Raw genomic sequence first — 71,408 nt, 5'->3', positions numbered from 1 at the left:
TAGTAGAGACCTAGCATTAGCTTGCAAAAACTAACACCAACTTCCTTCATTGCCAAAACCCAGGAGTATCCCTTTAAATGAACTGGGGTCATGCAGGGCCTATAGGTTGGCATGCTTTCTCTAAAATCAGCTATTAAGAGGCTACATTTGGTTATTGAATGTTTTAAAAAGCTGTGTAATATAATTTGGCTATGTAAGTCATTACACTATTCTTCAGAATTGCATTGTATTAATTGTATACAGTTTTGTTTCTAAATTATGTCTTTTTGAGATTTGAAAATAGGATGCTGCCTCTTTAAGAGTCCAAAAGACATATCGACATGGCTACAGTAGGCTAGCCAAGACTAATGCTACGTGTTTTGTAGCTTTCTTTTTGCAGACTATCAACAGTAGCCAGCATATTGCTAGAATGTTTACTTTTGTAAATCACTTCCACTAAAAGAAGACAATAGGCTACATGGATTTGCACTCATCGTTAGCACATTTTATTGGACGTGCAAATTCATGCTCCATCCCTCCGTGTAAAGAAATGTGACTGCAACCACAGCACACACAAACACACCCAAGTACCGAAAGACGGAACAGACCGCAGACTGTCAAACCGTCAGTGTTCCCGGTCATCGCTCACTTTGTAAAGCATAACCTAGTTCAATAGTTCTCCTCAAAATAGGATCAGTTGCAGTTACCCCTGTAGCATCTGCTCGTCTGTCACCTGGGGTGAGTCAGTTAGCATTACCCCGCTAACTTGTTTACGCTAGCTCTAAGTGAGTCTCCTGTGAGGCGAGAGACATAGTTAGCATTAGAGGTACACCAGAGTAGCGCTAAGTGAGTCTCCTGTGAGGTGAGAGACATAGTTAGCATTAGAGGTACACCAGAGTGACTCATTCCTCCCCTAAGTACCACTCACTACACCTGTCAGTGGAGCAGGGCAGAGAGCAGGGTAAAGGGATTAGCTGATCCAAGATGGTGTAGCAGTCGAACGTCTTGTCGTGTCGTGTCCCTTGTATATATCGTTTTTAAATATTTTTTTAAACATATTTTCTTCGCATATCTTTTAAAACATTTTGTTAAACCTCTACTTCTAAATACTCTCCTGCAACCCGCCTCACCCAATGTAGCTATTTTCTTCTAAAGTACTTATATCTACTTTGGATCCGAAACCCCTCAACTGAAGCTAGCCAGCTAACTACCAGCTAGCTACCAACTATCAGTCAGCAAACCATTGCTAGCGGTCTTCAGCTAACCGGTCATCAGCTAACCTTTAGCTAGGAAAGCTCTCGCCAGTTCGAACAACGCGACTCTAACCAGAGCATAACGGACCTATTATTTTTTTATCCCCGGATTCCTACCGCAAACGGAACATTTTCAACTGGATTCTTCACAACTAGCTATCTAGCTAACCGCAACCCCGGATGATTACTCCTGGCTAGCGTTTCCACCCACTTAGCTTGAAGCTAGCCCGGCCAGAGCTCCTGTGCTACCACCGAAGCATACTCCGATACCGATTATTGGAGGACCAAAAAAGCCGATACCAATTAATCGGATGATTTAAAAAAACATATATTTGTAATAATGACAATTACAACAATACTGAATGAACACTTATTTTAACTTAATATAATACATCAATAAAATCAATTTAGCCTCAAGTAAATAATGAAACATGTTCAATTGGGTTTAAATAATGCAAAAACAAAGTGTTGGAGAAGAAAGTAAAAGTGCAATATGTGCTATGTAAGAAAGCTAATGTTTAAGTTCCTTGCTCAGAACATGAGAACATATGAAAGCTGGTGGTTCCTTTTAACTTGAGTCTTCAATATTCCCAGGTAAGACGTTTAAGATTGTAGTTATTATAGGAATTATAGGGCTATTTCCCTCTATACCATTTGTATTTCATTAACCTTTGACTATTGGATGTTCTTATAGGCACTTTAGTATTGCAAGTGTAACAGTATAGCTTCCGTCCCCCTCCTCGCTCCTCCCTGGGCTCGAACCAGCAACACAACGAGAACAGCCACCCTCGATGCAGCGTTACCCATGCAGAGCAAGGGGAACAACTACTAGAAGGTTCAGAGCGAGTGACGTTAGAAACGCTATTAGCGCGCGCTAACTAGCTAGCCATTTCACTTAGGTTACACCAGCCTCATCTCGGGAGTTGATAGGCATGAAGTCATAAACAGCGCAATGCTTGACGCACAATGAAGAGCTGCTGGCAAAACGCACAAAGGTGCTGTTTGAATTAATGTTTACATGCCTGCTTCTGCCTACCACCACTCAGTCAGATACTTAGATACTTGTATGCTTGTATGCTCAGTCAGATTATATGCAACGCAGGACACGCTAGATAATATCTAGTAATATCATCAACCATGTGTAGTTAACTAGTGGTTATGATTGATTGTTTTTTATAAGATAAGTTTAATGCTAGCAACTTACCTTGGCTTACTGCATTCACGTAACAGGCTCCTTGTCTTAAAAATCGGCCATTCCGATTAATCGGTCGACCTCTAGTGTGTGCTTTCTCATGCATTAAAAGCTCCTGTTGATTCTGCTTTCTCTCTCAATTCAAGTTATTGGCTTTATTGGCATGGGAAACACATGTTTATATTGCCAAAGCAAGTGAAATAGATAATAAACAAAAGGTCTCTCCCTCTCTCTGTCTCTGTGCTGACCCTGAAACTCTACTGTTGTTGACAGTTTGCAGACATAGATAGAAAGCCCTCCCAGGGGGGGAGAGTGTCTGAGAGGGGCCATCTGGGCAGACTAGATTCAGAGGCCTGTCCCCTACACTGAGCCTCTCTAGTCTGAGTGAGCTTGTTGGGACTGCTTGTCAGAACCTAATGGGTCTGCTCTTTCACACTCTCTCACTCTTTCTTTCTTTGTAATCCAGACAGCCCCAATCTGGGATCTCGTTAAATGTGTCCCAGTGCTGTAGATGGATTAGTGGTTTAGCTGTCGCTCCTCGCCCTTTATCCCCTCAACCGACATAGGATAAATAGACCTCATGGATTAGCCCCAAAACAGAGGCTGGGACCGTTGCCAACCGGGCAGAACCAGGACAGGGGGCAGAGGGAGACACAGCAGCACATAACTCTCCAGGAAAGCAAGGCCCCAGCTGCTACAGGCTAGGCTCTTGGCACAATCCAAAATCCCAGAAAACTATACGGTTGCGTAATGAACCTCGATTACCACTGACTTTATCCAAGTGAAGGCGTGGATGTGTGTCAACTGGCAATGCAATATTCATTTCAACTAGAGGATTGTGTCGTGATGTAGGGGCACACACCACTGCTTTGTACACCATGCTATTATACGGTGTGGCATATCAATAACCTGTTAAACAGCATGATGGGTCACCTTGGGGACAATAAAAGGCCACTCTAAAATGTGCAGTTTTGTCACACAACACAATGCCAAGTTGTCTCAAGTTTTGGGGGAGCATGCAATTGGCATGCTGACTACAGGAATGTCCATCAGAGCTGTTGCCACAGAATTGAATGTTAATTTCTCTACCATACGCCGCCTCCAACGTTGTTTTAGAGAATTTGACAGTACGTCCAACTGGCCTCACAACTGCAAACCACATTTAACCCTTCGCCAGCCCAGGACCTCCACATCCAGCTTCTTCACCTGGGGGATTGTATGAGACCAGCCACCCGGACAGCTGTTGAAACTGTGGGTTTCCACAACCAAAGTATTTCTGCACAAACTGGCAGAAACCGATTGGAAGCTCATCTGCATGCTCTCTCAGGGAAGGTCATCTGTGTGTGCGTCGTCCTCACCAGGGTCTTGACCTGACTGCAGTTTGGCGTAGTAACCGACTTCAATAGGCAAATGCTCACATTCGATGGCCACTGGCACGCTGGAGAAGTGTGCTCTTCACGAATTAATCCCTGTTTCAGCTGTGCCGGGCAGATGGCGTCATGTGAGCGAGCGGTTTGCGGATGTCAACTTTGTGAACAGAGTGCCCCATGGTGGCAGTGGGGTTGTGATATGGGCAGGCAAAAGTTACGGACAACAAACACAACTGCATTTTATCGATGGCAATTTGAATGCATAGAGATACCGTGATGAGATCCTGAGGCCCATTGTCGTGCCATTCATCCGCCGCCATCACCTGATGTTTCAGCATGATAATGCACGGCCCCATTTCGCAAGGGTCTGTACACAATTCCTGGAAGCTGAGAATATCCCAGTTCTTCCATGGCCTGCATACTCACCAGACATGTCACCCATTAAGCATGTTCGGGATGCTCTGGATTGACGTGTACAAGAGCGGGTTCCAGTTCCTGCCAATATCCAGCAACTTCACAAGCCATTGAAGAGGAGTAGGACACCATTACACAGGCCACAATCGACAGCCTGGACAACTATATGCGAAGGAGATGTGTCGTGCTGCATGAGGCAAATGGTGTTTACCAGATACTGTCTGTTTTTCTGATCCACGCCCCTACCTTTTTTCAAAGGTATCTGTGTCCAACCGATGCATATCTGTATTCCCAGTCCTGTGAAATCCATAGATTAGGGCCTAATTAATTTATTTAAATGGACGGATTCCCTTATATGAACTGTAATTCAGTAAAATCTTTGAAATTGTTGCATGTTGCTTTTTATATTTTTGTTCAGTGTAGATATAAATGTATTTCTTTTGCACGTTCCCCTCTGCAGTTGATCAATTTTCTTGTCTGCCCTGATTCCCAACATGCACACACACACACATTCTGATCTTTCTGTCAGGTATCGCCCGTCTTTCTCCACGCGCCTCTACGGACACATTGGCTGTTTTTCCCTCAGGGAGAAAGATAAGCATACCTTCTGTGTGTAAGTCTCTCTCTCTCTCTTTCTCTCTTTCTCTCTTTTTCTCTCTTTCTCTTTTTCTCTTTTTCTCTCTCTCTCTCTCTCTCTCTTTCTCTCTCTCTTTCTCTTTCTCTTTCATTTTGCAAAAAAATGTCTCTCCTTCCCTCTCTTCTACCATCTCATGTATATTAATGACGCACCAGAAACCAGTATTCGCCCTGAATGCCTTGTTCCCTGGCTGGTTGTGCATACTGAACACGCTTACACACACACACATACACTGAAACACATATATACATACACACACATTCCCCCCACTCAAACACCACACACAAGTCTCTCTTATTTTTTCCAGTGCGGGCAATTAGAAAGCAGTAAGTGTGAAGGTGTAGAGGAATAGAGGAGAGGAACCCCCTGTGGATATGATTTACGTTTAAGAGCAAGTCTGTTGTCTGCTGAGTTGTTTCCCTGATTGAATTCACACCCCTGGTTATAATCCTGCAGTTTGATTCCTTCCCAATCCTCTCTGGACTACACTCTGCATTGGCAAAATGCCCCCCTCTTCCATCTTCCCTCTCCCCCTCTTCCATCTCCCCCTCTTCCATCTCCCTCTCTTCCATCTCCCTCTCTTCCATCTCCCTCTCCATCTCCCTTCCTCTCCATCTCCCCCTCTTCCATCTCCCTCTTCCATCTCCCCCTCTTCCATCTCCCCTCTTCCATCTCCCCCTCTTCCATCTCCCCTCTTCCATCTCCCCTCTTCCATCTCCCCTCTTCCATCTCCCCCTCTTTCATCTCTCCCTCTCTTTCATCTCCCTCTCTTCCCTCTCCCCTCTTCCATCTCCCTCTCCCCCTCTTCCACCTCCCTCTACCCCTCTTTCACCCCCCTCTCCCTCTCTTCCAACTCCCTCTCTTCTAGAGGTCGACCAATTATGATTTTTCGATACCGATTATTGGAGGACTAAAAAAGCCGAAGCCGATTAATCGGCCGATTTAAATGTTAAAAAACGTGTTTATTTGTAACAATGACAATTACAACAATACTGAATACTGAAAGGCATTGATATTTATGCTTAGGTACATTCGTGCAACGATTATGCTTTTGTCGCAAATGCGCTTTTGTGAAAACATCCCCCGTTTGGCGAAGTTGGCTGTCTTTGTTAGGAAGAAATATTCTTCACAGTTCGCAATGAGCCAGGCGTCCCAAACTGCTGCATATACCCTGACTCTGTTGCACAGAATGCAAGAGAAGTGACACAATTTCCCTAGTTGAAATAAATTCATGTTAGCAGGCAATATTGACTAAATATGCAGGTTTAAAAATATATACTTGTGTATTGATTTTATGAAAGGCGTTGATGTTTATGGTTAGGTACACATTGGTGCAACGACAGTGCTTTTTTTCCGTGAATGCGCTGGTTAAATCACCCTTTTGGCGAAGTAGGCTATGATTCAATGATAAATTAACAGGCACCGCATCGATTATATGCAATGCAGGACAAGCTAGATCAACTAGTAATATCATCAACCATGTGTAGTTAACTTGTGATTATGTTTGTTTTTTATAAGATATGTTTAATGCTAGCTAGCACCTTATGTGGCTCCTTGCTGCACTCGCATAACAGGTAAACAGCCTGCTATGCAGTCTCCTCGTGAAGTGCAACGTTATCGGCCATAATCGGTGTCCAAATCTGCCGATTACTGATTGTTATGAAAACTTGGACTCGGCCCAAATTAATCGGCCATTCCGATTAATCGGTCGACCTCTTCTCTCTTCCCCCTCTTCCACCTCCCTCTCACCCTCTTCCACCTCCCTCTCTTCGACCTCCCTCTCCCCCTCTTCCAAATCCCTCTCCTTCTCTTCCACCTCCCTCTCCTTCTCTTCCACCTCCCTCTCCTTCTCTTCCACCTCCCTCTCCTTCTCTTCCACCTCCCTCTCCTTCTCTTCCACCTCCCTCTCCTTCTCTTCCACCTCCCTCTCCTTCTCTTCCACCTCCCTCTCTCTCTTCTACCTCCCTCTCTTCCACCTCCCTCTCCCTCTCTTCCAACTCCCTCTCCTTCTCTTCCAACTCCCTCTCCTTCTCTTCCAACTCCCTCTCCTTCTCTTCCACCTCCCTCTCTCTCTCTTCTACCTCCCTCTCTCTCTCTTCTACCTCCCTCTCTCTCTCTTCTACCTCCCTCTCTCTCTCTTCTACCTCCCTCTCTCTCTCTTCTACCTCCCTCTCTTCTACCTCCCTCTCTTCCACCTCCCTCTTCCACCTCCCTCTCACCCTCTTCCACCTCCCTCTCTTCGACCTCCCTCTCCCCCTCTTCCAAATCCCTCTCCCTCTCTTCCACCTCCCTCTCTTCCACTCTCTCTTCTACCTCCCTCTCTTCCACCTCCCTCTTCCCTCTCCCTCTCTTCCAACTCCCTCTATTCCAACTCCTCTCTTCGACCTCCCTCTCCCTCTCTTCCACCTCCCTCTCTTCCAACTCCCTTTTTCCACCTCCCCCTCCCTCTCTTCCACCTCCCTCTCCTTCTCTTCCACCTCCCTCTCCTTCTCTTCCACCTCCCTCTCCTTCTCTTCCACCTCCCTCTCTCTCTCTTCTACCTCCCTCTTCCACCTCCCTCTTCCACCTCCCTCCCTCTCTTCCAACTCCCTCTATTCCAACTCCCTCTCTTCGACCTCCCTCTCCCTCTCTTCCACCTCCCTCTCTTCCAACTCCCTTTTTCCACCTCCCCTCCCCTCCCTCTCTTCCATCTCCCTCTCCAACTCCCTCGCTCGACCTCCACTCCCCTCCCTCACTTCCATCTCCCTCTTCCAACTCCCCTCTTCCAACTCCTCTTCCACCTCCCTCTCCCTCTCTTCCAACTCCCTCTATTCCAACTCCCCTCTTCGACCTCCCTCTCCCTCTCTTCCACCTCCCTCTCTTCCAACTCCCTTTTTTCCACCTCCCCTCCCTCTCCCTCTCTTCCAACTCCCTCTCTTCTAACTCCCTTTTCCACTTCCCTCCATCTCTCTCTCCCTCTCTTCCATCTCCTCTCCAACTCCCTCTCGACCTCCCCCTCCCTCACTTCCATCTCCCTCTTCTAACTCCCTTTTCCACTCCATCTCTCTCTCCCTCTCTTCCATCTCCCTCTCTTCCAACTCCCTCGCTTCGACCTCCCACTCCCCCTCCCTCACTTCCATCTCCCTCACTTCCAACTCCCCTCTTCCAACTCCCTCTTCCACCTCCCTCTCCCTCTCTTCCACCTCACTCTCCCCCCTCACTCTCTCCCCCTCTTCCCCCTCACTCTCCCCTCTCTTCCACCTCCCTATCCTCTCTCTTCCCCTCTTCCACCTCCCTCTTCCACCTCCCTATCCTCTCTCTTCCCCCTCTTCCACCTCCCTCAGCCACCTCCCCTCAGCCACCTCCCTCAGCCACCTCCCTCTTCCACCTCCCTCTCCCCCTCCCTCTTCCACCTCCCTCTCCCCCTCCCTCTTCCACCTCCCTCTTCCACCTCCCTCTCCTCTCTCTTCTACCTCACTCTCCCCCTCACTCTCCCCCTCTTCCCCCTCACTCTCCCCCTCTTCCACCTCACTCTCCCCCGTCTTCCACCTCCCTATCCTCTCTCTTCCACCTCACTCTCCCCTCTTCCACCTCTTCCACCTCACTCTCCCCCTCTTCCACCTCTTCCACCTCCCTCTCCCCCTCTTCCACCTCCCCTCTTCCACCTCCCTTTTCTCTCCCTCCTCTTCCACCTCCCTCTTCCACCTCCCTCTCCCCCTCTTCCACCTCCCTCTCCCCCTCTTCCACCTCCCTCCTCTTCCTCCCTCCTCTTCCACCTCCCTCTTCCTCCTCTTCCACCTCCCTCTCCCCCCTCTTCCACCTCCCTCTCCTCCATCCTTCTCTTCCTTCTACTCCTCGTCCATCATGCTCTTGTATGGGACCTTATTTAATGAATTAACTTTATATTTTATTTAAAGTAGGAGAGAACATGGTGCAGTAGCATTGGCGTCCTATATTTAGATGTGGATAGGCATGCAAGGTGTGTGTGTGTGTCTCTGCGTTTTAGTTAGTGTGCGTACATGCATGCATGTGGTTTTGCCACACACAGCCATTGACAGGCGTGTTCCACTCCCATGGTGAAGCGTGTTCCTCCCAGGTAATTTCATCTCATGTCATGCACAGCCCTATCTGGTGTCCTTCCTCCTGAAAAACCACAGTGGTTCTTCACACACACACACTCACACACACACTGTAACACTTGGTTCCTCAGTGCACGGCGGCTGCAGCAGTAATGGGGCCATCACAAGACTATCACGTCTGGTTTAGGAGATGGTAGAATGAGGATTTGGGATGATCATGATGGTGTGTGTGGCAGCTGTGAAGGAGATTACTCTGGGGCCTGATCTTGTAAATGTAACCGCATCAACGCCCTTACAGAGGTTTACAACAAGGCAACGAGATTGGTCCAGAGGACCGTGCCTCAGCCACGACCAGAAACACTCTGCGAGGAGATTACCATACTGAGATATATCATTCACTACAGCCACTATGGTTCTGGATGCTGAATGGGAAGCAGGTGCTTGCAGCTTCACCCTCCGTTAGCACGCTGGTTGCTGATGACATATACATACCACAGTGTCATTGTGCTTCTGTATAGAAAATAGAGAGAAGTGGAAACAGAAGGGGGGTGTAGTACAAAGAGAGAAAAGGGAGAGACTGCGATGAAGCAGGACACAGAGAGGTATCAAGAAATGTGGAGAGGGAGAGAGAGAGAATGCATCAATGTGTGAGACAGGAAGAAAGAGCTAGGAGAGACAGATGTGTGTGCATGTCATTGCCCTGGCCAGTCAGCCTATTGTGACAGCTAGGCTACCTCTGTTTCTGTCCCTAGGCCTGATACGATCAAACTAGCAGATGGTATTATAGCACTGAGTGGTGTGGTCTCATTTCATGAAGTCGACAGACTTGTATGTTTTTCCAGCTTTAAAACACATTACCGGCCTCTGTTATGGGAAGGACAAACTGAATTAGACAGCCACTGATGAAACGATGTACTGTTCAACAAAATGTACTGTTAATGGGAGCCAGAAAAGAAAGACTGACTGACACTGTCTTCATTGCAGTGTCAGATGGGTTTTACTAGTTTGTTTTGTTTGTGTCTTTCTTTGAAGTGCGCTTGCCTTTGTTGGGCTTTTACAAATCCCTGGCTCAAATTCACTTTGCTGTAGTGCCAAATGCATGGCCACATTGCCTTTATTTAGTTTTTATAGGAATGAAAAACAATGGGATAACAAAGGTATTGCCTTCCAAACCATGGATTAGATATGTTTTTAGAGAAACTCTCTCTCTTACGTCTTACTCTTCTGGTTGGGTTGGAAGGTTAATGTGAACGGGCTGTCTAGTTCTTACTAGTCAGCAAGCAAGGTGGAGAACGTCCACAGTACCCTTCTGTTATGACCCCCATATCGCCCCCAAACCACACACGCTCACGTACAGAACACGCCCCCCGTGTTGTCTGTGTCTGTCTGTCTGTCTGTCTGTCTGTCTGTCTGTCTGTCTGTCTGTCTGTCTGTCTGTCTGTCTGTCTGTCTGTTGTCCTGTCTGTTGTCTGTCTGTCTGTCTGTCTGTCTGTCTGTTGTTGTCTGTCTGTCTGTCTGTCTGTCTGTCTGTCTGTCTGTCTGCCTGTCTGTCTGTCATGGGTCTGTCTGGTCTGTCTGGAGTCTGTCTGTCTGTCTATCTGTCTGTCCCTGTCTGTCTGTCTGTCTGTCTGTCTGTCTGTCTGTCTGTCTGTCTACTAGCTCCTTGTTTCCTAGCATTGGTGTAATTAGTTTTATCAGCAGCCAGCTCCTGCCTCGCTCATGGGAGGGAGAGGAGAGTCATTATCTCCCTCATTTCCTTCCCTCCAGCTCACACACACACACACACACACACACACACACACACACACACACACACACACACACACACACACACACACACAGAGACTGACAGACACACACACAGAGACACAGTGTTGCACATTTCCACACAGACATAGGAGTGCACAGGCAGGCACACGTACATGGATGTACACACACACACTTACACTGGCATAGAGACGTTAGCTCATCCTCTCCTTCTCCCTCAGAGATTCATGTATGAGCAGTATTCAGTCATACTGGATTGGCTCTGACTCTTCACAAGGTTACAGCACCGCTCCTCTCTTCATCACTAGCAGTAGCTATCACTTTAGAATCCTGCTCAGGCCAACACAGCCCCCAGGATACAGACGGGCTGTGACGGAGCACTGGGTGAGTCACCAGTACTGAGCAGCTGGATGTGTGTGTCTGGAGGTGGAGGGTGGAACTGTGTGTCACACTGTCTTTCTCTCTCTCTCTCTCGCTCTCTCCTCTCCTCTCCCCTCTCTTTCTCTCTCTGTGTATGTTTATCTCTTGCGTTCTCAACCTGCATGAGTGGTTATTACTGTGTTTTGGAGTCTGAGGTCATGCAGAGTTTAGAGGGACAGCCGACCAGTGTTCAAAAGAGGCATGGGCCACACACACACTGCGCTGGTCGTGCTATAGGAGGTGCTGTGTATGATTGGCAGATTGGGAAGCAGTCAGAGGCCAACAGTAGACACACACCAGCCTCCCCCAGAACAAATAAGTGTATCCACCCCCTCATCTGTCACTTTCTGTGTGTGCATTGTATGCTTGCTTATCTGTCTTTGCCAATGGGAGATTTGAATTCAATTGAACAGAAATTGGGGCAGATTTAGCATGTATTCAGATATCTCTCCACAGGAAAAGGAGGTCAGCTAGTACCACACTGGTTATTTTTTGGAACAAATATTTTTGGTAAACAGTGGGTCAATTCCACGGTTACAGAATGATGCTAGGAATCACTGGCACAGTTAGCTCCATTTTAAAATTGGCCCATATGTGACATCACAACTGCCTATACATTTCCAACCCACTATTATTTACATTAGGAAGCCTAAACTATAACCCATGTCTGTTTCTTCCTGCTTGGTGCACATTGTTTCCTGTCCTCTGTGTTTACAGTGGCAGTCCATTTCACTTGTGGCCTTGGTAAGAGTGGCGCCATCGCCCCATGGCAGAGGCAGAGAGAGAAAGCTAAGATGAATGGGTGTTTACTGAGACCAGCGAAGGCTAAGAGACTGAGCCTGGCCATTTCTCTCCACTAAGATGACTGGGTCATCCACCATAGAGTGTGGAGACACCTTGGGAGACGTTGAAGGCCCCACTCCCCAGTCACATCATTGTATGATGGTCTTGCTTGTGGGAGACGATACAGTCCCATGCTGAAGCGGAGTTGGTTTGGCATCCGACAGGGACAGGGTAATAAAGAGTGGAGGTGTAAGGCCATGTGTTTGAACTAGTCTGTCTAGGTAGAAGTTGCCTTTATAGACACACAATAGCAAATTTTCACTCCAAAACAAACTCATCCAGAAAGAGCAATTCCACCAAGATTCATACTACTCCCACCCACACCTAAAATCCAATGTGTGTTCTATCAACCGGAATCGTCCTCCATCCAACCCTAAAAACCCATGTAACTCTCTCAGGGAGCTCTCTTGGCCGGTTACGGAGTGTTAGTGTCAGCCGTTGATGCTGATGGATCCGGGGCCAGAGTGGTTGTGACAGATGGTGTCTCTGTGGGGACAGGAGGGGGTCTGGGTCTGGTATAGTGGTGGCGTGGTGGCAGTCTGGTCAGGTCCCACTGTGGAGCCTCCAGATGATCACGGTCAGGTTGACTGACCTGGACTAGGTCTCATGGGGCCTGGGATGGGCCAGTCTGTCTGGAATGTCTTTTCACCTGGCTAGGCTTTGTGAATGGACGTATGGGAGGTTAGGGGGGAAATATGTACGGTACATGGCAGTTATGGGATGCATGGTGTATTTTAAGCAGTATTGTCCTAGAATTGCAATGTTTTGCTTTTCGTCTCTGAGTCTGGGAGCATATGGGGGGAATACTCTGTACAATATATTAGGAACACCTTCCTAATATTGAGTTGCAAAACAATTTTGCCCCCAGAACAGCCTCAATTCGTTGGGGCGTGGACTCTACAAGGCGTTGAAAGCCCTTCCACAGTGATGCTGGTTGACTCCAATGCTTCCCACAGTTCTGTCAAGTTAGCTGGATGTCCTTTGGGTGGTGGACCATTTTTGATACACACAGGAAACCTTTGAGCGTGGAAAAACCCAGCAGCGTTGCAGTTCTTGACACACGCAACCCGGTGCGCCTGGCACCTACTACCATACCCTGTTGAAAGGCACTTTTGTCTTACACAATTCATGTCTCAAGGCTTAAAAATCCTTATTTAACCTGTCTCTCCCCCTTCATTTATACTGATTTGAAGTGGATTTAACAAGTGACACCAATAAGGGATCATAGCTTTCAGCTGAATTCACCTGGTCAGTCTATCAGCAGTTCCTAATGTTTTGTACACTCAGTGTATGTACATAGCAGTACATGAATATAGAGGATCTGCATGATATTTCTTTAAATAATATTTGTGGTTAGCTCATACAATGGTTTCCACACCATTATGTTGGCTTTCATGTACCCACTCTGTCAGTTTAAAAAAATAATGTAGTCTTGTGGTCTTACGTTTGTCACTACCATGCTTATTGCTTATAACCATTTATGACTCTTTGACCAAACTCTCGTCCCTCTGTTTTGTGTCTTCAGGTTTTGAATGAAGAATGCGACCAGAACTGGTACAAGGCAGAGCTGAATGGGAAAGAAGGCTTCATCCCCAAAAACTACATAGAAATGAAGGGACACCCGTATGTATGAGCCAGTCTTAGATACCAGTTGCCCTATATGAGCCTGCCACAAGTCCACATGAAACTGGAGAGCCAAAATGGCGGCGTTCACCTCCCCTAAATTACCTCATGTTTAACCTGGAGCTCAAAATTGGGGTATCAAACGTGAGGTTCTAATGTTGGAAGGTTCCACTACTAGTTTGTGAAACTTATTTTTTCCAAAGGGCATTTATTTGTGCTAAATATCAGGGGGGGAAAGTAACTTCATAGACAGATTTACTTGTCTAGTTCCCATGTTTAGAACCATTCGGAAGACACTTGAAACAAAGTCTAGCTAACTCCTGTGGCTAGGATAAATGCTCCTCTGGTCTGAAGATAAGGGGGAGAAAGGTCTCATCATGCTGTTGCTGTGGTCTGGAAGCTAGCCTGGAAGTGACCTGGCTTTTTAGAGCTCATTTGTGGGTTATAGGCCTCTGAGATCCATGTGGTCGCAGGGTTGTCGGTTTGGCATCCCAGAATCCCTCATCATGTGGCGTCGTCAGTCCTGATTCCAGAGTCTGTTTCTGCTGCGTCAGGCCTATTAGGTTTTCCCCCACAATCGCCCTCTGGCCCAATATAGCCTGTGTGGATCTTTCTACATACTATCTACTTAACATGCAGTGCATTGGGAAAGTATTCAGACCCCTTGACTTTTTCCACATTTTGTAACGTTACAGCCTTATTCTAAAATGGATTAAAAAAATGTTTTCCCCCCTTATCAATCAACACACGGTACACCTTAATGAAAAAGCAAAAACAGGTTTTTAGAAATTGTTGTGTGTGTGTGAATATACATGCAGTTGAAGTCAGAAGTTTACATACACTTAGGTTGGAGTCATTAAAACACATTTTTCAACCACTCTACAAATTTCTTGTTTGCAAACTAGAGTTTTGGCAAGTCGGTTAGAGCATCTACTTTGTGCATGACACAAGTAATTTTTCCAACCTTACAGTGAAATGCTTACTTACGAGCCCCTAACCGGCAGTGCAGTTTTAAAAAATATGGATAAGAATAAGAGATAAAAGTAAGAGCAGCAGTAAAAAAAACAACAACAATATATACAGGGGGGTGACAGTACAAAGCCCATGTCCGGGGAAACCGGTTAGTTGAGGTAGTATGTACATGTAGGTAGAGTTAATTCAAGTGACTATGCATCAGCGTTTGTGGGTTCGATTACAGGCTCAAAATGGCCAGAAACAAAGAACTTTCTTCTGAAACTCGTCAGTCTTGTTCTGAGAAATTAAGGCTATTCCATGCGAGAAATTACCAAGGAACTGAAGATCTTGTACAACGCTGTGTACTACTCCCTTCACAAAACAGCGCAAACTGGCCCTAACCAGAATAGAAAGAGGAGTGGGAGGCCCCGGTGCACACCTGAGCAAAGGGACAAGTACATTAGTGTCTAGTTTGAGAAACAGACTCCTCACAAGTCCTCAACTGGCAGCTTCATTAAATTGTACCCGCAAAACACCAGTCTCAACGTCCACAGTGAAGAGGTGACTCCGGAATGCTGGCCTTCTAGGCAACATGCTATATTTAGTAAAGAATATGACTTCAGCCGAGCAACAGGGCTTTTGTGTAACTGTCAGATAGGAGATGGAGTGTACTGTAACTGTCCTATAGAAGCCCTTTCTACATAAACTTCAGGGTTACTAAATGGGTATTTTTCTGAGGTAGCCACTAAATAGAGATGGATTGTACTTTATATTCTACAGACGCACACAGTAGCAAAGAGGGGCTTTGTCCTGTGTAGTCGTCAGCTGTGTGAGAACGCCTTCCCCACCACCGCCACCTGCTCTCAGGGCTGAGAGGGCTCTCACACCGCAACCAATCAGATACAGAGGGCCCTATTATAGCAGTCAGGAAGAGACTGTCCATTAGCCTTAAGGACCCTATGACTGATTGGTCAGCTGGGCCTAAATACAGGAGGGAGGGAATCACCTGCTCTATGGAGGAGCAGCTGGTGGTGGAGGAGGGTCCAGGATAGCAGGCAGGCAGATGGTGGGGCTGGATATGAAAAAACAGTACTCACTTCACTATAGGGCTGGCCTTGGCCTGGTTACATCCACCATGGTTGCTGTTACCATTCTGGAAAGGATCATGTGAGGAGAAGAAAGCCAAGTCACCACAGCATGGTTTGGTTTGGCTCGATAGTGTGTAAAGGGCTTTGACTCCCTTATGGAAGCCTGGTAGCCGTGGATGTCAGTGTTACCTCATCAAAGAGCAGCACTCCCCCACCACAAAGCAGGAAGCACCGGGATAATAGGAGGATATCCACAGTATCTCTCTACACACAGGGTTACTGTTACCTCAGGGTGTTACCTCGGGGAGATCAGAGCACTGTGGATGAGGGGGTTGGAGTTCTGTCATCTCTAAGCCTGTTTGTGTGTGAACACCAGGCACAAAGAATAGCATTGCTAAATGCTAAAGGCTTGTGGGTTGAAACCTATGGCCCAGAGATGCTAGTGCTACCTGACAGGTCAATGTGTGTGTACTAGAGGTTGATCGATTATGATTTTTCAACGCCGATACCGATTATTGGAGGACCAAAAAAGCTGATACCGATTAATCGGACGTTTTTTAATGCTTTTTATTTTATTTGTAATAATGACAATTACAACAATACTGAATTAACACTTATTTTAATTCAATATAATACATCAATAAAAATCCATTTCGCCTCAAGTAAATAATGAAACATGTTCAATTTGGTTTAAATAATGCAAAAGAAAAGTGTTGGAGAAGAAAGTAAAAGTGCAATATGTGCTATGTAAGAAAGCTAACGTTTCAGTTCTTTGCTTAGAACATGAGAACATATGAAAGCTGGTGGTTCCTTTTAACATGAGTCTTCAATATTCCCAGGTAAGAAGTTTTAGGTTGAAGTTATTATAGGAATGATAGGACTATTTCCCACTATACCATTTGTATTTCATTAACCTTTGACTATTGTATGTTCTTATAGGCAGTAGCTAGCCATTTCACTTCGGTTACACCAGCCTCATCTCGGGAGTTGATAGGCTTGAAGTCATAACAGCGCAATGCTTGACGCACAACGAAGAGCTGTTTGAATGAATGTTTACGCGCCTGCTTCTGCCTACCACCGCTCAGTCATATGCTTGTATGCTCAGTCAGATTATAGGACACGCTAGATAATATCTAGTAATATCATCAACCATGTGTAGTTAACTAGTGATAATGATTGATTGTTTTTATAAGATAAGTTTAATGCTAATTAGCAACTTTACCTTGGCTTACTGCATTTGCGTAACAGGCAGTCTCTTTGTGGAGTGCAACGAGAGAGAGGCAGGTCGTTATTGCTTTGGACTAGTTAACTGTAAGGTTGCAAGAATGGATCCACCGAGCTGACAAGGTGCAAATCTGTCGTTCTGCCCCTGACCAAGGCAGTTAAACCACAGTTCCTAGGCCGTCATTGAAAATAAGAATGTTTTCTTAACTGACTTGCCTAGTTAAATAAAAGGTCTAAAAATAAAAAAATCTGCGCCCAAATCGGCGCCCAAAAATACCGAATTCCGATTGTTATGAAAACTTGACATCGGCCCTAATTAATCGGCCATTCCGATTAATCGGTCGACCTCTAGTGTGTACACATGTAATAGGCTTGTTCTACTCATATCTGTCGTCTTTACCCAGCAGGCAAAACTAGCTGGTGGATATGTGACTATCGGCTTGTGACACTGTTTGAGGACTCTGCCCTGATGATGATACTGTTTGTGAAACCCGGCTGGATTATCATTCCCTCATGAGGAACAGCTGGAGTTGATCAGGTCCTCTGGCTTTGTCATGTTGTCTGAGCTCACAAACGAACAAGCTAAGCGGCATAGCGCTAGCGCTCACCTGCACTGACATGCTCTACTGCAGAGGCTATGGCTATTGGCCAAGCCAAGGGTATGCTATCGCTAGGATAAGCTACAGTATATGGTAAGGCTAAGCTATATGGCTAAATTAAGCTATATGGATAAAGCTCAGGGTTTGCTTTCACTGGAGATAGAGGAGGCAAACATTGTGTGTTGCAACACCTTTGTTGGCACATTGTGACATAACACCTTTATCCGGACAGTACAATTCCACACCTGACTAGTCACAGAAGGAAATGGAGGTCCCACACACTGTACACCCATGCACAAACACACACACACAGTGACACACACACACACACACTCTGTATGGAGTATCCGTGGGGGTTGGTGACTGACCGCTGGTATTGGGCACCAGTCAGAGCCAGAGGAGTAGGTCGCAGGTGAGGTTGGCATGGCACCACACAGAGTTGTCATTGTCTCGGCCCAAGGCTCCACCAGCTCTTTTATCAGACCAGGAACCTCCCTGTAATTACAACCTACTAGGACAAATGCAAAAAGACTAATTAAATGGCCCACATGTGCTCACTTACTGCATTTATTTCATTCTATTTGATATGCAAAATAGATGCGATATTCTGATTTTGACATCATTGTTTAGTAGTGTTATTGGTCGCTATGCACTTCACTCACTCCTCCCCACAGACACAACAACCACCACAACTGTCAATAACAGGGGTCAGGTTTGAGGTCAAGCTCTGCTAAAGGCCATGTTCCCATGATATTGAGTCACGCCTATGATCCTGCACTTTGAGGTTACTCAAAGGTCATCGCTAACTAGCTACCTGTCACAACCACACCACAATCAAATTCTGGTAAGTGCTGCTTTCCCTACAAATGAAGAAGAAAAACCACCCAGCTTGGTAGGGCTGGTTGAAACAACGTCATTACAACCAAATTACAACCATGTAATAATGTCATTTCAACCAGTTTTGCCCGCAGGGTATTTTTTCATTCTTCATTTGCAGTAAATCAGCACTTATCACTGTTACTTGCGACTTGTTTTTATATCATTTTTCATGAGTTATTAAAGTGTTTTGATTTGTTATTGTTGTCCCAGGTGGTTCTATGGTAAGATCCCCCGGGCGAAGGCAGAGGAGATGCTGAACAAGCAGAGGCACGATGGGGCCTTCCTCATCCGAGAGTCGGAGAGCGCACCGGGAGACTTCTCCCTCTCTGTCAAGTATGTCACACGCACACACTGTTTTATTGAACCTTTATTTCAGTTCAGTTCAATCATTGTATAACTGATCGACCGATTATCTGTTTTCCATTTTTTTTATTTTTTAGTACTTTCAAAAATACACTTTTCTCCAATATCAATTCTGTTTACATAATTTTTTCCAACTCTGTGCTAAGTGCTTGCTTTCTCATGCACAGCTCCCATGTTGGTTTATGAGCGTCTAGCCAGCTTAACCTGGGAGGTACTGACTGTTCTAGCAGTGACTGGCCACCCTGTTCCCATTCTAGTCTTCATGTAAAGTCGCTGTGCAGATCTACAGATCCATATCAAGTTAATTGGCTGTGTCATCTCTGACTCACCTGGGGCTAACCAACAGTTATCTGCTACTAAAGCATGTTGGTCTCTGTCAGATGGCTCCAGTGTGGGCGCTGCTGCCTCTTATCAAAGCTTTGCAAGCTGGCACTTTCCCTGTGTGTGTGTGTGTGTGTGTGTGTGTGTGTGTGTGTGTGTGTGTGTGTGTGTGTGTGTGTGTGTGTGTGTGTGTGTGTGTGTGAGAGAGTCAGTCAGTCAGTCAGTCAGTCAGTCAGTCAGTCAGTAGGCAGTCAGTCAGTCGTAGTCAGTCAGTCAGTCAGTCAGTCAGTCTCAGTCAGTCAGTCAGTCATACAGTCAGTCAGTTCAGTCAGTCAGTCAGTAAGTCAGTGTAGGCCAAAAGTCATACTAGGACAAACTCCAGTTCAGCACTTAACACAAAATCCCAAACTCATGGTATCACGCGGTGAGAAGGAAAGTGGGCCAACTGGGCTTAAATCATTCATGAAAGCGCTGACACAGATGGTTATAAAACTAGTACCCACGTGATGTAGACTTACCAGTGTTTTGACTGCTGTCCTTAGATGGTTACCACGGTTAATGTCATCACTCACTTTCTGTTTATTCTATACTTATCTCCCTCTTCTCCTTCTCCTCCGCCACAGGTTTGGTAATCACAGATCTGAAATGGTTGGACTGATGGAAGTAGTAGGACGGTCACCTTGTTTAATCTTAACCAGTCACTTCTAGATCTGTGCTACCTCTCCCCAGGTTTGATCATCACAGATCTGAAACGGTTGGACTGATCGAAGTAGTAGGACGGTCACCCTGTTTAATCTTAACCAGTCACTTCTAGATCTGTGCTACCTCTCCCCAGGTTTGATCATCACAGATCTGAAACGGTTGGACTGATGGAAGTAGTAGGACGGTTGATCATCACAGGACTGATCACAGATCTGAAAACTGATAGTAGGACGGTCACCTTGTTTAATCAGGTTTGATCATCACAGACCAGTCATTTCTACCTTGTTTAATAACCAGTCATAGCTATGCTACCTCTCCCCAGGTTTGGTAATGACGTGCAGCACTTCAAGGTCCTGCGTGACGGGGCTGGGAAGTACTTCCTGTGGGTGGTCAAGTTCAACTCTCTCAACTCCCTGGTGGACTACCACCGTTCCACCTCTGTGTCCCGCAACCAGCCCATCTTCCTCAGGGACATCGAGCAGGTCCCACAGGTGAGGAGGGAGGGACACACGCACACACAGGGGGACACACGCTCGCACACAGGGACACACACACACATACATGGACACACACACACAGGGACATACACACAGGGATACACACACAGGGACACGGACACACACACACACACACACACTTTAGAGAAGCCACTTTTCTCCAATATCACTCCTTCTTTTACCTTATCAGTAATCACTAATGTTCTGTTTATTCTATCCTCATCTCCCTCTTCTTCTGCTTCTTCATCTTTTTCCTCTTCTACTTCTTCTGCTCGTCCTCGTCCTTCTCCCCACCCCCCAGAAACACACACACAAATACATGTAAACACACAGATACAGGGCCTTCAGAAGGTATTCACACCCCTTGACTTATTCCACATTTTGTTGTTACAGACGGAATTAAAAGTGTATTAAATCATTTTTTCCCTCACCCATCTACACACACTACCCCATCATGACAAAGTGAAAACATGTTTTTAGAAATGTTTGCAAATGTATTCAATATGTAATACAGACATATCGCATTTACATAAGTATTCACACCCCTGAGTCAATACTTTGTAGAAGCACCTTTGGCAGCGATGACAGCTATGAGTCTTTCTGGGTAGGTCAACATTTTGATTGTGCAATATTTGCCTATTATTCTTTTCAAAATTATTCAAGCTCTGTTAAAATCGGTGGTTGATCATTGCTAGACAACCATTTTCAGGTCTTCCCGTAGATTTAAGTCAACTTTAACTCGGCCACTCAGGAACATTCACTGTCCTCTTGGTAAGCAACTACAGTGTAGATTTGGCCTTGTTTCAGTTTTTTTTTGCTGAAAGGTGAATTCATCTCCCAGTGTCTGGTGGAAAGCAGACTGAACCAGGTTTATCGCTAGGATCTTTCCTGTTCTTAACGCCATTGCATTTATTTTTTATCCTGAAACTCCCCAGTCCTTAACGATTACAAGCATACCCATAACATGATGCAGCCACCACTATGCTTGAAAATATGGAGACTGGTACTCAGTAATGTGTTGTATTGTATTTTCCCCAAACATAACACTTTATATTCAGGACAAAAAGTTCATTGCTTTGCCACATTTTTTTGTTGAGTATTTAGTACCTTGTTGCAAACAGGATACAAGTTTTGGAGAAGAAGAAAAAAATCTGTACAAGCTTCCTTCTTTTCACTGTTAATTAGGTTAGAATTGTGAAGTAACTACAATGTTGTTGATCCATCCTTAGGAGAAAACTATCACAGCCATTAAACTCTGGAACTGTTTTGGTCACCATGGCCTCATGGTGAAATCCCTGAGCGGTTTCCTTCCTCTCCGGCAACTGAGTTAGGAAGGACGCCAGTATCTTTGTAATGACTGGTTGTATTGATACACAATCCAAAGTGTAATTAATAACTTCACTGTGTTCAAAGGGATATTCAATGTCTGCTTTTATTGTTTACCCATCTACCAATAGAAAACCTCCCTGGTCTTTGTGGTTGAATCTGTGTTTGAAATGTACTACTCGACTGAGGGACCTTACAGATAATTGGTACAGAGGTACAGAGATGAGGTAGTCATAAAAAAACACTTTTACTGCTCCCAGAGTGAGTACATGTGACTTGTCAAGCAAATGTTTACTCCTGAACTTATTTAGGTTTGCCATAACATATTGGTTGAATACTTATTGACTCAAGACATTTCAGCTTTTCTTCTTTTTAATGAATTTGTAAAATGTCCAAAAACATAATTCCACTTTAACATTATGGGGTATTGTGTGTAGGCCAAGGACAAAAAAACTTTTCAATTTAATCCATTTTAAATGCAGGCTGTAATACAAAAAAATGTGGAAAAATTCAAGGGGTGTGAAAACTTTCTGAAGGTAATGGATGTATACACAGCGCTGCACATCATACGGAATACCAGGGAAATCCTCATCTCTGACAATCATTTAATGAGATTGCATCATGTATTCTCATCTAAGCAATCATGCAAAAACATGACCGATTACCAGTGAACTACAGTTCACTAAGCAATTTAGCAGAAAAATAGCTAAATCCACTATGGTCACCTTCATGTTGGTTATGAGACAAATATACAAGTAGAAGTACAATACAATTGGAAGTTGGAAAAAAGGGTAATGTTCATTAGGCACCAAACAGAAGAATGATTTTAACAGAGGGTCTAGTACACAGACCAATAAGAAATACTAATTTCCTATTCCATTGCAAAGCGTTTTAAAACATCCGTTGCGTGCCTGTACCGGTTTTCGCCGTCTGAAGAAGAGGAATCGGACCAAAGCCCAGCGTAGTAAGTGTTCATGCTTTTTATTGAAACTGAACACTATAACAAAATAACAACGAGAATAACCGAAACAGTCCTGTCAGGTGCAAAACACTAAACAGAAAAAAACAAAAACCATGTGGGAAAAAGCTACCTAAGCATGGTTCCCAATCAGAGACAACGATAGACAGCTGTCCCTGATTGAGAACCATACCCGACCAAAACAAAGAAATACAAAAACATAGAAAAAAAGAACATAGAATGCCCACCCAAATCACACCCTGACCAAACCAGAATAGAGACATAAAAAGCTCTACGGTCAGGGTGTGACAGTGCCCTAATGAACATAGGAGTGCCCAACTACACTCCTCACATATTCTAACCCATGTGTTTCTCCTCTCGTCTCTCCAGCATTCAACGTACGTGCAGGCGCTGTTTGACTTCGATCCTCAGGAGGACGGCGAGCTGGGCTTCCGACGCGGCGACTTCATCCAGGTCCTGGACAACTCCGACCCCAACTGGTGGAAAGGGGCTTGCCACGGCCAGACGGGCATGTTCCCGCGCAACTACGTCACGCCAGTCAACCAAAACATGTGATCATGTCACGTCCGTCAACCAAAACATTTGATTGGCAAAGTGAATAATGACATGGCCCACCTCGTCCCCCATTGGCCCATTTACACCCCCTCAGGACTTTGAGGGACACTTCAGAGACAGACCTAAATGAGGAATGGAAGAATGGGAAGAGGAACAAAAATCCTGCAAATACACAGAGCGAGAGGCAGATTTCATTACTCAGACTCTACAGTTGACTCTGTGGATTCTTTGATGCAATGAGGGAGACACACGGAGCAGAGAAGCATTGCAAAGGAACCTAAGTTGAAGTAAAAAACAAACACAAGGGATCCGGCTGTAGCTCGACTCCGGCAACGGCCTCCCTTCTTATACGTTCTGTTTTCTTTCGTTATGCATAACATCACCATCCTATGTTACATTAGACAAAGACAATGAAGAAGATGTCAGAGACCAAAGACTCTAGTCTAGTGTGTTATTGATCTCAACCCAACTTTGGGAGAGGAGGACCATGGACTGGAGAGAAATTATATTGTTATCGATGTGTATGTATATCTCTAAATATTTGTAGTTTGAGCCTGTTTTAGTGTGTTTTTTTTCATTCATTTACTTGATTTCTTCCCTATTTGTAGACCTCCATATTGTCATTTTCTAGGATCATATTCATTTAGTACCAAATGGAAGAAAATAGACAGGGAGGATCTCCCTGAACTGAATAAGAAACACTCATTTTTGTTATCCGTTGCAAAACGTCTTGTTGCGTTTTGAAACTGTGCACTAATTGATATGACCCAGATTATGCACAGAGTCTCTGAGACAAGAAGCTAAATGGTTTTCATGTGATTGGGAGTAATGCAATACTCTCAAGACAGAAATTATATTTCAATAATATTTCAGGTGGAAATCTAATTTGGAAAATGTCAGGTTTCCTATTTTGTTCTGGTATGAAAGCGGAAGCGTGGCTATAAGCTAGAACAAATTGTCATTTTTTACCCATTTAGGCATTTAGTGGCTTTCTGCATTCTTAAATGTAGCCATCATTCTCAAATAAAACCATAGACAATGACAAACCATAGACAATGGTATAGAGTTTTATGTCCATCCGCAATCAATAGACTTAACTGATGATGGGGCTGATTCAATATGACCTAAATGTAGCTAAATTGGCTCGTAAGGGTTCTTTATAGAGATTGCTAGTGGTTGACTGGGTTGAAATGGCAGTATCCTTATAACCATTAGTTCTATGAAAGAAGGTATTGAATAGTGCTACACTCACTGATTTCACCCTGCGTTTGTGGAAGTTGGGTAGTGCCTTTTCCATCTCTGGTGTTTTTTTTCTCTTCAGGTTGACCAATGAGTGCTTTTAAAGCAGCAGATCGCAGAGATACGGTGACCAATACAATGTCTCCATCCTCCACACATGCCGGCCATTGGTTAGGAGCTACCTTATGGAAACCCCAGTCTGAATCTCTAAACCTGTCTCAGCTCTGCAGTCTCTTCTGTCTCACTTTCAAGTATGATCATTCGATGAAAGAGAAACATAATGTTTTGTGCCAGAGAGTGTTGTTATGTAGTGTTTCCCTTGAGGAATGACTAAATGGTGTGATGTAAATGTGCAGTGTGGATCTATGTTTTCAACAGAATGACATGAATATGACAAAGTCTTGTTTTGTCTGATTATGGGACGTATCAAAAGTGCTTTTGGAATTCTATGCGATTAGATGCGAACACATGATCTGTCGGTTTGGTTGTGTCTTAAGGGGGACATTTTTGACAGCAGGTGAAAAGAAGTAACAGAAAAAGGTAGTTTAGCATTACCTGAAAGAGGGGGCATGAATTGTCAAAAAGACCAACATAAGTGCTTGATCTAAGCAACATCTTAAGTATTTATCCTTCAGTCAGTGTCTGCTTGTGACGGAGGCAGAATGGAATCTTCCATCTTGATAAAGAGATTAAAGGACCAATGATGCTGACAAACTGACTTTAGATCAGAACGACTAGCGCAACGGGTGGGTCAATGACCTCTATTGAACTCTGTGTCCTCAACTCTCTACTTTGGACCTTTTGAGAATCTTGAAGAGGACTTCAAATGCAAGGAATTCCATATGATCTTCTCCTCCACTCTGCTTGTTATTCCCTATCTACACTCTTTGATTTGGAAAACTACTCGAATATGCTTTATGGTTTGTTGAAGTAAAATGGCTAAAATACACGAAGAGGCAGGTCTGAAGGGAATATGCAGGGAGGGGACCATGCATGTTATTTCTAGCCTGCAATGAACTGCAATGAGCCATTCCAATGAACTGATAGTCCGATTGACTTGCAGGTGTTTGAAAATGCAAGGGCAGGAGAAACCTTGCTTACGTGGTTTCGCTATGAACTATAGGCTGGCTATGTGTTGCCTTGCTGTTGTTGCAAAGCCCCCCCCGTTTCAAAGTTCACTATGTCACACTATCTAAAAAAAAAAAAGCACTAAAGTGTGACGCCCGTGTGTATTTTCTGTACGTGACATGTATTTATTTACCTCTTCAGGTGTGTCTGTATTCTCAGCCAATCATATGACGTGTATGACCCTGAGGTTTTCCTGACCACCTGACCATCTGATCTGGAGTATTTCCAAGTCATGTCACGTGTTCAGGGAAAATTCCTGGCCCTAGACCTTATGTGATTACAGGGGTCAATGTTTCAGCAGGTATAGAGTTGAGACTGGTATCCTATTGGTTGACTCTTGGCCTGGTTGAACCAGATTGAACGCTGCGTTCGACATTCAGTCTGTTCTACCAGGCTAGTTGACACTACCAGACGGTGGATTCCGCTGCTCTCAAGGGGCCTGATAAATAGGACCCAGTCCAAAACTTTGTCTATTTACGCTGTCTCTCGGTTCCTGGACAACCTTGCACTCTCCCATGGTCAATATTTACTCTCTCCTCGGTCAGTCAGTCATTCATTACAGTGCGAAGGCCGCCAGAAAGTGTACCATTCATTAAGCCTAGTTAAATATGACATAACACTGCACTCGGCACTCACTATTTGTTTCACTTCGGTGACAATAGTCTCCAGTCTGCTACCAGTATCATTCTATGGTTTATTTCCTCGTCCATTTGCAGCCGTCCGACTTGTTATTCCGGAGTGGGATCATACGGTGGTTGACACCTAAGACGATGTGATTGTTTACCTTATGCTGGAAAGTCTTTGTATGTATATCTTACATGGTTGCTTTATGACGTCATTTCATGATGTGCGTGAATTAAAAACGTTTCAGTTTTCAAACGGGAGGATGATGATGTCCCCTGATGTCTGTCACAGCATTTGATTTCCTTTGAACGTAGATTAACGACGACAGAATAATAAAACAATCACTATGAAGAAGCTACCGTTGTGACGTTGGTTACTTCCTGTTGTCGCGGGTACTGTGTTTCACATTAGAACAATCCACATTGTTTTTAGGAGGACGTTCTACACATAGAAAGTAGAACCCCAGACATAGATTAAGCCTAGCCATTACATTCAAAACTCTTTCAATGTAGATTCTCCATTGAGAATGCTTTTTAGTCCAGGGCTAGGCTTGATCCGGAAAACTGGCCCTGTATCTCTATGGTTACTCCACTAACTATCTTACCACTTTTGCACAACAGAGAGAGTTCCTACAGAGAGCATGGAGGAGCAATGTAGCAGATTGGGTGTGGGTCCTTATCATGGGTCATGCTTGGGTTACACTCAACACCACACAGTGTAACTTAATGTTTCAAAAGAGAAAGATGCTGATTAACTGGGTGACATAGGTGGTCAGATGATATGCCCAGGTCCTGATCTAAGGTCAGTTTGACATGTACCCATTAATGGTTACTATTGGAATGAGTGTAAACTAATTCTTATCCTAGATCTGTGCTTACAACCCAGACAGTCTCTCAGATATAGGATCAGTTTAGCTTTTTAGATCATTTATGTGATTATATGGACAGTGGTGGGGACCTGATCCTAGATCAACACTCCAACGCTGAGACGCTTTATGAATACAGGCCCATAGGCTACCTCTACCCAGTAGCGGTGCGTAGATAAAATCACCGGGGACGCCAAGCCAGGAAATAAAATAACCATTTTACAACCTATGAGTTGTGATAATTGTGTTGTTTGCTCTATAACCACGGCTAAGGGCTGTTCATATGCCTTGACACCATGATATATAGGCCTAAAGGCAGAGACAATGAGAAGGCACAGTGGCAGAATAAATTCAATCACACCTTTGTTTCGTCACAAAACCTGTGAGCAAAGACCTGTCTGGTGTCCACAAAGCATTTTGCATGTAACAAACCGTTACATGACCTACAGCATTGTCAACCAAGGTTATGTTTCCGACATTTTCAGACCACTAAACAACTATTGATTTAGAACCACAGAGTTACCGCAAGTCGCAAGGAAAACAGGAACTCCCTCCACTATTGCAGCATCATTTCAACATCATCTAATCACCTCTGCTTAGTCTAATCGAGTGACAACTAAACTATACCCAAAACTTTTAGTCCAATCAACTTAAGCTAACTATGTGCCTGTCCATGGTACTGATTCCTGTGTGTGTGTGTGTGTGTGTGTGTGTGCATGCAAATAGATAAAAACATGTTGACTCACCCTGCTTGTAGAGCTTTTTCATGTTGCCTAAACAAGTCTATGACTGTTATACAGTACACACTTTTAGCTTTTGTTTTCCGAGGCTACCTGGCTAAAATGCTTGATCACTAGCCTAACTTCCTTTCGTGGGCAATGATGCGCCAGGTCAGCTCATTAACATTAGCCTACTACATCTAGCTACCTGTTGAATTTCCATCCTCTCGGGCCAGGGGCACAATGGTGTAATTTATGGTTGGAACAGAATCGCGTTATAATCATTGACCAGTATCGAGAAGTAAAACCACAAGTCCAAATCCCTACCTCCATCCATGGCTAGTTTAGAAAAGGGCTGATTTTAGCTAGCTAGCTTCCGGGGGAAAACAACACGAGATGCAAAAATTCTATTTTTTTTCTGTCAATGACATTTGGCTTCTGGTGTGATTGGTCTGAATCCAAATCCAAACTGGCTTTCCTTGACACTTTCTTTTGGTGCATCAGGACAAATCACAGCTAAGCTCGCTCAGTTTAGCTCAATGCTGATTGGCTGTAATTCTTTTGAAAAATTATCAAGGGAGGTCAAATGCTCGCGGACATCCCTTGGATTCAATTCTACTGGCAGCAAAAATGGCATACTCTTTTTGACCAGACAGCATCAGATAGATACGCTACACATACTGAGACAGAGATGTGCTGTTTCTTTCATTTGGATGCTTTCTCCAGTGAGATACATTTAGCCTTTTGAAAATTGAATGAAATTGATGAAACACAGTGAGACAAAAGATACATTATTTTGTATGTTTTTTTCCTGGTACATTTATTGGGGGAAGCCTGGCTTCACTTGACATCCGTGAATACACGCCACTGCCTTTACCTGGAGTGTATGTAATAGAGATGGTCTCTCTCTGGGTTGGGAGGGGTTGTCTCATACCCATCCTGCTGTCTGTCATATGTACGACCCATCTCCAGATCAAAGTCAGTGTGTGGGGTGAAGGAGCCACTTCTCCCTGACATGATCTTCCTGTCTGAAACACATGCAAAACCCCTTCCGCTGCCTCACACTGGTTACTTGTACCCCGGCCTGCTCTAATCTGAGGTTTTGATCTGTGTCTGTTAGACTGTGCTGTTCTTTCACACACTCCCATCAGAGTGTTCACAGGGAGGAGGATCCCTGGGAGGTTACTCACCTAGACAGGAGAGAAGTGAATGAAGAAGAAGAGGTTAACTGGTCTAGGCCAGTGCTCTAGTAGTCAAATATAGTGTGACATGCTGTTTATCTTGCATCATTGCACCCATGTAATACTTGCATAATGAATGACCCAATGGCTCTATCTAGCGTTTTGCTCTTGTGAGGCTTTGGTACTCTGGCTCTTTCTAGTGAGGCAGGTGGTCATAGATTATATACTGTGTTATTCCTGCCATCTGCAGGCAGTACAACATAATTACAGTACAAAAACATCAGAACACCAACCACAGCGACTACAGAAAAAGTGAAACCTATTCTAAAAACTGTAAAAAGATAACAGTTGTGTTTTTGTGCGCCCCCCAAACAAAACACTGCACCCTATCTCTCGAGAAGACACATCGCATGTGCAAGGCTCGCAAGCATCAATTGGCGGGAAGAACGGGTGCTGAGGGTGCAGTAGCACCCCATGAAAAAATCTGAATAACTGAATATCTGAATCTGAATAACACAAATATATATACAGTACGGGTAAAAAGTTTGGACACACCTACTCATTGCAGGGTTTTTCTATATTTTTTTCTATTTTCTACATTGTAGAATAATAGTGAAGATATAAAGACTATGAAATAACACATATGGAATCATGTAGTAACCAAAAAAGTGTTAAACAAATAAAAATATATTTTATATTTGAGATTCTTCAAAGAAGCCACCCTTTGCTTTGATGACAGCTTTGCACACGCTTGGCATTCTCTCAACAAGCTTCATGAGGTAGTCACCTGGAATGCATTTCAATTAACAGGTTGTAACGATTGTCTTCCTCTTCTGAGGAGGAATAGGATGGATCGGACCAATGCGCAGCGTGGTAAGTGTTCATGTTATATTTATTAAACCGAACACAAAAATAACAAAGGAGAAAACACGACAAAAACAAAACAGTTCTGTAAGGTGCAACAAAAACACTAAACAGGAAATAACTACCCACACCCATAATGGGAAAACGGGCTGCCTAGGGATGGTTCTCAATCAGAGACAACGATTGCCAGCTGCCTCTGATTGGGAACCATACCAGGCCAAACACATAGAAATAGAAAACATAGAACACAAAACATAGAATGCCCACCCCAACTCACACCCTGACCAAACTAAAATAGAGACATAAAAAAGGACCTAAGGTCAGGACGTGACACAGGTGTGCCTTGTTAAAAGTTAATTTGTGGAATTTCTTTACTTCTTAATGCGTTTGAGCCAATCAGTTGTGTTGTGACAAGGTAGGGGTGGTAAATAGAAGATAGCCCTATTGGTAAAAGACCAAGTCAATATTATGTCAAGAACAGCTCAAATAAACAAAGAGAAACAACAGTCTACATTGTAGAATAATAGTTACTTTAAAACATGGTCAGTCAATCCGGATCATTTCAATAACTTTGAAAGTTTCTTCAAGTGCAGTCGCAAAAACCATGAAGTGCTATGATGAAACTGGCTCTCATGAGGACTGCCACAGAAAAGGAAGACCCATTGTTACCTCTTCTGCAGAGGATAAGTTCATTGGAGTCAACAGCCTCAGAAATTGCAGCCCAAATAAATCAGGCCTTCATGGTCAAATTGCTGCAAAGAAACCACTACTAAAGGACACCAATAATAATAAGAGATTTGCTGGGGTTAAGAAATACGAGCAATGGACATTAGACCGGTGGAAATCTGTCCTTTGGTCTGATGAGTCCAAATGTTTGATTTTTGGTTCCAACCACAGTGTCTTTGTGAGACGCTGAGTAGGTGAACGGATGATCTCCGCGTGTGTGGTTCCCACTGTGAAGCATGGAGGAGGAGGTGTGATGGTGTGGGGGTGCTTTGCTAATGACACTGTAGGTGATGTATTTAGAATTCAAGGCACACTTAACCAGCATGGCTACAACAGCATTCTGAAGCGATACACCATCCCATCAGGTTTGCTCTTAGTGAGACTATCATTTGTTTTTCAACAGGACAATGACCCAACACACCTCCAGGCTGTGTAAGGACTTTTTGACCAAGAAGGAGAGTGATGGAGTGACATGGCCTCCACAATCACCCGACCTCAACCCAATTGAGATGGTTTGGGATGAGTTGGACCACAGAGTAAAGGAAAAGCAGCCAACAAGTGCTCAGCATATGTGGGAACTCCTTCAAGACTGTTGGAAAAGCATTTCAGGAGAAGCTGGTTGAGAGAATGCCAAGAGTGTGCAAAGCTGTCATCAAGGCAAAGGGTTGCTACTTTTAAGAATCTCAAATATAAATAGATTTGGATTTAACACTTTTTTGGTTACTACATGATTCCATTACTTCATAGTTTTGATGTATTCACTAATATTATACAATGTAGAAAATAGTAAAAAATAAAGACAAAACCCTTGAATGAGTTGGTGTGTCCAAACTTTTGACTGGTACTGTATATTAGGGTTGTGCAGTGGACCAATATGCACCAGTAAAGGGAGTGACACATTGAGAGCTGAACCTTGCTGACTGTTGAGCTCCTTCCTAATATGCATCTGGGTAGTGTGTATTGTGGTAATTGTATATCCTTCTATATTATGGAGCTCACAGATGGAGTTAGGGCCCACCACTCCTCAATATTTCAATCCCTTTCCTGATACATCACCTGATGGCTTAGCGGTTGCCTTGCAAGCCAATGCAGCTAGCCTCCCAATGATGTTAAGGTATCTGCCTCCAGCTCTATCAGTAGTACATAAACAATAAAGTACATACGGGTGACTAATTGCAAATTCATGGTTGCGTCCATGAGGGAACTCGGTGAGAAGAATGAGGAGGGAAACTGTATAGATACTGCCGAGCTGGAGAAGGCTGGAAAAGGCTGAAGCCAAAATCAAAGACCTCCAGAGGCAGCTGCACAGGAAAACCTTCTCCTTCCAAGAAAGTGCTGGTGATATGGTTTTACACCGGACTGACGGATTACATTACCTTTCTGACCTCATACGACTTCCTCCGACCAAAGCTAAATGGCCAGCTGCACTACTGGGGCTCTCTTTTCAAAGGGAAGTCGGCAAAAGATGGCCAAGAGTTGGAGAGACACAGAAAGCTCAGTCCCATGGATGAACTGTTCCTGGCCCTCATTCGTCTCTGAGTCAGACTTTTAATGAGGGACCGCTGCTGACTGCTTTGGCGTTTTGGTGCAATATCATGCCTCATCGTTTCAAGCAGCTGTCCAGTCGGCAGTTTGTACAGAAGCGTATGCCTGTCGCAGGCAAGACAGCATACCCGAACTGTCGAGTCATCGTAGACTGCACAGATGTTTTCATTGAAAGCCATCCAGGCTTGCTGCATAGTCCTGCACCTGGTTCAACTACAAGAACCCTAACATGACCAAGGCCTTAGTGTGCATTGCACCTCATGGCTCTGTTGTGTACATGTCTGATCTGTAGGGGGGGGGGGGTCTTTGAGCGAAGTGGATTACTGGACATGCTGAAAGTAGGGGAAAAGGTACTGGCGGATCGGAGTTTTGGCATCCATGACTTACTTGTTTACAAAGGAGTCCGTGTCTCTGTAGCACCATTTGTGAGGGGGACGTCTCAGTTCACTGCTCCAGAGGTGTGTGACACCCGTTGCATTGCTCACCTACAGATTCATGTTGAACGTGCCATTGAACGGGTGAAAAACTTCAGGATTCTCCAGCAGCATGTTCCCATTAGCATGTGCTCAGAACTGAATGAGATCTGGCACATATGTTGTCATCTGACCAACTTTTTCCCACCCCTGGTTTGAATGGCCTGGCTTGGTGTGGCGGTCTGGGCTGCTGGCCCTGGGATCCCATGTGTTTGTGTTGTCGCATCCAAGTCGGGCCGCTGTCTTTCTGGCGTGGACACTCCTCCTGGCTTTCCGGTCTCGATTCGCACTGTCTGTCTAATAATTCGTATGTAATTGAGCCTACATTTCCTTAAATTTCAAATAGAAAAGGTGTCTGTTCTAAGTGTGTATTTGAACATATAACCACCATCAACGTGGAAGACAATTTAAGTGTATATAATTTAGGTACAGCTCACATTTTTAGGGGAGCAAGATTTCTGGGCAAGTAAGTATATATTTTTTTGTATGTTAATTGTTCTAACTATCTTAGTGTTTATGGACATTTAAAGCATATTACTTGTTATTCTGACTGACAGGTTTTTTTGGTCTGTGGTCATTCACATTTTTCATTTTCGATTATATGCTATTAATGCACATGTCACATCAAATATCTTGGAACCATGAACCCTTTTCACAGTCGCAGGAGTTGGCCTATATGGATAGGGCTAAATTGAAATGTTTCTCACAGAAACAATATGAAAAGCACGGAAGCAATTGAAAGGGAAGTTGGGAGATTATGGGACAATTATTAGACCAAAGTTGGAAGACACAACAATTCGCCTGACACAGGACTGACTCCAAACGTCACACTGTTGCTTTTATGTGCATTTTACATTTACTGTACCTTTTGCCGCATTTGTTGATAACAAATTCTGAAAATACTCTGGATACATTCAGTAAGTAACATGATGAGAATATTCCTGTAAAATGTAGGGAAGGTGCAACATAACATAAAAACAATAGTCTCCAAGTGGCCACACCCCTCCAAGTGGCCACACCCCTCTCTAAAGTGGGCACACCCCTCTCTAAAGTGGGCACACCCCTCTCCAAGTGACCACACCCCTCTCCAAATGGCCACACCCCTCTCCAAGTGGCCACACCCCTCTCTAAAGTGGGCACAGTTCCTAAGTCATTTCAATACATTTTTATGACTTAAAGAAGTCTTCAGCAATAAGGTGCTTTCTTTGAGCACTCCTAGCTGTGCCGTTGAGGAACTAGAACAAGCACACTTGCAGTTGTTGTTTGGAACACAGCCCTGCATTCCCGCCATCACACAATTACCGTTGTTGTATACGCAATCCAAAAACTAACCATTATAAATCGCAATCTGGGTCAGATGGGCATCATTTGAAAGTTTGTTCTATTGCCAACATGACTAAGTTATAAAATACAATCTTACGGTGTTATGCTTTCACAGGGTAATTCATAGAAACAGATTATAATTCTGGTGCGCATAAAAAGGAGTGCATTCCGATTCGTGTTCTGCTGCTAATTCTCCTCACCTCTAAAGCTGAAGAGACTGTTTCCTTTGACCATCTTAACGTACTATCTAAAAGTGTCATTTAGTTAGTAAAACACCACGTTTCTAATGTTTATTTTATATGTAACAAGCAGGAAAAGTGAGGAGGTGCTCATCAACAAATTTGAGTCAAGGTGCAGGCCAAAAAAAGACTTGCATATTCCTGGGTAGAAGTATGACATTTATGTCATGGATGTTCTTTTGTGACAGATTCTGGTGGTCAACCAGCTTGTACATTACACCTGCCATGTGGTTGCAGTGCCCCTCAACACTGACCACACAGATGCACATTGCAGCAAGGAGAGAGCCACTGGGGCAACAAGAGGTCGATTATCTTGTTTTCATTGATGACAATACCTCTGCCCTGACAAGCACTACATTACTCTCTTCCAGCTGTAGTGTTGACAAGCATCCTTTTCACATATCCATCTTTGGAAAACGTGGATCCATTTGCCTTATTAGCTCAGGTCAGCTGCTCTACGGTACTAGTTGTGTTTACTTAGATACCGTGTGTCCAAGAGAGATAACGGCAAAGATTACAACCTCTACTCTGGTGGTGTGGATGCAGACCCGCTTGTAGCCTGCCTACAATGGCCAGGCGTGCTTCAATTAGAAAAATCTGACTTTCATAAGCTCTTCTGATTAAGTGTTTCAGTTGTTAATGAAATCTAAGAAATTATATCACATAGAGGTCACTGCCTTTGACATGAGATCATATTGGTCACCCTTTGAAAGACGAAGTAACGTTAGCTTCCTCGTAAACAAATGCGTCGCCATTTTGGCGGAAAGTGTTTCCCGGGGTACGTTCAGTTCGATTAAACGTTTGCTACGTTGAGGAACGGTTTGTGCTGAACGACACGTTTCTTTAACACTTTATTGTACGGATGTATTATTATCAGGTTTATCTTGACTGATTTACGTTATATATTTTTGTATTTCGTATAATCAAGGATATGTTCATTTATTTACCTTTTAATCAAGTCTTATTAAAGAAGATATTTCTTATTTCACTTGAGTAGCCTAAGACGATTTTGGTTGTTCACAATTTGAATCGATCATTTTTCTACATTGCGTGAATATTTTATTCACGTTTTGTTGTTAAAATTTTGAAACTGAAACCATTAAAGCTTGAATCCTTAGTTGAAACAATAACAAAGCGGCCAACCCACCTCAGTTTTGATAAGAAGCTGAGGGATGGGCCTGGATAAATGTAACCACTCAAATTCATGGGCAGAGCGATGGATGTAAGGACTGAAAATCAATGATATCAACATTATAGTTTTAACCATGTTAACATGTACATTGTTTACAAACATTGGAGTAAAATAAGCTTATATTTTGGGTACAAGATATTCTAGCAAACAAATGTTAGTTGGGCTTATGACTATCATATAGGCATTTTAAAGTTTGTTTCCCATACAGACTAGTAAACCACATTCAGTTTCTAGTAGAGGGCTGTAAAATAAAAGTTTACCCCAAATCCTATTTATCAATATTTCATTATAATGACGGGAGTCTATTAAACTTGCACGGGGTGCACTGGGCTATAACCCGTCCACGTGACCGGTCGAATCCGCGAGGGAGGCGCACGCTGCTCAAATCGTACAGCAATCTGCCGCACGATCCATCCATCGTTCAGAAACATACATCTCTTGCACATTTTCAAATTAATTTTCATTGGGATTGCTGATAAGGCGTTTTCATCAAAATGAATCACTTTTTGCATGTGAAAACACACAATCCTACGCATTACTCCATGTGCTTAACCTATCTCACTTTTGTTTTGAGACAACTTTGCCATTGGTCAGAAAAGTACCATCACTTTTCACCCGGTGCTAACTATGCCTACTCAGGCGCCCAAACCAAATCAATAGAACCCCTTCAATGATTTATCGTCATTCTACAGCCCAGTGGGTGAAAGCGTGAGAAATTTGGTCCAAAGACATGTCATTTTAGTCGCAGTCACGTGGTGTCTCCGCAGGTCTTTGGTTTTTCCCTCATATACAGTTATTATTATTATTATTATTTTTTTAAATATCAAATCAATACATAAAGCACATGAGGGAACACAAGCATACATAGATTACAAACAATAGACAATCGAGCTAGGGGGTACAATATCACATTACAATTACACAAGGACCTTAAGGGACATGCATATATTTACAATTCTAACAGCTTTTTTTGTTAGTAGAGTATTTAACCGTCTTAAAATAAAGTTCCATTTCTTTTTGTAGGGTACGAAAATGTGGGTTTCTGTTTGTAAATTTACATTTGTGTATATGAAATTTGGCCAAAAGAATAATGAAATTAATTACATAAAAATGATTCCGCTTATTTCTATTGTATGTAAAGAAACCAAACAGTACATCTCTCCACAATAGTGTAAAATCTTCATAAATGTGTTCAATTATAAACCTACTGATGTCTTGCCACAGTTTTCTTACATGCATACAATGCCAAAAAAGATGCACAACTGTTTCTGGGTGGTCATTACAAAAGGAGCAATTTGAGTTGATGTTTTCCTTAAACTTCTTCATATAGTGGTTGGCAGGATAATATTTATGAATAATTTTAAAGGAAACTTCCTTAATTTTGTTAACAAGTAGGTATGTGTGTGGCAACATCCAGAGAGGTATTTTTATACAATTTTTATACAATATATCCCGATTATTCCATATATAATATCTGTGTGGAGAAAAATGTGTGCGCCCAAAAATTGTGTTTATAAATGAAGGACCATGACAAGAAAACCTGCCGATGAAAAGCAGAAAGTTTCACTGGAACTTTGTCAATATTATAATTGCAAAACAACATGAAGTTAAGGCCACCAAAAGTAGAGAAGACATGATGAGGAAAAAAATTCCAGATAGAAGTGGGTCTTCTTAGGAATTGTTTTATCCAATTGATCTTGAAAGTATTATTTAAAGTAGTAAAATCCAGAAAATTCAGTCCACCATTCTCATAAGTGTTCATTACAACAGTTTTCCTAATGTAATGGGTAACGGTTTCTCCAAAGAAAGTTGAAAAGCATCTGGTCTATCTCCTTGCTTATTTTACGGTCAAGATATAAAGATAGAGCACCATATGTTAGTCTAGAGATACCTTCAGCCTTGGTTATTAGGACTCTACCTTTTAAAGATAAGTCCCTCTGTAGCCATTGATTTAGTTTCTTCTGGGTTTTTTTAATAAGAGGGTTAAAATTGAGTAAGCCTCTAGACTTCTGATCCTTTGTGATGGTTATGCCTAAATATGTAAGTTCTTCTTTTACTGGAATACCATAATATGAAGGTGTCACACAATCTTTGACAGCCATGAGTTCACATTTCTTAATGTTAAGATATAGACCAGACGCTTTGGAAAAGGATTGTATCACATTGATCGATTTGGGAATTTGGTTAGCGTCTTTCAGAAAAAGTGTAGTATCGTCAGCCAGTTGGCTTATAATAATTTCTTTACCAGCTATGGAAATACCTTGTACAGGACTATCATTTAAAGAATTTGCAAGAAGTTGGGTGATTAATAAAAACAGGTACGGAGAGATAGGACAACCTTGCCTAATTCCTCTCTTTAACTCAAATCTAGGTGAGGTGCCATATTTCAATTTGATAGAGCTGTTACCATTTGCATAGAGAGTCTTAATAGCCTTACAGAAAAAATCCCCAAGTCTCTCAAGGGAGTGGAAGAGAAACTGATGCTCTACTGTGTCAAATGCTTTATAAAAATCTAAAAATAATATGAAGCTATCCTCAGTTATTAGGTCTGAGTAGTCAAGTATGTCTAATACTAGTCTGACATTGTTAGAAATATGTATGTTCCTCATGAAGCCAGACTGTGTTTCATCAATGATTGCATCCAGGACTTCTTGAATTCTTTTTGCAAGTAGTGAGGCTAATATCTTATAGTCATTATTAAGAAGACAAATTGGACGCCAGTTATCGATGAGCAGCACTTCTTTTTTAGTTTTAGGTATCAGTGTTATTAACCCCTGACTCATTGTAGGAGGGAGAACATTGTTTTGAATACTCTCTAAAAAGACTTCAAATAGGAAGGGAGCTACTTGTTCAGAAAATAATTTGTAAAATTCCGATGTAATTCCATCAACACCTGGTGATTTGTTGTTCTTTAGATGTTTGATAGACTCCATAATCTCTTCAACTTTGATGGGTTCCTCACACTGTTTAGATTCTATATCACTGATAGAGTGAACATTATTCAGTGAGTTAAAAAACATATCTGTGGATTCCTGACAGTACGTAGAGGTATACAATTTTCTGTAAAAATTGGTGCAGTATTTAGCGATTAATTTTTGGTCACCTGTAATAACACCATCAATGTTTAACTTATGGATAGTGTTATTTTTAGAGTGAAATTTCTCAAGTCTAAAGAAATAGGATGAATTCTGTTCTCCCTCAATCCATTTTTTCCTAGATCTAATAATCCTAATCCTTCTGCTTTTAATTTATATATATTATCCAGTTTATTTTGTAACTCAATTAGTTCCATCTTCTCCTCCCCCAAGAGGTCAGCTGGGGACCTCTTAGAAAGGGAAGTTATCTTAATGATCACCTTTTCCTCCTCAGCTCTTCTGGTCTTAGCAAGATTACTACCATATTTTCTAAGCTATTTGGACACCTCAAATTTAAAGAGCTCCCAGTTCTTGCAATAAGATTTTTCTTCACAAGCCCTTTCCCAAAAGTGTGAGAGCAGATCTTTAACCTCAAATGTAACTATATCATTATTTAATAATGAGCAATTTAGCTTCCAGTAGGATGCTCTACCAAGGTTCGTGTCAGGAGTAAATATTTTGATATCAGTGTAAATAGCCTTATGGTCTGTGAGGGGAGTAGTACAAATATTTGTAGTAACAAACTCACTATCAATACATTTGGATATAAGCCAAAAATCTATTCTGGATTGTCTGGAGCCTGTTTTGTTACTGTTATGTTACTCCAAGTGAATGATCTTTCGGCCGGAAATATATACAGTTATTATATTGTGCACCGGTCCATGGCCGTGACGTCAGCGGCCAAAAGGAGAAGGGTCTGACGGCGGCCCGACAGGGAAACCAAATCCCTCTCTAGCTTCTCTTTCTATTGGCTTCTGACTACTTCGTCGTTCTCTCACTGGGTGGATTCAATTATGCTGAGCCACGGGGCATCAGGCAAAAGCCTGTTACGTCATCGGGCGAAAGCGCGGAGGGAGGAGCGCGGCTGCCCTTCTCAAATAGAATAGTAATCTGTGCCGCTCTGTCATTTTGTCAACAATGAAGAATGGTGCATCATCAATTTCTTCAATAAAATAAATTTCAGAATTTTCTAACTCATTTTCAATGGGAAGGTAGATAAAGCTCAAAAGCAATCACTTTTGCATGTGAAAAAACAGAATCGTACTCATTGCTCCACGTGCCCATATATCACTTGATTTTGAGATTACTTTGCCACGTGCTTTAAACAGGGCACATGGCTCACTGCCCAGGAGGCAACCTGGTTCCAAAACTAATGCAATCAACTTTCACCCGGTGCAAAACACACCTACTCAGGCGCCCGGGCAAGATAAAACAAACCCCCTGATTGTAGCTAAGCCTAACCCTTTTTCCTAACTGCCTCGTAAGCACACATCTGTAGCCATAAAATGCTTTGAAAGGCTGGTCATGGCTCACATCAACATCATCATCCCAGAAACCCTGAACCCACTTAAATTCACATAACCTCCCCAACAGATCAACAGATGACGCAATCTCTTGCACACCACACTGCCCTTTCCCACATGGACAAAAGGAACACCTATGTGAGAATGCTGTTCATTGACTACAGCTTAGCGTTCAACACCATAGTGCCCTCCAATCTCATCACTAAACTAAGGACCCTGGGACTGAACAACTCCCTCTGCAACTGGATCCTGGACTTCCTGACGGGTCACCCCCAGGTGGTGTTGGTAGTCAGCAACACATCCGCCACACTGACCCTTAACACGGGGCCCCTCAGGAGTGCGTATTTAGTCTCTTCTTGTACTCCCTGTTAACCCACGACTGCGTGGCCACACACAACTCCAACACCAGTATTAAGTTTTGCCGACGACACGACGGTGGTAGGCCTGATTACAGACGATGATGAGACAGCCTGTAGGGAGGAGGTCAGAGACCTGGCAATGTGGTGCCAGGACAAAAACCGCTCCCTCAATGTGAGCAAGGCAAAGGAGCTGATCGTGAACTACAGGAAAAGGAGGGCAGAGCAAACCCCCATTCACATCGACGAGGCTGTAGTGGAGCGGGTCGAGAGCTTCTTCAAGTTCCTTAGTGTCCACATCACTAAGGACCTATCATGGTCCAAACACACCAAGTCAGTTGTGAAGATGGCATGACAATGCCTATTCCCCCTCAGGAGGCTGAAAAGATTTGGCTTGGGACCTCCGATCCTATAAAAGTTCTACAGCTGCACCATCGAGAGCATCCTGACCGGTTGCATTTTCTTAATTACTTTTAAAAAACTGCATTGTTGGTTAAGGGCTCAAAAGTAAGCATTTCACAGTAAATTCATGTTGTATTCAGCGTTTGTGACGAATACAATTTGATTTGATTCTCCTAATCTGCCAGGTTAATTCACCTAACCTGCTTCTTTATTTCTCCTAACCTGCTATGTTAATTATCCTAAGTAATCCACTATCTTAGTTCTATTAACCTGCTACATTCATTCCCCTAACCTGCTATGTACATTTTCCTAACATGCTACGTTAATTATCCTAACCTGCTATGTAGGCTAAACAAACCATCTGTACCGACAAATTATCATAACATCGGGCTGCCTCCTGGGTTTGAGCCAGGTGCCCCTTTCAAAGCTCCAGCTAAAAGGGCTCAAAACAAGTGTCATTATTAAGCACGTGGAGTAATGAGTAGGATTCTGTTTTCACATTCAAAGGTGATTGCTTTCAATAAAAGCGTTTTATCTGCCTTACCAATGATAACTCGTTTGAAAATTCAAACATTGTAAGGAAAGAAGACGTTGTACCATGACGTAGACAACGTGACCGATCGCAGCAGATTACTGTTCGATTTGAGAATGTGCTCCTCCCTCACCACTTTTTCCCGTTCACGACCGGTGCCTCGCGGCTCAGCATAATCTAATTGGCCCATTGGTGTCTCCGCAGTGAATATGGCGGATGCGGAAGGGGAGTCGCTGGAGTCGTGGCTCAGTGAGTTACATGCTTGGAAATTAAATTATACATACTTCTTTATGCGTCGTTTTAAATGGGCAATTCACAACTACATCACCAGTGCCAGCTAGATTGTATATTTTATACAAATGGCAACAATGGCTATGTACATTTATTCGTGTTTTGAGTCAATGTTTGGGTCATGAGGTGGCTTGCAATGAGCTAACGTTAGCCAGCTATCAACATGTTTTGGCAACAACAGTTCATGTTCACAATGCACACTGAATACGACCATTTGGTGACTCTTGTTAGGTAGCTAGCTAACTAAGCTTATTTTTTTTTGCTAGTTGTCAAGATTTTTGGAATTAGTTTGCTAGCTAGATAACTTACTGTAATTGTTTACAAATCACTCACCAGCAGGCTACACAACTCTGTGACTAGCTAACTGCCAACCTAGCTACCTAATTTACTGCAAGGGCTGCCTGCATTCGACTCGATCTTGCTGTACTTGCGTCAAAACGAATGTAATGTAACTTTCATGACATGTTTGACATTCATCACATTGATGTCAGCCATCAGCAGTTTTTATAAAGGAGCCTCTGAAAACTCAGTCAGAGAGATATTCATGTGACCCCCCCACAGACAAAGCCACCAACCCATCCAACAGGCAGGAAGACTGGGAGTACATTATAGGATTCTGTGACCAAATCAATAAGGAATTGGAAGGGTATGGATGCTTTTTCTATGCTCTTCAAGTAACGTAATGTTAAGGTATTAATTTCATTGTAATCAATATGGTTTTCTGAAGATGTAACAATGGTTGTAACTTTGTATTGTTGTCAACAGCATAACCTCAAATCAGGTTCATTTGGAACTGGTGAATCCTTAAATTGTTTGAGATTTGTTCTGATAGTATATGATTTTAATTTCAGCCCACAGATTGCTGTGAGATTGTTAGCCCATAAAATCCAGTCCCCACAAGAATGGGAGGCGATACAGGCTTTGATGGTGCGTAACATCCCACTCTTACATTGAGTATTTGTCATTTATCACTAGGCCTATACTTCTTGGAGCTTTAACATTGACTTCTCACTGTTGCAGGTTTTAGAGGCTTGCATGAAGAACTGCGGGAAAAGGTTCCACAATGAAGTTGGGAAATTTAGGTTTCTAAATGAACTCATCAAAGTGGTGTCACCTAAAGTATGTAGATAATATCAGATGTTTTGTATTTTCTTTAATCCCATAGTTCTGTATGTAATTTGTTGCTTTGTTAAAATGGAATCCATCCAGATGAACCCTGTTCCTGTTCCAGTATCTAGGTGATAGAGTGTCGGAGGTGGTGAAGAAGAGAGTGGTAGATATGCTCTTCAGCTGGACACTCTCTTTACCCAATGAGGCCAAGATCAGTGATGCTTATCAAATGCTGAAGAAACAAGGTAGGATTTCAGCATTTTAAAATGACCCTATTTCAGGTTTTCATTGGTTTTTAGCCAATTCTGTAAAGTCGCCATGTCACTTCTGTTGCCTTTTTTCAGGTATTGTCACAGTTGACCCTGAGCTTCCTCTGGATAAGACACTGATGCCGTCCCCCTCCTCCCGGCCCAAGAACCCTGTGTTTGAGAACGAGGAGAAGAGTAAGGTGAGATGCTTCCTTCTTATGATGTTTGATGGAAGATCTTTGTATACGGACGCTATAAATTCACTTTGTGAAGAACGTGTTAATCTTTAAAAAAAAATGTTTCATTTCTGTCTTTGGGATGTAAATAGCCATAACCTATCTAGCCTATGCTATGTCATTACAATAACAATTACACTATAAAACCCGCCTGACTATCTCACCTTCTCTCATTGGTCCTGAGATGTTTGCATTTCTGAGCTTCAAGTTGATCTATGATCAAAGATGTTTTCTCAAGCCCTGGGATCTGTCACAGGGATTGGCTGCTGTGACTGGACCCTACTGTGGGAAACAGACTAGAGTACTAGAGACTCTGACTTATTATTATCTCTCTCTGTAGCGACTGGCCGAGCTTCTGAAGAGCAAAAAGCCTGAGGATCTACAGGAGGCCAACCGCCTCATCAAAAACATGGTCAAAGAGGTTAGCAGTAGTTGTTAGGCAGTAGTTGTGTAAACAGAGCTGCTACACAAACATGATGACGACCATAATGATGACAAGTGATTGAATCCGGCCCTCTGTCAGTCACTGTATCCCAGTGGGTTTAAGGCAGGTGTGTGCTGTGTTTCAGGATGAGGTAAGGCTGCAGAGAGCGTCGAAGCGCAGCAGCACCCTGGAGGAGGTCAACAACAGTGTTAAACTGCTCAACGAGATGCTCAGCCACTTCAGCAGGGACCAATCAACGGACGGAGACAAGGAGCTTATCAAAGTTGGTCCACATCTTTCTTCACTATCACTATTGTATACTCTTCCCTTCATAAAATTGGAGATCATCTATAAAAAGTGTCTAACTTTGTGGAAAATAAAACGAAATTGCTTCCAGGACAATGAAAGTTTTCTTGAAAATATTTTGTTGTTAAAAGCACATTAATACACTTTGGAAGCATATATGAAATGTGTTGTCATCACATAATATTATTATTGGTGTTGTTTTTTCATTTCAGGAGCTTTATGGGGACTGTGACAAGTTGCGGGGGACTGTGTTCAAGCTGGCCACAGAGACAGAGGACAATGACAGCAGCTTAGGTAACTGGCCTGCCATCTTATTGTCCAAAATAGTCAAATCCCTCCCATCATTGGTCATTTGATTGATCCTTTATTGTGACCTTTGACCTCTCGTGACCCCCAGGTGACATATTGCAGGCCAGTGATGACCTGTCCCGCGTCATCAACTCCTATAAGAGGATTGTGGAGGGACAGACTGTCAATGGAGAGATGGAGCCACTTGGACTGTCAACTACTACACAATGTAAGAACATGACGGTTCACAGATTTTATTTTCTACCAGGGATTATCCATCTTTTCCTTTCTGGGGCCCAGGTCTGGGGATTCTTTACAAAATAATAAACCCCCCCCCCTTCATCTGAGATCACATTGGTGTATTATTGTATTTACCATCTTGGACTGTTTCACCCTAATCTTTGTCTCTTTCCATCCCTGGCCAGGTACCAAAGACAGCAACCAGTCTGAGATCCTGGTAGACCTGGCTGGTCTGGACCTCCAGAGCCCCTCCCTACGAGAGCATCCTCCTCTAGCCCAGCACGCAGACTTCATCCCAGCCGACCTGCTGTACGGGTCTGCCCCCCTCCAGGATCTTCAGGCCTGCCCTGCCATGGAGGACCCCAGTCCCAGAAAACCCTCTGCTGCACTGTCTCTACTGGACAAGGAGCTCCTCTCTCTAGGTACAGCACATCCTGTATCAACACCTTTGTATTGGATCTGATAAGAAAGCATTAGTCTTCTGTATGTCTTTGTGATTCATGTTTTTGACATTGAATTCACATAGTAGACTCACCTAATCCCCACATATATTGCCAAAGTCTCTCCCTCTTCCGGGAAATGTGGGTTTTCTTGATAGAATAGGAGAATAAATTGACTGATATATTGACTGTTTGTTTGTTTCAGGACTTAATGACCCAGTTCCTGCAAAAGATGACTTGAATAATCTGTGGAGGACATTTTTGCAGGTAAAATGGCAATTTAAGTGTCCTAACCAGTCAGTACTTTCAGAAGCATTTATCTGGTAGAAATATTTATCCTTCCTGGAAATATTGATCTTAACTATGTCAGCTTGACACACATTGTTTAATGTGATGTTAAACCCCTTCTCTTCCAGGCTCCCAACCCAGTTTTGGACCTGTTTGGCAGTGCCCTCCCAGCTACTGTATTCTCTGCAGATTCTACGGACCAGTTAGGAGCTTCTACAACAGAGCCTGTTTCTAAGACAGCCGCCCCACAATCCTCAGTGGCGGCCTCCTTCCCCTACCCCAGTGCTGCTGCCCAGGCAGTCTCCGCCTCCTTCCCCTACCCCAGTGCTGCTGCCCAGGCAGTCTCCGCCTCCCTGAACCACAGTCTGCAGGACCTGGCCATGTTGGATTTGGGTAGCCCCAAGAGGTGCTCATCTCCACTACCAATCATACTTTATGTTCCTGTGAAGGCTAGATGCTAGCTAGCATGTACCACACCATGTAACTGTGGAGGCTTGAAAGTGGATAACTGAAGTAATATTTAAATGCCACCAATTGGCGTTATTGCTTGATCTATTCTTTTGAGTGTATGCAGTAGGGATGGGCGGTACAGAGTGCAGGTTTAATGTCCATCCATCTGTCATCATCTACCATAGCATGCCTGGTGTGATCAACACTGGCGACCTGTTTGGGATGGGTGAGGCTATGGGTGCCACTGCCTCCCCGAGAATTGGGATCCCCGCCTCCAGATCAAGCCCTCTCCCTCTGGGTATCCTACCGGCTGCTGCAGCCCCTACCTTGTCCCCTAAGACCCAAGCTGATGACAGCCCCCTTCTCCGCTCCCTGTCCCCCATCTTGATTCTCCCGCTGGGGCAGGCCAGCCCAGCCAAGTTCCCTGAGATCTCCCTAAGTAACGTCCACGTCCCCCTAGAAGCCATCAAGCCAAGTGAGTCCCAGGAAGATCTTGGCCTGCCTTCAGGAGTTTCTGGGTATTGTAGTCTGGTCAACACAGATAGCTGGAAGTGCAGATACTGAGTGTTTTCTTCCTCTCTCTGTCATTCTGTGATGTTTAAGGCAAGCTGTGTCCTGTGACGGCCTATGATAAAGACGGGGTCCGCGTTCTCCTGCACTTTGCCACCGACTGTCCGCCGGGCCGGCCGGACGTTCTGGTGATGGTGGTGTCCATGCTGAACACGGCACCTCTTCCCGTCAGGAACATAGTCCTACAGGCTGCTGTACCCAAGGTAAGGCTGACTTGGACAGTGGACACTCGCGCTGTTACAACCTATTCAATTACACTGGTCTGTACTTCCACTGTAGTACAGGGATAATCAACTAGATTCAGCCGTGGGCTAATTATTATCTCGAGCGGATGGTCGGAGCCAGGACATAATTACAAATCATTTGTAGACTGCAAGAAGATATATTTTAAAACCATGCTTACATTTGTTTATGATCACATATCTCTCTTGTGTGTGGGAATAATGAGGAACAGATTCCCAACATTAAAACCACTTGGAGCTGATTTCCTGGTGTTTTGACAGTATTTTATGTCCAACAATGGAGAAAAAAAAGTTAGCTCTGAACCTGGGGGGCCAATTAAAACCAACGCTGCCTGCTGTAGTTGATTAAAAGAACTCATGAGCATCATTCTTGTAGCATACTTGAATCCTCACTCTCCTGACAAGTGAGATATGTTCAGTGAGGTACTGCTTCAGACAGGCAGTGAAGTTTGCTCAAACTATAATATTTGTGAGTTAATATATATGAACCGAAGCCCGTCTTCAAACTGTCACACACCCCCCTCCCTCCATTCATTCCTTCCCCTTGCCAGTCGATGAAGGTGAGACTACAACCGCCCTCGGGAACTGACCTGGTGCCTTTTAACCCCATCTTTCCCCCCGCCGCCATCACTCAAGTCATGCTGCTGGCCAACCCACTAATGGTGAGAGTCCTCCTAGTGTAGTCAATGAGTTATTAATCTGATATTTGCATGAGTTGAAAATGTGGTTATGGTATAATAAGATATTCCACTTAGCAGATGTGTTATGGTACATGTTTTTTGTCTATGTGATCCCTGCTAAGGTTCAGGATCCATTATTCCATCCTTTGTTACTTGGTCTTTATGATTCCTTACATCACCTACCCATGTCTCATATCACCTGGATCATTTGTGTGATTTAGTTTGAAGTCAAAATGATGCTACAATGCTAACCAGCATGCTTACTCTGTGTGTGTGTGTCTCTCTCGCAGGAGAAGGTCCGGATGAGATACAAGCTGACGTTCACACTGGGAGAGCAGCAGTGCACAGAGACTGGGGAGGTGGACCATTTCCCCCCAGCCGAGATATGGGGGGCTCTATAGCCCCCCTAACCACAAAATGGTGCCAGGGACAATACAGCAACACATGGTGGGGACAGCTTGAGTCAGTTGACGCTACAAAGACTATTTGGGGGAGAATCAATGTATTTGCGAATGTTTCATATACTAGTAAGTTATTAAGCGCTATTATCGTTATGCCATTCGTTACACCTTCTGTTAGGTGTCATGTTTATTTATATATACTTCAAACCCAATCTTCTCTGAATGGAATTGTTACAGAATTGCTGCACTTTAGAAATGCCATACAGACTTACAATGTTTGGTTTTAGAGCAGTCATATACACTTGGAAATTTAACTTTAAACGGTCAAGAAGAGCCAGCCTAGCATGTGATAAGAGTGGAAGTTATCACACGATATATATCGGGCACTTACACAAGACTTTTACAATGAACTACCAGTAATTGGACAGGGAAAATCTCCCGATTGTCACAGTTAATGGAAAAGAAGCCCGAGACTAGTAGCATACATGTATCTCTTTTCCACCTGCCCCCTTTCACTTTATTCCAAATACGATACCTCAGTAGAAAATGATGGAGCAGATAACTGACAGTACAGACTGCTAAATGCTGAACACTTGCATAATGTTGTTGAGAAGGTCTTTGAATATATTCAAAATAATTTGTATTTTGGGAGTGCTATTTATCTGGTCAGGTGGGAATTTTCTATTTCTACCTATATATTTCTATTAGTGCTATTTTGACATGTTTCAGTTATGGGAGGTGGTGGCCTGCCAAGTTGTGACTGTGAATCTTTAAGTATTTATTTATTTATTTTTAGGTGCTTGTCATAAAAGTATTGGTTTCCAGAGATGGTGTTAGCTAAGCAAGCTCGGTCTTGTTTTGAGATCAGTTTACTGCAGAAATTCTTCCCTGCATACTTAACTTTGAATGGCTTGGTAACAATTTAATATTAGTTTGTAGAAACCTGGAGCTTATCCAGGAGGGTGAAATATCGCAGCACTTTCAGATAGACCTGTATTGAGTAGAATAGGGAAGCTTGTTTGAATAGGGAAGCTTGTCAGCTCTATACATTACATTTCTATCTGCGACATCTTAACCCTTGCATCCCCATTCAAACAGCCTATGGTGAAGGTGCTTTGCCTGCAGTGGTACAATAGGACATGAATCGGTACCTCAAAATAGAGCTTATGGTTGTCCCTTGCAATGTACTTGTATGTAACAGGAGTGTCTGACTATCTGTCTATTCTGTCTGCGTTATGAAGCCATTTTCTGTTATCAGTACCAGTGTTACAATGGGAGGAGTACTCTTCCAAACTTTGATATAAATTGTTGCTCTATTTATTGTCCATTTTAGGCAAATTAATTCATGTGCATTAAATGTGTGGTTATTTAATGGGATTGAACAGAAGTACTGTATATGTATTTTCGAATAACTGTTTTACCGCATGAAGAATTAAAGTCTTAATTTTAAAGAATTGACACATGCTGTATGTTCATATGCCTGCCCTAACCCACTTGCGCCCATACAGACGTTGATTTCTGGCGAGGAAACGCCTATAAATAATCAAACCTCCTGGAACATGTCATTTTACTTTTGTATTTTTAAGTTTAGTTTCACACCAACAAGCAACACTGGGCACACACACTGTGAATGCTCAGAAATGTAACACTGTGCACACACTGTGAGTGCTCAGAAATGTATCGTCATGGAAAAAGAGCAGCACAGACTGCTCTCCAAACTGGCGCAGATGGAAGTCGCGCTCCTACCCAAGCTTCGTGGAGAAGGCGCAAAGTCGCTGAAGTGTAGCAGCCATGGCAGACGAAAAACCCAAGGTGAGCAATGAAACGTATTTTATTCGCAATATTTACAGTGAAGTTGTATTCTCGTTATGTTGGCCTGTATGATATTCTGAAAAGGTTTGAGGTTTAGAGCAGCTAATTTACTTAACCGGTTGATTTAGTAGGAAATATTTCTGAATCGGTCTGGACCGCTTGCCTAGGCTAACTGCTAGCGTGTAGTTAGCTAGCGAATAATATCAGTAACAATGTGGCTTTTGTGATTTATTAATGTTTTGTCAGTCAAAATCAGTTTAATCTTCTAATTTAAATGTAATTCATATTCATGTGTTTTCTTGTCATGATGCGCGGATGCAACCTAGATGGCTAGCTAGTTAACGTCGAGGGCCCGTGCCCAAATAACAGTATGGCAGTTAGCTACATACAGTTGTTAGCATGCTAACATGATCAATTAGCTTGTTGTAATTGTTATGAATCGGGAGTATTCCGTGCAGACCATTGCACTTAACAATAAGTCTATCCAAATATCATAATCCGTGATTTGAAACTTAGTTTAATGTGAGGGATAGTTTAGTTACTAGAGAATGTACCAAATATCCACTCCCTTTAATCATAGAATATTTCTTTTTAGGAAGGAGTAAAGACGGAGAACAATGACCACATCAACTTGAAGGTGGCAGGACAAGACGGCTCAGTGGTGCAGTTCAAGATCAAAAGGCACACACCTCTCAGCAAACTCATGAAAGCATATTGCGAAAGACAGGTAAGGCAACATCCATTGACTAACATACATACATACATACATACATACATACATACATGTAGGACATGGGGATGTGTGAAACTTACTCCTCAGCCTGAAGTATCCCCACTTGCGATATAGGGAGTAGCTAGCTTTCCATATGGCGCGGTCTGGTAATACGCTTCAGGAGGGAGGTCACGTGTGCTAACAAGGCAGAGCTCCCGAGTTCGCGCAAGGTATGAGCCGAATCGGGAGGAAGTGGTACTCGCTACGTGACGTCTTGTATACATGTACTCAGACTGAGGGTTTCATTGCCATGCACAAGTTCCATTGATTGAAGAATTGCGTATTTGCAGTTCAAAGTTTTGTGTCTTGTGATGCATTTCCACAGGGCCTGACGATTAGGCAAATCCGGTTCCGGTTTGATGGTCAACCCATCAACGAGACAGACACACCAGCACAAGTAAGTTGGTCGATTTGGTTTGTTATTGTTGGAACAAATCCTTGGTTTCTTTTATATGTTTGAGTTGACTGTTCATTGGCAAATGGATTTATCCTGTGCCGGGGTCTGCCTCCAGGACCACATAGGGCCCCTGGAGGCAGAGGTTCAATCCCTTACTTCCTCTCCTATAACCCTCTCATCTGGCTCTCCATTTAACATTCTGATCTGAACCTGTCAATAAAACTTCAAAATACCCCCCAAAAATATATTTGAAAAACATGTTTTATCCTGGCCACGAAGAATATTTACAACGGGTAGAAAAAAACAAATTGCTATAACTGATCTTGACTATGACTTTTGTTTTGTCAGTTGGAAATGGAAGATGAAGACACAATCGATGTGTTCCAGCAGCAAACGGGAGGTTTTCTTCACTAGGGGCCTATGTTCCCCACCAACACCCCTACCTCCCCTGTCAGCTCGCCTCTACGTTCCCTAATAATGTATTTTCTGAAACTCTGCTTCTAACTCCTATCCCTAGGAACTTAATGCCAATCTGAAATGATTGGATAGGTTTGACCAATATGTTAATATGACTTGCTATGTTATAGCCGTACTTCCAATCCTTTCAGGTCTACAGGAGTTGGGTCAATTTGGGATTCAGCATACCTAGTTCTACACGTGTTAATACCATTCATTCTGATATTCACATAACATACAGTTGTATATTATTGAGTTTATTCTGTACATAAACATCTGAGTGAGGGTACCCATTGTCAGATCCTGTTTCATGTGCTGAACTAATCCAGCAATCAAAGCCTACAATTCTGGACAATGTCTTTTGGAAGGTGTGTAAGTTCTTTACATCTAATTCACCCGTTTTGACAATTGCTGGTCAGACTTCTGTTTTCAGAGATGGATTCTTTCTTTTTAATAATTGTAGAAATTGTTTGCGATGCAACTTGTATTGATGTTCTCCAATAAGCCTGCATTTAAATCGACTCACATCTGTTATTGTTAAATAAATTGATTCTTTTTTAAATATGTCTCTGTCATATATATATACAGTGCCTTTGGAAAGTTAAGACCCCTTAACTTTATCCACATTTTGTTAGCCTTATTCTAAAATGTAAAATTATTCCCCCCCCTCAAGCTACACACAATACCCCATAATGATGACGCAAAAATAGTTTGACATTTTTGGAAGTTTATATAAACACTGATTACATTTACATAAGTATTCAGATCCTTTACTTTGTTGAAGCACCTTTAGCAGCAATTACAGCCTCAAGCCTTCTTGGGTATGACGCTACAAGCTTGGCACACCTGCATTTGGGGAGTTTCTCCCATTCTCTGCAGATCCTCTCAAGCTCTGTCTGGTTGGATAGGGAGTATTGCTGCACAGCTATGTTCAGGTCTCTCCAGAGATGTTCGATTGGTTTCAAGTCTGTGTTCTGGCTCATCCCCTCAAGGACATTGAGACTTGTCCCGAAGCCACTCCTGCTTGGTCTTGGCTGTGTGCTTAAGGTCGTTTTCCTGTTGGAAGATGAACCTTCGTCCCAGTCTGCGGTCCTGAACAGGTTCTCTCTGCACTTTTCTCTGTTCATCTTTGCCTCGATCCTGACTAGTCTCACAGTCCCGGGCCGCTGAAAAACATCACCACAGCATGATGCTGCCACCACCATGCTTCACTGTAGGGATGGTGCTAGATTTCCTCCAGACATGACGCATGGCATTTGGCCCAAAGAGTTCAATCTTGGTTTCATCCGACCAGAGAATAATTTCTCATGGTCAGTCTTCAGGTGCCTTTTGGACAAACTCCAAGCGGGCTGTCATGTGCCTTTTACTGAGGAGTGGCTTCCATCTGGCATTCTTCCATAACTGCCTGATTGGTGGAGTGCTGCAGAGATGGTTGTCCTAGAACATTCTCTTATCTCCACAGAGGTACTCTGGAGCTCTATCAGAGTTACCATCACATTTTTGATCACCTCCCTGACCAAGGCCCTTCTTCCCCAATTGCTCAGTTTGGACAGGCAACCAGCTCTAGGAAGAGTCTTGGTGGTTCCAAACTTCTTCCATTGAAGAATGATGTAGGCCACTGTTCTTGGGGACCTTCAATGCTGCAAAAATATTTTGGTATCCTTCCCCAGATCTGTACCTTGACACAATCCAGTCTCTGAGCTTTACAGACAATTCCTTTGACCTCACGGCTTGGTTTTTGCTCTGACATGCACTGTCAACTGTGGGACCTCAGACAGGTGAGTGCCTTTCCAAGTCATGTCCAATCAATTGAATCTACCCCAGTTGGACTCCAATCAAGTTGTAGAAACAGCTCAAGGATGATCAATGGAAACAGGATGCACCTGAGCTCAATTTTGAGTCTCATAGTAAGGGTCTGAATACTTATGTAAAAGAGATGCATGTTTTTTTATTTTTAATAAATGTGCAAAAATCCAAGTTGCGACATAATGATGATTATCAACCATCTGTTAACACAGGAAGCCCAATTCTGATATCTATTTTTGCTAATTGGTATTTTGACCAATCAGATCAGTTCTGAAAAAGATCTGATATGATTGGTCAAAATACCAATTAGTGGAATATAGATCAGAATTGGGCTGCCTGTGTAAATGTATTCTAGGTGACCTTCTGTCTGAATCATATAGTCAGATTTTTCATTATTGTTCTCTGTTGTATCAACTGACTGATTCTGTATGGGTGGTAAAAACAGAAGTATTTGTCAGGAAAATATTTATCTCAAAATGTTTGATTGTACAGAAAGGAGGGTTATAAAATCTCTAGATTCAGACATCATATGGATTATTTTTTGTTTGTTGCTAAAGACTGTTTGCTTTTCCTTGAGCGCGCAGGTCGTACACCGATTCTCCAATCAAATGCATGATTTATGAATCAGGAACCAATCAGAAGAACAAATCGTCCTTTTGTGGGTGGCAATTCAACCATGGAAACGCCCTCTTCACGTTTAAAAAAATAAAAAATAAAAAAAAACGATTGATCATTTTGCTTGTACCGGGTGGAGTAAAACGAGTCTGAGGTGGTGAAATATTGGTCTAAAATCGTCTTGTTATTTGCAATAGCTTATTAACTCCTACCAGCCTCTCACAAAATGACGACGACAACTATATATTCAGGCATGGAAGCCGGAGCAAAAAGCAGCTCCAGGTAAGCATCATGACATGTCAAGAGCTTTGCATTTTCAGCCAAATGTCAAATGATGCAGCCCTCCTCTAGACAGCTAAGTTAGCTCGCTAACCTTTAACTAGCTAGTTGTCAAACAATAGACCATATTTTCATAACCTGTTCGTATTAATGGCTTTTAAAATTATTTGTGAGAGGATGTATTTCACGTTAAATGCGTCTGTGGCCACAACCACCGTTGACATTTGCCTCTTTGTATGTGGAACAGGCTAACTGACGTTAGCATTTAGCTAGTGAATGTAGCTAGCTAACGACGTGCTCGTAGGTGTGTAAAAGCAAGCTAATGCTAATGGTTCTAACTGATTGCCTTCAAAGGAATCAACATTTGCTTATTTTATTCAATGCAGGGTGCATGACTTTAGAGCCAGACTGCTAGCATGAAACTTGTCGTTGGCTAGCAAATCAATAACAGTTAATTTTATGGTTGGGTGGGGCCCCCTGTGGAAGGTGATTTTTCTATCCGACTAACGTTAGTAGTATCCACTTTGCCAATCACGACCGTGCAGCCCTCTTCCATAACCAGATTTGCTCAAATTAAATATTCACTAACCAGCTATTCGGCTAGCTAGTTACTGACTTGCAAAACCAACTATGCTAATCAGACTTAAATTATTTTACATCTGGTTGGTTTAGCCGGCTTGATTAAGGTTGATATCAGGCCGAAGCAGCTGCCCCACATACGGAGACAACTGGCTACAATGACATCTGGATATTTTATGACCCGCTGGTTGTAGTGTGCCTCTGGGGCAAGTGGGATGGGGGAACCTAAAATGTCTGTTATCGTGAAAATCGATCAATTGAGCTTTCACCAGGTTTACATTTATGCAAGCACAAGGCATGTAAATGAAAAATATATAGTTTTAATTGTTAATCTTAGCAGAAGGTATTGTTTTTTAAAATCATTATCTCAATGCAGAGAAGCTGCCATTTTAAAGATGATTTCATTCTTTAAAAATCCTCACATTTGGTCTCCATGGTTTTGTCACACCCATTTTCATCCTCTTCTAAATCCTCGGCTTAAAGGTGTGTTCACTCACTGCAGGAAGAGATAGTGGCGCCAGCAGGAGCCCATTTTTAACATGAATTCAAAGCATTTTTTGTGTCAGCATAGATTAGCTCAAGTCAATGTGTCAGCTAACCAGACCACCATAATGACAGTAGTCAGGAAGGCTCTAATGTAGTGTTGCGCACCAGACACAGACTTCCTCCCAAAATAGCCTGGGGATGATGCCCTTTGTCCTGTGCAAAAGGTGTGTATTTTTTTCTTCAGTAGGAACTCTTAGAGGGTACAAATCCTAGTTTAAGGCTATACCAGTAAGAAGTATACAAGTTAGGCTAGTTTTATTTTCCTCAATACTTTTCTCATTGCTTTGTCTCTTAGGGTCCTGCGCCCCCCTGGAGGAGCCTCCAACATCTCTTTTGGCAATGATGAGGAAAAGCCCCCCAATCGCAAAAACAAGATGGCCTCCAACATCTTCGCTGAACCAGATGACCCACACGCTCATCGGAGGAACAACCCACCTGGTAACCCATCACCCTACCTCAGCCTCTTGTATAATACGTATACTGTGCCTCTAGCTGTATGTAGCCTATGTAATTTATCAAAACTTCTCAGTGCAGGTCCTTAGTCTTTAAATTAATTTCTCAGATTCTTAAATTCAAAGGTCTTAAATGCAACTGAGATGACTACAGTGTTTCCATTATAGTGCCACTGCTTAATTGTTGCAGTTATTACTATTTTAACATCAAATAATACTGGAGGCGCACTTTTTTTAAAGCTATCCAACCATGTGTGCACGTCATGTGCGAGTCGGGCCGTTGCCAGAGAACAAGATTTCCTATACATTTTTTGTTATTTTATTAGGATCCCCATTAGCTGTTGCAAAATCGGCAGCTACTTATCCTGGGTCCGCATGAAATATGACATAATACAGAACATTAATAGACAAGAACAGCTCATGGACAGAACTTCATCAATATTTTTTGAAAGGCACGTGTAGCGTACATATCAATACATACACACTATCTAGGTAAAATATGGAAGAGGCGATGTGCCGTGAGGTGTTGCTTTATCAGTTTTTTTTAAACCAGGTTTGCTTTAAACCAGGTTTGCTGTACATTTGAGCAATATGAGATGGAACAGAGTTCCATGCAATAAAATGGCTCTATGTAATACTGTGACTTTTCTTGCATTTGTTCTGGTTTTGGGGACTGTGAAAATACCCCTGGTGGCATGTCTAGTGGGGTAAGTGTGTGTCAGAGCTGACTGCAAACAATTTGGGATTTTCAACACAATGTTTTAAGAATTATACCTTCAACTACAATGAAGAGCAAGACGTGCCGCTTAACTAGATCTTTCCTTGCATCACTCGACAACAATAATCAAGATGAGACAAAACTAGAGCCTGCAGAACTTGCTTTTTGGAGTGCGGTGTCAAAAAAGCAGAGCCAAAAAAGCAGAGCATCTCTTTATTATGGCCAGCCCTCTCCCCATCTTTATAACCATTTGAATCTATGTTTTGACCATGACCGTTTACAATGAAAGGTAATGCAAAGTAATTTAGTCTCAACTTGCTCAACAGCCACACCATTCATTACCAGATTCAGCTGAGGTCTAGAACTTAGGGAATCATTTGTACCAAATACAATGCTCTTAGTTTTAGATGTTCAGGACCAGTTTATTACTGGCGACCCATTCCAAAACTGTCAACTCTGTTAAGGGTTTCAGTACTTCGTCAGCTGTGGCTGCTGACACTTATGATTCAAACATAGATATACATGGACAAACATGCATTGTTTTAATGCCAGTGGCAGGTCATTGGTAAAAATAGAAAAGAGTAGAGGGCCTAAAGAGCTGCCCTGCGGTACACCACACTTTACTTGTTTGACATTTAGAGAAGCTATTAAAGAAAACCCTCTTTCTATTAAATGGCTCTGAGTCCAGAGTATGGCAGAGATTGAAAAGCAATAACATTTACGCCACCATTAAAACGTTTGCGGTCACTTAGAAATGTCTTTGTGTTTGAAAGAAGAAAAAAGAAAAAACAACTAATTGTTGTCCATTTAAAATAACATAACTTGATCAGAAATACTGTAGACATTGTTAATGTTGTAAATTAATATTGTAGCTGGAAACGTAAAAAAAAAAAAAAAATGGAATATGTACATAGGCGTACAGAGGCCCATTATCAGCAACCATCACTCCTGTGATCCAATGGCACGTTGTTAGCTAATCCAAGTTTTTATCATTTGAAAAGGCTAATTGATCATTAGAAAACCCTTTTGCAATATTTGGTCAACAGTGATGCGCATTAACCTTCTTCCTGCAATGAAAGTACACATGACCAAAAGTATGTGGACACCTGCTCGTCGAACTGTCATTCCATTCAGCCACAAGCATTCGTGAGGTCGGTCACTGAAGCTGGCTGATTAGGCCTGGCTCACAGTCGGCATTCCAATTCATCCTAAAGGTGTTCGATGGGGTTGAGGTCAGGGCTCTGTGCAGGCCAGTCAAGTTCTTCCACACTGATCTCGTTCTGTATGGACCTTGCTTTGTGCATGGGTGCATTGTCATGCTGAAACAGGGAAAGACCTTCCGCAAACTGTGGCCACAAAGTTGGAAACGCAGAATCTTCTAGAAAGTCATTGTATGCTGTAGCATTAAGATTTCCCTTCACTGGAACTAAGGAGCCTCGTCCGAACCATGAAAAACAGCCTCAGACCATTATTCCTCCTCCACCAAACTTTACAGTTGGCACTATGCATTCGGGCAGGTTGCGTTTTCCTGGCATCTGCCAAACCCAGATTTGTCTGTCGGACTGCCAGATGGTGAAGCTTGATTTATCACTCCAGAGAATGTGTTTCCACTGCTCCAGAGTCTGATGGCGGAGAGCTTTCCACCACTCCAGCAGAAGCTTGGTATTGCGCATGGTGATTTTGGCTTGTGTGTGGCTGCTTGGCCATGGGAACCCATTTCATGAAGCCCCGACGAACAGTTCTTGTGCTGATGTTGCTTTCAGAGGCAGTTTGGAACTCCCTAGTAAAGCAACCGAGGACAGAAGATTTGTATGCACTTCAAAAGTCTGGATCTGTGAGGTTGTGTGGCCTACCACTTTGTGGCTGAGCCGCTATTGCTCCTAGACGTTTCCACTTCACAATAACAGCACTTACAGTTGACCAGGGCAGAAATTTGATGAACTGACTTGTTGGAAATGTGCCACGTAAGTCACTGAGCTTTTCTGTAAGGCCGTTCTACTGCCAATATTTTTCTGTGGCATGGATGTCATGGGGACGGTAAACATTGTTAATAAAAAATGTATATATTATACATTTTATTTGTTTAGCTCACATAATACAATTTAAAAGTGTGCATTAAGTTGTCTAAATAATAAATGTGGAAAAAAAGAATGTAGACATTAATTAATGCATAAAATTAGCATTGGCCAATAGTCTGGGAGAGGAAAAAAATACCAGTCCATGTAAATGCATTTGACCTGTCATGCTTATCAGTCTATAGGTTCATTTGCATAATTTAGTGAATTCAATTGGCGTGTGTGTTTTCGTTATGTGTAAATTCCTGAGAAGACCCTGCCACATGGCCACACAGTATAAGAGGCAGAGTACATTTTCATAGAGAACAAAGGAATTTCTTCCACCTCACAGAACTTGGGGTATGAACAAATTTCATGTTCCGGAGAAAGTATACAAGATCGGTGAAGAATCCAGCTTAGCTCAAACGAACTGGTCCGTTTGTTACAACTTGGGGAAGCTCATGGGAGACGTGTGGCAACATTACCATAACGCTGTTATATAATAGCCTCAGATATAATAATAATAATATATGCCATTTAGCAGACGCTTTTATCCAAAGCGACTTACAGTCATGTGTGCATACATTCTACGTATGGGTGGTCCCGGGAATCGAACCCACTACCCTGGCGTTACAAGCGCCATGCTCTACCAACTGAGCTACAGAAGGACCACAATGTGAGGTTTACATCTAATTGTTGTATAAGATGAATGAGTGAGTATAATACTGTTTGTAAAATTGTGTAATATGATTTTGGACTGTTTAATGAAGGAAAATACAATTCCTTTTTTATTTGAACTAAATCAGAGGACCGCCCCTGAGCTCAGTTAGGGTCAGGCATCCTGGGACAGGCCCTTTTCTGCAATTCTGAATAAAACCCAACTTTGAGAAAATATCACCAGACCATGTTTTTCTCCATTAGGAGAGGACAAAGGTTGTAGACCATTGCTGAATCTTTTAACCATACCACGTGGTTAAACTCTTAGACTATCGATACCGACAGAATAAGAACAAGTGTTTGATATAAGTTACGAGTCTGCAGCTAGGAATTCGGTATCATTGAACGCGAAGAACGGCATCTGCCGAAACATCCATTCTATAACAAATGAATGAATGTCACTCTGAACTATCCCCTCTAACGAAGACAGAGGACGAAACTCCAACAGAAACAAACTTTTCACCAGCGATCAAGACGACACACTGAGCATAAATATATACACTGTTCAAAAAATTAAAGGGAACACTTAAACAACACAATGTAACTCCAAGTTAATCACACTTCTGTGAAATCAAACTGTCCACTTAGGAAGCAACACTGATTGACAATAAATGTCACAAGCTGTTGTGCAAATGGAATAGACAACAGGTGGAAATTATAGGCAATTCGCAAGACACCCCCAATAAAGGAGTGGTTCTGCAGGTGGTGACCACAGACCACTTCTCAGTTCCTATGCTTCCTGGCTGATGTTTTGGTCACTTTTGAATGCTGGCGGTGCTTTTACTCTAGTGGTAGCATGAGACTGAGTCTACAACCCACACAAGTGGCTCAGGTAGTGCAGCTCATCCAGGATGGCACATCAATGTGAGCTGTGGCAAGAAGGTTTGCTGTGTCTGTCAGCGTAGTGTCCAGAGCATGGAGGCGCTACCAGGAGACAGGCCAGTACATCAGGAGATGTGGAGGAGGCCGTAGGAGGGCAACAACCCAGCAGCAGGACCGCTACCTCAGTCTTTGTGCAAGGAGGAGCACTGCCCTGCAAAATAACCTCCAGCAGGCCACAAATGTGCATGTGTCTGCTCAAATGGTCAGAAACAGACTCCATGAGGGTGGTATGAGGGCCCGACGTCCACAGGTGGGGGTTGTGCTTACAGCGCAACATCGTGCAGGACGTTTGGCATTTGCCAGAGAACACCAAGATTTGCAAATTCGCCACTGGCGCCCTGTGCTCTTCACAGATGAAAGCAGGTTCACACTGAGCACATGTGACAGACGTGACAGTCTGGAGACGCCGTGGAGAACGTTCTGCTGCCTGCAACATCCTCCAGCATGACAGGTTTGGCGGTGGGTCAGTCATGGTGTGGGGTGGCATTTCTTTGGGGGGCCGCACAGCCCTCCATGTGCTCGCCAGAGGTAGCCTGACTGCCATTCGGTACCGAGATGAGATCCTCAGACCCCTTGTGAGACCATATGCTGGTGTGGTTGGCCCTGGGTTCCTCCTCATGCAAGACAATGCTAGACCTCATGTGGCTGGAGTGTGTCAGCAGTTCCTGCAAGAGGAAGGCATTGATGCTATGGACTGACCCGCCCGTTCCTCAGACCTGAATCCAATTGAGCACATCTGGGACATCATGTCTCGCCCCATCCACCAATGCCACGTTACACCACAGACTGTCCAGGAGTTGGAGGATGCTTTAGTCCAGTTCTGGGAGGAGATCCCTCAGGAGACCATCTGCCACCTCCTCAGGAGCATGCCCAGGCATTGTAGGGAGGTCATACAGGCACGTGGAGGCCACACACACTACTGAGCCTCATTTTGACTTGTTTTAAGGACATTATATCGAAGTTGGATCAGCCTGTAGTGTGGTTTTCCACTTTAATTTTGAGTGTGACTCCAAATCCAGACCTCCATGGATTGATAAATTTGATTTCCATTGATCATTTTTGTGTGATTTGTTGTCAGCACATTCATCTATGAAAAGAAAAAGTATTTACTAAGAATATTTCATTCATTCAGATCTAGGATGTGTTATTTTAGTGTTCCCTTTTTTTTTAGCAGTGTATAAAGGCAACCGAAGGCCGTCTTCGTCAGTGTGTCACACCACTTTGCAATGAGCTGGAGGCAGTATGCATTTTGAAAACATAATTGTTGCACACCTGAACAGTTTTACTATGCGCCTTGCCTTGCTCCAAAGTAGCCTTGCCAAAATCAGACGATCTGTGGAGGCAATTATTTTGTTAACTTTCTTTCATTGTCTTCTGGCCAAAGGCACAATCCTAGTCATATTACCAACCAATGTTAGATGCATATTAGATCTACCCTTTTTCAAAATTTGGAACTGATATTTTCATCTCACATGAAACTGCTAGTTTTTGACAACTTTGTTTCCAGCTAATTGCAGTATGGAACCAACTTTCGCAATTACTTTTTAATGTTTGTTTTTCTGTAACCTAGGCCTACTGGTTGCCTGACTTTCTGTCTGGATGACCAAACTGGCTCGTGCATGTTGATTGTCTATCCCTACCAAATGCATTCATGACACCCAGGTTAAAATTCCAAAACAAGTATATTTATTTTGGGGTTGAAATGCATATTAAACATTTAGCTAGCTGTTGCTCGGGGATGCAAACTAGTCACTTGTTTTTTTGCTGAAAGGTATCCTTTTTGGGCCCTCACTAGTTTTTATCCCTGAACTTGCTTGCTAATTTGTCCTGGGAGATTAACATGGGTTGTTATTTTATAATAATAATAATAATATATGCCATTTAGCAGACGCTTTTATCCAAAGCGACTTACAGTCATGTGTGCATACATTCTACGTATGGGTGGTCCCGGGGATCGAACCCACTACCCTGGCGTTACAAGCGCCATGCTCTACCAACTGAGCTACAGAAGCACCATTTTACATGAAATGCATAGGTTTTGATGAAAAATGTTTTTGTATTTATAGAATTTTGATGGTGGTTGGCAACCAACTTTAAGGTGCATTACCATCACCGACTGGAGTGTGGACCTCCATCTTTCAATGACCCATGTGGGTAAATTCTTGTAATAACCAATGAGTAGATGGGAGAGGCGGAACATGCAGCGTGTCAAATGGCTAAAATAGAACCAAGTTCTTCTATTTTAGTACCTGGCTATGTAGGAGTCTGATGCGCTTGAGGAGTTTGGATGAAATTATTGAAAAACATGTACATTTTATTTTGCAACGCTCACAGATTAAACGTGTGCTGTCTGGTCAGCATGTTAGCCACCTGTTGCACCCTCTACAACCACTGATTATTATTTGACCCTGCTGGTCATCTATGACTGTTTGAACATCTTGCCCATGTACTGTTATAATCTCTACCCGGCACAGTCAGAAGAGGACTGGCCTACCCCTCAGAGCCTTCTTCCTCTAGGTTTCATCCTCCGTTCCTGCCTTCTTGGGAGGTTTTCCTGGGCACTGTGCTTCTGCATTTCTTGCTGTTTAGGGTTTTAGGCTGGGTTTCTGTACAGCACTTTGTGACATCGGCTGATGTAAAAGAGGCTTTATAAATACATTTGATGGATATGACTGACTTGATCATTGCCCTTGCTAGTTTGATTTGTTTTAACATTCCCAGTATTAGTTACATTTTCTGTCAGTTTTTTGTGCCCCCCAAAAAAAAAAAAAAAAAAATATTGAGTCACTGAAACAAGCAAGGTACCAGGCCAGCTGGTATTTACAACCTGATGGCAATTATTTGGACTACCAAGAAATGTATTGATGAATTATATTAACCATTCATTCAACTGCATCCATCTATTGTCAACAATGCCTCACTTTGCATCATGTATTTTTTGTGGGTAAAATATAACCTGTTTTTAAATCCTCAGTTTGGTTTTGTAGCATGACCTGAGTATTTGATATTTTTTTAATGTAAATTATGGTTGTCTGGTTACATTTGTAAATTAGTTAACTCTGTCAGTTCCACTTTAAGAGCTAGCCCTAAATATACAACTTTTTGCCAACGGGCTCATTTCTGGAGTGGAATATCAGCAGGTGTGCACAGACCTCACAATTGATATTAAATTTCATTCCAAGTGGCATTTTAAGAAGGTCTTAAATTCAATTTCATTGAACCTGGAGATAATCTATATGGATGCAAGTTGCAACTTCCTCCACAAGAGGGCAGATTGTGTTCATGTATGATGCTGTGATTCATGTTCGCTCCACAGAGCTTATAAGAAAAGCTGTCACTGTGTGTAGGAAATGGCCAATTTAACTCCTCCAATCCATAGTCATTACATTAGCTCTTCCACTATTGATCTTCCTTCCTACACTGACTCCCAGCAGGGCTGAGTCTGAGCCATTCTGGAATATTCATGAGGATCTCTGTGTTGCCTGCAGTGAATGCTCCCGTGTCAGGTCACAATCAACAGCCTGGTCAACACTATGCGACTGATGTGCTGCATGAGGCAAATGGTGGTCGCAACCGATACTGACTGGTTTTCTGATCCATGCCCCTAACCTTTTTTTATTTTTTATTTTTTTTATTTTTTAAACAAAGTTATCTTTGACCAACACTCGTATCTGTATTCCCAGTCATGTGAAATCCATAGATTCGAGCCTAATGAATTTATTTCAATTGATGGATTTTCATAACTCCGACTCAGTAAAATCTCTTGCTGTTTGATATTTTTGTTCAGTATATGATAAATCCAACTGACTTGTCTGATTAGCAGCTGTTGAGTAGGGGAGTTCGCCATGATGTCTGAAAGGTCAGGTGGGGAGACTGAGTTTTTTTTTTTTTTTTTTTTTTTTTTTTGCTGGTTGTTGAATTGGAGTGTTTCCAATTCAACTCTCACTCTTCCTCCAAACGTTCCTTTCTAGGTCATAACTTGCAACCCCTTGTGATTTAGCAATTAAAAACAATCCATGAAATGGCAGAGCTAAGCAGTTTTAGTTTCATTTTACTTGATTAGGTGTTTGGCTGCTTAACTCTTATCAAGTATCTGAAACGTTATCACTTCTGGCATGAGATGTTCTTAAATTAGAATGTAAGCCCTCGATCACTTGGTGATTAGCCAGTCAATTCCCAGGGATTGAGACTCAAACCGTGTCAATTCTGTATCTACAGGTGGGAAGCCCACCGGAGTGCTGTGTGGAGAGCCCTCAGCCCCACTGAGGAGATGTGCTGCCCAATCTTCCTCCAACAACCACGAGGACTCCAACGCCGGGGTGAGATGGCGCAACGCTGTGTTTGTGTGGGGGTGACAAATCTGGAATTTCCCATGTTGACATTTCCTCAAACTTAAACAATGGGCATTCCTTGTTGAGGATTTTCTTTCACTTTTGTGTATTTGGCCTACTCCTTTCTGTTGTGTTTTCTAATAACTTACCTTTTTGTCCCTTCATCTCCTCTTAGACTGGAGACAATGATGTGGGAAATGCTGGTAAGGACTATTTTAATGATTCTTGCTAACTTCCACTGTTAAACAAGTTGTCCAGATTAAGACTACATATTCATGTCTGTAAACTTCTAAGAAGGTTCATTTTATTCACAATGCTAGTTAAATTATAGGGAAATATGATTTTTAGTATGGTATGTAGTGTTGAAATGTTGAACATTTGTAGTTTTTGTCTATCGATTTTGTTTTTATTACCAGATGTTTTTAAAAGCTTCAAGTGGCAGTATTACTTTTTTAAATGCTTGAGTGGCAGGCATGTTATCCTGTCTCCTTACCCATGTTTAGATAACGCTGTGGAGGTTGAGGTCATTCCTGCCCCAGAGCAGAGGAATGAGGCCTCCCAGCCCGCCGCTGGGATGACATCAGGCCGCAGGAACCCCCCAGGGGGAAAGTCCAGCCTCATCCTCGGTTGAGGTTCCTCTCCTTCTCTTTCTCTCTTTCTCAGAACTCCGCTGTCCTTTTCTCTTTTTTAAAAGAAGAATCTCCACCTGTTCATCTGAGTCCAGGACTTTCGTCCCGTCCTCTTCCTCTCCTCCCTGAGTCAATTGTTTTGATACCCCCTCTTTTTTAATTTTTGTATGTTTTTTTTGACAGAAGCACTTTATGTACCTGATCCAAGCCCCTGGCATATGTAGTGCTGTAGTCACAGGCCCTCTGGCCAAAGGGCATGAGGTTTAAGTTGTCCCTCACTCCATCCGGTGTCAATGGCAAAGTTCTGATGTGCGTTCGATAAGGTTTAAACAAAAAACAAAAAAAATACTAAAATGGATTTATATGAAGTTGTTGCTTTTGCACCGTGTTCATTGTCTGGTAAAAACTGCATGCACGCCTGGTTTGTTCCAAGTCTGACTCAACCAAAACATTTTGGTGAAGCCTTTTGTTTAAAAAAATAAAAATCTATTAAAAAAGGAACTAAAAGTTTTACTGTGAACGTTTCATTTTAATTGAAGGTTATGCTGGACTTTATTGAGTCATATTAATTAATTGTTGGGGTACATGATCTAGTGTTGCATGAAGTTTGGGACTTGAACATTTCTATGGAAACTAAAATCCACACAGGGGATCCAAACCGTTTACTCAAACCCCGGTGTCATTATTTCTGAAGACTAAATTCAGTGAATATGTCCAGAAAATGGGCTTTCTAATGTCATGAAATGGAGAACAAGATGACATTTTATTGTATCTGATTTTATTTTATTTATTTATTTTTTGGAAGGGAAACTTTCTCAACGGCTAAAGTGTATGCCTGTTTGTGTGGTACTCAATCTGATAGAATGACAAGTGACCTTATGACAGCTCTGCCTAGTTCTCATTTTACTTATTTATTTATTTTAATTCTCAATGTTGGACAATTTGGTACATTAAGCAAATTGCTCAGTTCTTGTTCAAACTTCTGTCATGGTCTCTTACAGGTCTGATGCCTATTTTACTGTCTGCCTTGTACAGGGAAACCTGTGGTTCTGTGTATTTATACATGCATACATATAACACACAGGTCAATTTTGTTCAAATGTAATTTGAATGAAATTGCACACATGGCTTTAGTGAATTCATGTTAAAGTGCTGTTCTGCAGATGTTGAACGGTCAGCTGGGCTACATGACCGTTACTTGTTCATCCAATTTCATGCAGGTTTGTTTATCACTGTAAAAGTCGCAATGAATATTGCCGCAAATTAAATGTCACTTTTGACCATACATGGCTGTCTTTTATTTCTGAAGGCAATGGCGCAGTTGGCTGTGTCGTTATTCAGTGACCTAAATACATTTTTGAACTGGGTGGTTCGAGCCCTGAATACTGATTGTCTGACAGCAAACACATTTTTACTGCTCTAATTACATTTGTAACCAGTTTATACAGTAACAGCCATAAGGCACTTTGGGGTTTGTGGTACAGTGCCTTCGGAAAGTATTCAGACATTTAGATTTTTTCCGAAATTGTTTGTTACAGCTTTATTCTCAAAGGGGTAAATAAAAAATCCTCTTCAATCTACACAACATCCAATAATGACAGCGAAAATAGGTTTTATACATTTCTGCAAATGTATTAAAAATACAGAAGTACCTTTTCTATTTACATATTCAGAGACTTGAAATGTATCTCAGGTGCAGCCTGTTTCCATAGAAACATATTGGAGTCCACCTGGGGTAAAGTCAATTGGTTGGACATGAGTTAGAAAGGCACACACCGGTCTACATAAGATCCCACAGTTGACAGTTTTTGCTCTGACATGCACTAAGGCATTAGGTCGACGGAATTGTCTCTTCCTAGAGCTGGCCGACTGTCCAAACAGCAATCGGGGGAGAAGGGCCTTGGTCAGGGAGGGGACTAAGAACCCGATGGTCACACTGACAGCGCTCAAGAGTTCCTCTGTGGAGATGGTTGTCCTTCTGGAAGGTTTTCCCATCTCTGCGGCACTCCCCCCATCAGGCCTTCATGGTAGAGTGGGCAGTAAAAGACATGACAGCCTGCTTGGCGTTTGCCAAAAGGCACCTAAAGACTCTGACCATGAGAAACAAGACTCTGTTCTGATGAAGCCAAGATTCAACTCTTTGGCCTGAATGCCAAGCTTCACGTCTGGAGGAAACCTGGCACCATCCCCTACGGTGAAGCATGGTGGTGGCAGAATGCTGTGGGGGTGTTTTTCAGAGGCAGAAACTGGGAGACTAGTCAGGGTTGAGGCAAAGATGAATGTAGCAAAGTACAGAGAGAACCTGTTCAGGACCTCAGGCTGGGGCGAAGGTTTACCTTCCAATAGGACAACGACCCTAAGCACACAGTCAAAATAATGCAGGGGTGGCTTCGGGACAAGTCTCAATGTCCTTGTGTGGCCCAGCCATAGCCAGGACTTGAACTCAATCGAACATCTCTGGACAGAGCTGAAAATAGCTGTGCAGCAACGCACCCCATCCAGCCTGACAGAGCTTGAGAGGATCTGCAGAGAAGAATGGGAGAAACTCCCCAAATACAGGTGTGCCAAGCTTGTAGCATCATACCCAAGAAGACTCAAGGCTGTAATTGCTGCCAAAGATGCTTCAATAAAGTACTGAGTAAAGGGTCTGAATACTTATATAAATGTGATATTTGTTTATTTTTTATAAGTTAGAAAATATGTCAACTGTTTTTGTTTTGTCATTATGGGGTATAATTGTGTGTAGATTGATGAGGGGGGGGACAATTTAATCAAGATTGTAACCTAACAAAATGTGGAAAAAGTCCAGGGCTCTGGATGCACTATATAGCCGATATTCCATGGCTAAGGGCTGCATCCAGGCATTCTGCAGTGCGTTGTGCTTAAGAACAACCCTTAGCCGTGGTATATCGGCTATATACCACACCCCCTAGCCGCCACGGGGCGGCAGGTAGCCTAGTGGTTTGAGTGTTAGGCCAGTAACCGAAAGGTTGCTAGATCGAATCCCCAAGCTGACAAGGTACAAATCTGTCATTCTGCCCCTGAACAAGGCAGTTAACCCACTGTTCCTAGGTTGTAATTGTAAATAAGAATTTGTTCCTAACTGACTTGCCTAGTTAAATAAAGGTAAAATAAAAAAATGATTGCTTAATTACATTGACTTTGATACTACTGTATGTATTGACTGCAAAATGACAAGTGAAAGTGGTGGCATGTCTTTGCAACATTCCTTTTCAGTCATGGTCGGACTGCCTCAAATGTTTTGAATAGCCTACCACCCGTTTGTTCCGTACCGTCCTCCTCTTCCTCCCTCTCCGACTCCATTGTTTTGATACCCATTTCAGTTGAAGGCACTCAGTTGTACAACTGACTAGGCATCTCCCTTTCCTTTCCCCTTTTTCTCTCCCCTTTTTGTTGTTGTTGACAGAAGCACTTTGAGTCTGATCAAGCCCCTGGCATCTAGTGCTGTAGTCATAGTCCTGCTGGCCAATGAGCTTGTGTAGGCTGGGGAACCTAAAATGTCTTCTGGTGACAGTCGATTAAGTGACTCTGCAACCTGGGTTACATTTATGCAAACACAGTGGGTAACAAAAAAAAAACCCCAAAAATTAATTCTTAATCTTGGAGGGTAATCTCTAAGAGCAGAGAAGCTTCCAGTTCAAAGATTATTTTGTGCTATAAAAATCCTCATGCTTGGTCTCCATGGTAACCATCAGATTTTTCCTTTAAAGGTGGTTTCACTCACTGCCGGAAGAGCTAGTGAAGCCAGCTTGGAGCACATCTCTAAAATGATTTCAAAGCATTTAGTGTGTCAGCATAGATTAGCTCCAGTCAGTCGGTGTGTCCGTTAACCAGACCATCATAATGACAGGGGTCAAGAGGGCATTGAAAGGGAGTGGTCTTACAGTTTTTTCCAATTGCTAACACACTAAAATGACATGCATAGATAGCACAATTATTTAAACTGACACACAGAGAGCAAAACCTCTTCTCAAGTCTCCAAAAGTCTAAACACATTTTCTGCTTTACACACATTTTGCAATTCAAAAGGGCACTTTTTAAATGCACTGCACACAGTTCTCTGCATAAGACACAACAATATGACATAAAGTCACATGTTTGCCATTTCAAAACACAGCCATTCAAAATGACACGACATGAGCTAATTGGCCAATACATGTGCCACCCGGCCAAACACCTCAATGGTTAAATGTTACCACTTCAATCAGGAAGTAAGCACTATGAAAAGACCACAGGTGAGCACCTTTTGTTTTACAACAACAATGGAAGCTGTTACAGAGAGAGGAAGAGGGAGGTTGAGAATGAGAGGGGGAGGAAGAGGGAGGTTGGGGTAGAGCTGCTAAGGGAGTTCATGGCCAAAGAAGATAACAACTTTCAAATGAAATCAGAGCAACCTTAGTTGATCATGTCATCAACCATGGGCTGACAATGGGAGAGGCTGGACAGAGGGTGCAGCCCAACTTGAGCCGTTTTACTGTCGCCTGTGTCATCCGGACATTTAGACTGGAGTACAGGTATGTAACCAAAATTTCTTTCACACTATGTAGTACACCCCATGTCATAGTGTATCAGTTGGGTGACACCTGTTTACTTCATGAATTGCTGATGTCATACACTAACTGCACACATTTCCTGTAGAATTTACTCTACTGTGGGGGAAATATCTTTAGGTTGCATTGCCCAAGCCCTATATTTTTGTTTTTTTGTTTTTCTAAAGGACTGAGAGATGCACCCATGGTGAAGGAAATGTCAGGAAATGCCAAATGTTCACCGGGGTACAGGAAGCTGCCATTGTAAACTTGGTTTTGGAAAATAATGAAATCAGATTACGAGAAATTCAAAGCCACATCATCCAAGACAACACCATATTCAACAACATTCAACGAGTCAGTCTGTCCACATTGGCTTGCATTCTCAAGTGAAACCAAATCTGAATGAAACAACTTTATAAGGTGCCGTTTGAGAGAAACTCTCAAAGAAACAAAGAGGTCAGACGAGCATATGTGGATGTAAGTACAATATTGACTGCAGTACACTACACGCAACAATGTTTCCCAGTGCACTGGATAACACCATATTGACTGCTTTTGTTCTTTGTTTTCAGGGAGTACTGGAAATGGATGCTCATGCAATCCCATGTGAGTTCATCTTTATAGATGAGGCTGGGTTCAACCTAGCAAAGACCAGAAGAGAGAAACGTCATTGGCCACAGAGCCATTATAGATGTTCCTGGCCAACGTGGTGGGAACATCACAATGTGCGCTGCCATCTCCAGTACACATGGTGTCCTCCACCGTCATGCCATCCATGGACCATACAACACAGCCCATATTCTCACATTTCTGGACAGACTCCACAACATTCTCATACCACCAGAGCGTATGAATGACGCAGATCATCAAAGAACCCGGTACGTTGGGCAACGTGAGCTTTCATCGTGCAGCCCCAGTCCAAAACTGGTTTGCTGACCACCCACCATTTCTCGTGCAATACCTCCCACCATACTCACCATTTCTGAACCCCATAGAAGAGTTATTTTCGGCATGGCGGTGGAAGGTATACGACCGGCAGCCCTTTGTGCGCAGGCCTCTTGTGCAGGCTATGGAAGAGGCATGTGATGAGATTGATGTGGGTGCGATTCAGGGATGGATAAGGCACTCAAGGCGCTTCTTCCCTCGATGTCTGGCAAGGGAAGATATTGTCTGTGATGTGGACGAGGCGTTGTGGCCAGAACCAGCTGTGTGGCAAGATGCTGCCTGTGATGTGGAGCTGTGTGGCAAGGCGTCTGTGGCCAGAACCAGCTGTGTGGCAAGATGCTGCCTGTGATGTGGACGAGGCGTTGTGGCCAGAACCAGCTGTGTGGCAAGATGCTGCCTTGTTATTTTTCTTGCCTTTTCTTTTTCAGTTTACTGAATTTTTTGTGATCGTATTTTGGTTCAGTCCAATGTAAATATATCTGCTGTGCATATGTTGCACTGACTTGTTTGGTGAAAAATAAAACATCAAATGTTTCAACAGCATGTGTGTGTATCTGTAAATATTTCTGTGCATCTGAAGAATTTTCTACAATTTGAACTATTTTAGTATTATGGCAAAGCATACTAAAGCTGAGAGTGCTTTTCATTATGCCCAACAGTGTGTAGTTGTTTAGACAAAAATCTGGTTATATGAGTGAAGTGTGTGCCATTTCATACAAATGTTTGCTTTTGATAATGCTATATGTAGTTTTGGTTGCAGTGCTTCATATTGCAGGATATATGAGGTATTTTGCAGTTTGGGTGTGTGGTTTTGTGAATTGTGTTAAGTATTTTGATAAAACCAGCCTAGTTTGCAAAATTGTGTTTCAGCAATTGGGAAAAACTGTAATGTAGTCTTGCACAACAGACACTGACTTCCTCCCCAAATAGCCTGGGGGTGAGGTTGCCCTCAATGGAAATGACTAGCTTCATCAGACTGAATTGATTTGCCTGGCGACCAAAACACCTTGCTTCGGCCAAACGCTTCACCATGAGTTTGGAGCTGAGTACCTCCCCAACTATTTCTAGAACACATTCTAACCGTTCTGATTGGTCCCAGAAACCGGTAGGTTGGGCAAGAGCCAGAAATTCATCCTTGGCTTTGATAATCTGATTGGTTAGAGATGATCCAATCGTTAATGACTTTGTTTTGTACAATAACCCTTATTTTGACCTCACCATAAACAACTTCAACGATGGCTGTCTTAGAATAGACGGTGGCGATGGGGGACCGGTAGAGAGATTGCGTCCCTCGAGCAGGAAAGAAAGTGGAATATTTTCAAAAAGAAAATATATAAATCCATTGTTGCCACCCTTAGCATTGAATGCAAGGGAATCCAGCGAGCATATGGCCTCCCTTGATAATAAAAAAATATTATAATAATAGCCAATCAGCGTTGAGCTAAACTGAGTGAGCTCAGCTGTGAATTGTCCTGGCGCACCTAAAAAAGTGTAATTTGGCTTCACACCAATCACATCACATCAAAAGCAGAACGTCATTTACAGAAAACAAATACATTTCTGCATCTAGTTGTCCTAGCTAAATAGTAAAGAACTCCCCTCACCTGGATGTCTAAGTGTTAATTAAAAGGTATAATACATGACCTGCATGCACTAGGCCCTCCATGGAATGAGTTTGACACCCCTGCTCTCAAATCGGGTGAGTAGATACGTTTTTTTTTTCTACTTGCACGCTCTCTCTCTCTCTCTCTCTCTCTCTCTC

At 42.9% G+C, this 71,408-nt stretch overlaps 4 protein-coding genes across 5 annotated transcripts in view; all 4 read left to right on the top strand.

The window, feature by feature from the left end:
• Window positions 1-26,388, top strand: part of LOC118389304 (growth factor receptor-bound protein 2-like) — a 36,239-nt gene extending 9,851 nt beyond the window's left edge. The window contains exons 2-5 of the mRNA XM_035779222.2: window positions 13,459-13,556; window positions 18,511-18,633; window positions 20,009-20,177; window positions 22,858-26,388. Of these exons, the coding sequence (XP_035635115.1) occupies window positions 13,459-13,556; window positions 18,511-18,633; window positions 20,009-20,177; window positions 22,858-23,043 (576 nt within the window). The 3' untranslated portion in view covers window positions 23,044-26,388. The remainder of the gene's footprint in view (window positions 1-13,458; window positions 13,557-18,510; window positions 18,634-20,008; window positions 20,178-22,857) is intronic.
• Window positions 26,389-40,988: 14,600 nt separating this feature from the next.
• On the top strand, window positions 40,989-48,561 carry LOC118389300 (ADP-ribosylation factor-binding protein GGA3-like). The gene is made up of 17 exons (XM_035779217.2): window positions 40,989-41,138; window positions 41,742-41,826; window positions 42,032-42,107; window positions 42,201-42,299; window positions 42,412-42,535; window positions 42,635-42,738; window positions 43,115-43,195; window positions 43,344-43,481; window positions 43,717-43,798; window positions 43,902-44,021; window positions 44,218-44,454; window positions 44,678-44,739; window positions 44,889-45,166; window positions 45,396-45,685; window positions 45,814-45,983; window positions 46,574-46,684; window positions 46,993-48,561. The coding sequence occupies exons 1-17, from the start codon at window positions 41,099-41,101 to the stop codon at window positions 47,101-47,103; spliced, it is 2,208 nt and encodes a 735-aa protein (XP_035635110.1). The 5' UTR covers window positions 40,989-41,098; the 3' UTR covers window positions 47,104-48,561.
• A 79-nt stretch (window positions 48,562-48,640) lies between these two features.
• On the top strand, window positions 48,641-51,102 carry LOC118389301 (small ubiquitin-related modifier 2). Its single transcript, XM_035779218.1, has 4 exons — window positions 48,641-48,915; window positions 49,511-49,642; window positions 50,013-50,084; window positions 50,433-51,102. Exons 1-4 carry the CDS (start codon window positions 48,895-48,897, stop codon window positions 50,496-50,498), a joined length of 291 nt encoding a protein of 96 aa, XP_035635111.1. The 5' UTR covers window positions 48,641-48,894; the 3' UTR covers window positions 50,499-51,102.
• A 1,954-nt stretch (window positions 51,103-53,056) lies between these two features.
• On the top strand, window positions 53,057-65,433 carry LOC118389299 (jupiter microtubule associated homolog 1-like). Of its 2 annotated transcripts, none has more exons than XM_035779215.2 (5): window positions 53,057-53,243; window positions 54,661-54,803; window positions 63,407-63,507; window positions 63,695-63,722; window positions 64,023-65,433. In XM_035779215.2, exons 1-5 carry the CDS (start codon window positions 53,188-53,190, stop codon window positions 64,148-64,150), a joined length of 456 nt encoding a protein of 151 aa, XP_035635108.1. In that variant the 5' UTR covers window positions 53,057-53,187; the 3' UTR covers window positions 64,151-65,433. The 2 variants fall into 2 exon arrangements, with proteins under 2 accessions (XP_035635108.1, XP_035635109.1); XM_035779216.2 differs by lacking the exon at window positions 53,057-53,243 and adding an exon at window positions 53,516-54,529.
• The last annotated feature ends 5,975 nt before the right edge of the window (window positions 65,434-71,408 follow it).

The sequence above is a fragment of the Oncorhynchus keta genome, chromosome 10 (genome assembly GCF_023373465.1).
Source record: "Oncorhynchus keta strain PuntledgeMale-10-30-2019 chromosome 10, Oket_V2, whole genome shotgun sequence".
Lineage (NCBI taxonomy): Eukaryota > Metazoa > Chordata > Actinopteri > Salmoniformes > Salmonidae > Oncorhynchus > Oncorhynchus keta.
Note: the sequence above shows the minus strand (reverse complement) of the source record. Positions and strands in the feature narration are given on the sequence as shown.

What these genes read in the sequence shown, in the direction of transcription:
- LOC118389300 (XM_035779217.2), top strand. Translation starts at nt 41,099, where the DNA reads ATGGCGGATGCGGAAGGGGAGTCGCTGGAGTCGTGGCTCA. An exon ending in TCAAAAACATGGTCAAAGAG is followed by an intron (nt 43,196 to 43,343) that starts GTTAGCAGTAGT and finishes GCTGTGTTTCAG; the next exon opens with GATGAGGTAAGGCTGCAGAG. An exon ending in TACAGGCTGCTGTACCCAAG is followed by an intron (nt 45,984 to 46,573) that starts GTAAGGCTGACT and finishes TCCCCTTGCCAG; the next exon opens with TCGATGAAGGTGAGACTACA.
- LOC118389301 (XM_035779218.1), top strand. Translation starts at nt 48,895, where the DNA reads ATGGCAGACGAAAAACCCAAG. An exon ending in TGGCAGACGAAAAACCCAAG is followed by an intron (nt 48,916 to 49,510) that starts GTGAGCAATGAA and finishes ATTTCTTTTTAG; the next exon opens with GAAGGAGTAAAGACGGAGAA. An exon ending in AAGCATATTGCGAAAGACAG is followed by an intron (nt 49,643 to 50,012) that starts GTAAGGCAACAT and finishes GCATTTCCACAG; the next exon opens with GGCCTGACGATTAGGCAAAT.
- LOC118389299 (XM_035779215.2), top strand. Translation starts at nt 53,188, where the DNA reads ATGACGACGACAACTATATATTCAGGCATGGAAGCCGGAGCAAAAAGC. An exon ending in ACGAGGACTCCAACGCCGGG is followed by an intron (nt 63,508 to 63,694) that starts GTGAGATGGCGC and finishes ATCTCCTCTTAG; the next exon opens with ACTGGAGACAATGATGTGGG. An exon ending in CAATGATGTGGGAAATGCTG is followed by an intron (nt 63,723 to 64,022) that starts GTAAGGACTATT and finishes ACCCATGTTTAG; the next exon opens with ATAACGCTGTGGAGGTTGAG.